This window comes from Schistocerca piceifrons, chromosome X, assembly GCF_021461385.2.
Source record: "Schistocerca piceifrons isolate TAMUIC-IGC-003096 chromosome X, iqSchPice1.1, whole genome shotgun sequence".
In the NCBI taxonomy this organism is placed as follows: domain Eukaryota; kingdom Metazoa; phylum Arthropoda; class Insecta; order Orthoptera; family Acrididae; genus Schistocerca; species Schistocerca piceifrons.
Window position 1 is genome coordinate 984,335,271 of NC_060149.1, and position 72,089 is coordinate 984,407,359.

Below are 72,089 nucleotides of genomic sequence, written 5' to 3' on the forward strand. Positions count from 1 at the left end.
CTTTTGTATTTAATTCCGATGCAATTTCTGTGTTTCATCGTCAATAAGCAGGTCCAAGGGATACAATAAACCTGAAGTGAAGCATCGGAATCTATAACTAGTGTCACAGGAATGGTTCAAAACATAGACAGTAGGAAGAGTCAGTCTTCTTGTACTTAATTCAGCATTGTGCCTTTTCTATTTAATTCCGATGCAATTTCTGTGTTTCATCGTCAATAAGAAGGTCAGAGGGATACAGTATACCTGGAGTGTAGCATTGGAATCTATAACTAGTGTCACAGGAATGGTTCAAAAAATAGACAGTAAGAAGAGTCAGTCTTCTTGTACTTAAGTCGACATTGTGCCTTTTCTATTTAATTCCGATGCAATTTCTGTGTTTCATCGTCAATAAGAATGTCAGAGGGATACAGCAAACCTGAAGTGAAGCATCGGAATCTAAAACTAGTGTCACAGGAATGGTTCAAAACATAGACAGTAGGAAGAGTCAGTCTTCCTGTACTTAAGTCGGTATTGTGCCTTTTGTATTTAATTCCGAGGCAATTTCTGTGTTTCATCGTCAATAAGCAGGTCCAAGGGATACAATAAACCTGAAGTGAAGCATCGGAATCTATAACTAGTGTCACAGGAATGGTTCAAAACATAGACAGTAGGAAGAGTCAGTCTTCTTGTACTTAATTCAGCATTGTGCCTTTTCTATTTAGTTCCGATGCAATTTCTGTGTTTCATCGTCAATAAGAAGGTCAGAGGGATACAGCAAACCTGAAGTGAAGCATCGGAATCTATAACTAGTGTCACAGGAATGGTTCAAAACAAAGCCAGTAAGAAGATCAGTCTTCTTGTCCTTAAGTCGGCATTGTGCCTATTGTATTTAATTCCGATGCAATTTCTGTGTTTCATCGTCAATAAGAAGGTCAGAGGGATACAGTATACCTGGAGTGTAGCATCGGAATCTATAACTAGTGTCACAGGAATTGTTCAAAACAAAGTCAGTAAGAAGAGCCAGTCTTCTTATCCTTAAGTCGGCGTTGTGAATTTTGTATTTAATTCCGATGCAATTTCTGTGTTTCATCGTCAATAAGAAGGTCCATGGGATAAAGTAAACCAGGAGTGTAGCATCGGAGTCTATAACTAGTGTCAAAGGAATGGTTCAAATCATAGACTGTAAGAAGAGTCAGTCTTCGTGTACTTAAGTTGGCCTCTTGTCCTTTGTATTTAATTCCGATGCAATTTCTGTGTTTCATCGTCAATAAGAAGGTCCAGGGGATACAGTAAACCTGAAGTGAAGCATCGGAATCTATAGCTAGTGTCACAGGAATGGTTCAAAATATAGTCAGTAAGAAGAGTCAGTCTTCTTGTCCTTAAGTCGGCATTGTGCCTTTTGTATTTATTTCCCATGCAATTTCTGTGTTTCATCGTCAGTAAGAAGGACCAAGGGATACAGTAAACCTGGAGTGAAGCATCGGAATCTATAACTAGTGTCACAGAAGTGGTTCAAAACATCGTCAGTAGGAAGAGTCGGTCTTCATGTACTTAAGTCGGCATTGTGCCTTTTGTATTTAATTCCGATGCAATTTCTGTGTTTCATCGTCAATAAGCAGGTCCAAGGGATACAATAAACCTGAAGTGAAGCATCGGAATCTATAACTAGTGTCACAGGAATGGTTCAAAACATAGACAGTAGGAATAGTCAGTCTTCTTGTACTTAATTCAGCATTGTGCCTTTTCTATTTAATTCCGATGCAATTTCTGTGTTTCATCGTCAATAAGAAGGTCAGAGGGATACAGTATACCTGGAGTGTAGCATTGGAATCTATAACTAGTGTCACAGGAATGGTTCAAAAAATAGACAGTAAGAAGAGTCAGTCTTCTTGTACTTAAGTCGACATTGTGCCTTTTCTATTTAATTCCGATGCAATTTCTGTGTTTCATCGTCAATAAGAATGTCAGAGGGATACAGCAAACCTGAAGTGAAGCATCGGAATCTAAAACTAGTGTCACAGGAATGGTTCAAAACATAGACAGTAGGAAGAGTCAGTCTTCCTGTACTTAAGTCGGTATTGTGCCTTTTGTATTTAATTCCGAGGCAATTTCTGTGTTTCATCGTCAATAAGCAGGTCCAAGGGATACAATAAACCTGAAGTGAAGCATCGGAATCTATAACTAGTGTCACAGGAATGGTTCAAAACATAGACAGTAGGAAGAGTCAGTCTTCTTGTACTTAATTCAGCATTGTGCCTTTTCTATTTAGTTCCGATGCAATTTCTGTGTTTCATCGTCAATAAGAAGGTCAGAGGGATACAGCAAACCTGAAGTGAAGCATCGGAATCTATAACTAGTGTCACAGGAATGGTTCAAAACAAAGCCAGTAAGAAGATCAGTCTTCTTGTCCTTAAGTCGGCATTGTGCCTATTGTATTTAATTCCGATGCAATTTCTGTGTTTCATCGTCAATAAGAAAGTCAGAGGGATACAGTATACCTGGAGTGTAGCATCGGAATCAATAACTAGTGTCACAGGAATTGTTCAAAACAAAGTCAGTAAGAAGAGCCAGTCTTCTTATCCTTAAGTCGGCGTTGTGAATTTTGTATTTAATTCCGATGCAATTTCTGTGTTTCATCGTCAATAAGAAGGTCCATGGGATAAAGTAAACCAGGAGTGTAGCATCGGAGTCTATAACTAGTGTCAAAGGAATGGTTCAAATCATAGACTGTAAGAAGAGTCAGTCTTCGTGTACTTAAGTTGGCCTCTTGTCCTTTGTATTTAATTCCGATGCAATTTCTGTGTTTCATCGTCAATAAGAAGGTCCAGGGGATACAGTAAACCTGAAGTGAAGCATCGGAATCTATAGCTAGTGTCACAGGAATGGTTCAAAATATAGTCAGTAAGAAGAGTCAGTCTTCTTGTCCTAAAGTCGGCATTGTGCCTTTTGTATTTATTTCCCATGCAATTTCTGTGTTTCATCGTCAGTAAGAAGGACCAAGGGATACAGTAAACCTGGAGTGAAGCATCGGAATCTATAACTAGTGTCACAGAAGTGGTTCAAAACATCGTCAGTAGGAAGAGTCGGTCTTCATGTACTTAAGTCGGCATTGTGCCTTTTGTATTTAATTCCGATGCAATTTCTGTGTTTCATCGTCAATAAGCAGGTCCAAGGGATACAATAAACCTGAAGTGAAGCATCGGAATCTATAACTAGTGTCACAGGAATGGTTCAAAACATAGACAGTAGGAAGAGTCAGTCTTCTTGTACTTAATTCAGCATTGTGCCTTTTCTATTTAATTCCGATGCAATTTCTGTGTTTCATCGTCAATAAGAAGGTCAGAGGGATACAGTATACCTGGAGTGTAGCATTGGAATCTATAACTAGTGTCACAGGAATGGTTCAAAAAATAGACAGTAAGAAGAGTCAGTCTTCTTGTACTTAAGTCGACATTGTGCCTTTTCTATTTAATTCCGATGCAATTTCTGTGTTTCATCGTCAATAAGAATGTCAGAGGGATACAGCAAACCTGAAGTGAAGCATCGGAATCTAAAACTAGTGTCACAGGAATGGTTCAAAACATAGACAGTAGGAAGAGTCAGTCTTCCTGTACTTAAGTCGGTATTGTGCCTTTTGTATTTAATTCCGAGGCAATTTCTGTGTTTCATCGTCAATAAGCAGGTCCAAGGGATACAATAAACCTGAAGTGAAGCATCGGAATCTATAACTAGTGTCACAGGAATGGTTCAAAACATAGACAGTAGGAAGAGTCAGTCTTCTTGTACTTAATTCAGCATTGTGCCTTTTCTATTTAGTTCCGATGCAATTTCTGTGTTTCATCGTCAATAAGAAGGTCAGAGGGATACAGCAAACCTGAAGTGAAGCATCGGAATCTATAACTAGTGTCACAGGAATGGTTCAAAACAAAGCCAGTAAGAAGATCAGTCTTCTTGTCCTTAAGTCGGCATTGTGCCTATTGTATTTAATTCCGATGCAATTTCTGTGTTTCATCGTCAATAAGAAGGTCAGAGGGATACAGTATACCTGGAGTGTAGCATCGGAATCTATAACTAGTGTCACAGGAATGGTTCAAATCATAGACAGTAAGAAGAGTCAGTCTTCGTGTACTTAAGTCGGCATTTTGCCTTTTGTATTTAATTCCGATCCAATTTCTGTGGTTCATCGTCAATAAGAAGATCCAAGGGATACAGTAAACCTGAGGTGAAGCATCGGAATCTATAACTATTGTCACAGGAATGGTTAAAACATAGTCAGTAATAAGAGTCAATGTTCTTGTATTTAAGTCGGCAAGGTACCTTTTCTATTTAATTCCGATGCGATTTCTATGTTTCATCGTCAATAACAAGGTCCAAGGGATACAGTAAACCTGGAGTGAAGCATCGGAATCTATAACTGGTGTCAATGGAATGGTTCAAACATAGACAGTAAGAAGAGTCAGTCTTCTTGTACTCAAGTCGGCATTGTGCCTTTTGTATTTAATTCCGATGCAATTTCTGTGTTTCTTCGTCAATAAGAAGGTCAGAGTGATACAGTAAACCTGAAGTGAAGCATCGGAATCTATAGCTAGTGTCACAGGAATGGTTCAAATCAAAGTCTGTAAGAAGAGTCAATCTTTTTGTCCTTAAGTCGGCATTGTGCCTTTTGTATTTAATTCCGAAGTTATTTCTGTGTTTCATCGTCAATAAGAAGGACCAAGGGATACAGTAATCCTGAAGTGAAGCATCGGAATCTATAACTAGTGTCACAGGAATGGTTCAAAGCATTGTCAGTAAGAATAGTAAGTCTTCTTGCACTAAAGTCATCATTGTGCATATTCTATTTGATTCTGATGCAGTTTCTGTGTTTCATGGTCAATAAGAAGGTCCAAGGGATACAGTAAACCTGAGGTGAAGCATCAGAATCTATTACTAGTGTCACAGGAATATTCAAAGCATAGACAGCAAGAAAAGTCAGTTGTCTTGTACTTAACTCGGCATTGTGCCTTTTCTATTTAATTCCAATGTAATTTCTGTGTTTCATCGTCAATAAGAAGGTCCAAGGGATACAGTAAACCTCAAGTGAAGCATCGGAATCTATGACTAATGTCACAGGAACGGTTCAAACATAGTCAGTAGGAAGAGTTGGTCTTCATGTACTTATGTCGGCATTGTGCCTTTTGTATTTAATTCCGATGCAATTTCTGTGTTTCATCGTCAATAAGAAGGTCCAAGGGATACAGTAAACCTGAAGTGAAGCATCGTAATCTATAATTAGTGACACAGGAATGGTTCAAAACATAGACTGTAGGAAGAGTCAGTCTTCATGTACATAAGTCGACACTGTGCCTTTTGTATTTAATTCCGATGCAATTTCTGTGTTTCATCGTCAATAGGACAGTCCATGCGATACAGTAAACCTGAAGTGAAGAATCGGAATGTATAACTAGTGTCACAGGAATGGTTCAAAACAAAGTCAGTAAGAAGAGCCAGTCTTCTTATCCTTACGTCGGCATTGTGAATTTTGTATTTAATTCCGATGCAATTTCTGTGTTTCATCGTCAATAAGAAGGTCCATGGGATACAGTAAACCAGGAGTGTAGCATCGGAGTCTATAACTAGTGTCACAGGAATGGTTCAAATCATAGACTGTAAGAAGAATCAGTCTTCGTGTACTTAAGCCGGCATTTTGCCTTTTGTATTTAATTCCGATGCAATTTCTGTGTTTCATCGTCAATAAGAAGGTCCAGGGGATACAGTAAACCTGAAGTGAAGCATCGGAATCTATATCTAGTGTCACAGGAATGGTTCAAAGTATAGTCTGTAATAAGAGTCAGTCTTCTTGTCCTTAAGTCGGCATTGTGCCTTTTGTATTTAATTCCGATGCAATTTCTGTGTTTCATCGTCAATAAAAGGACCAAGGGATACAGTAAACCTGGAGTGAAGCATCGGAATCTAAAACTAGTGTCACAGGAGTGGTTCAAAACATCGTCAGTAGGAAGAGTCGGTCTTCATGTACTTACGTCGGCATTGTGCCTTTTGTATTTAATTCTGATGCAATTTCTGTGTTTCATCTTCAATACGCAGGTCCAAGGGATACAGTAAACCTCTAGTGAAGCATTGGAATCTATAACTAGTGTCACAGGAATGGTTCAAAAAATAGACAGTAAGAAGAGTCAGTCTTCTTGTACTTAAGTCGACATTGTGCCTTTTCTATTTAATTCCGATGCAATTTCTGTGTTTCATCGTCAATAAGAAGGTCAGAGGGATACAGCAAACCTGAAGTGAAGCATCGGAATCTAAAACTAGTGTCACAGGAATGGTTCAAAACATAGACAGTAAGAAGAGTCAGTCTTCCTGTACTTAAGTCGGTATTGTGCCTTTTGTATTTAATTCCGAGGCAATTTCTGTGTTTCATCGTCAATAAGCAGGTCCAAGGGATACAATAAACCTGAAGTGAAGCATCGGAATCTATAACTAGTGTCACAGGAATGGTTCAAAACATAGACAGTAGGAAGAGTCAGTCTTCTTGTACTTAAGTCGGCATTGTGCCTTTTCTATTTAGTTCCGATGCAATTTCTGTGTTTCATCGTCAATAAGAAGGTCAGAGGGATACAGCAAACCTGAAGTGAAGCATCGGAATCTATAATTAGTGTCACGGGAATGGTTCAAAACAAAGCCAGTAAGAAGATTCAGTCTTCTTGTCCTTAAGTCGGCATTGTGCCTATTGTATTTAATTCCGATGCAATTTCTGTGTTTCATCGTCAATAAGAAGGTCAGAGGGATAGAGTATACCTGGAGTGTAGCATCGGAATCTATAACTAGTGTCACAGGAATGGTTCAAATCATAGACAGTAAGAAGAGTCAGTCTTCGTGTACTTAAGTCGGCATTTTGCCTTTTGTATTTAATTCCGATCCAATTTCTGTGGTTCATCGACAATAAGAAGATCCAAGGGATAGAGTAAACCAGAGGTGAAGCATCGGAATCTATAACTATTGTCACAGGAATGGTTAAAACGTAGTCAGTAATAAGAGTCAGTGTTCTTGTACTTAAGTCGGCATTGTACCTTTTCTATTTAATTCCGATGCGATTTCTATGTTTCATCGTCAAAAACAAGGTCCAAGGGATACTGTAAACCATGAGTGAAGCATCGGAATCTATAACTGGTGTCAATGGAATGGTTCAAAACATAGACAGTAAGAAGAGTCAGTCTTCTTGTACTTAAGTCTGCATTGTGCCTTTTGTATTTAATTCGTATGCAATTTCTGTGTTTCTTCGTCAATAAGAAGGTCAGAGGGATACAGTAAACCTGAAGTGAAGCATCGGAATCTATAGCTAGTGTCACAGGAATAGTTCAAATCATAGTCTGTAAGAAGAGTCAATCTTTTTGACCTTAAGTCGGCATTGTGCCTTTTGTATTTACTTCCGATGCTATTTCTGTGTTTCATCGTCAATAAGAAGGTCCAAGGGATACAGTAAACCTGGAGTGAAGCATCGGAATCTATAACTAGAGTCTCAGGAATGGTTCAAAACATAGACAGTAAGAAGAGTCAGTCTTGTTGTACTTAATTCTGCATTGTGCCTTTTGTATTTAATTCCGATGCAATTTCAGTGTTTCATCGTCAATAAGAAGGTCCAAGGGATACAGTAAACCTGACGTGAAGCATCGGAATTTATAACTAGTGTCACAGGAAAGGTTCAAAACATAGTAAGAAGAGTCAGACTTCTTGTACTTAAGTCGGCATTGTGCCTTTTGTATTTAATTCCGAAGTTATTTCTGTGTTTCATCGTCAATAAGAAGGACCAAGGGATACAGTAATCCTGAAGTGAAGCATCGGAATCTATAACTAGAGTCACAGGAATGGTTCAAGGCATAGTCAGTAAGAATAGTAAGTCTTCTTGCACTAAAGTCATCATTGTGCATATTCTATTTGATTCTGATGCAGTTTCTGTGTTTCATGGTCAATAAGAAGGTCCAAGGGATACAGTAAACCTGAGGTGAAGCATCAGAATCTATTACTAGTGTCACAGGAATATTCAAAGCATAGACAGTAAGAAAAGTCAGTTGTCTTGTACTTAACTCGGCATTGTGCCTTTTCTATTTAATTCCAAAGTAATTTCTGTGTTTCATCGTCAATAAGAAGGTCCAAGGGATACAGTAAACCTCAAGTGAAGCATCGGAATCTATAACTAGTGTCACAAGAATGGTTCAAAACATAGACAGTGTGAAGAGTCAGTCTTCTTGTACTAAAGTCGGCATTGTGCCTTTTCTATTTAATTCCGATGCAATTTCTGTGTTTCATCGTCAATAAGAAGGTCCAAGGGATACAGTAAACCTCAAGTGAAGCATGGGAATCTATAACTAGTGTCACAGGAATGGTTCAAAACATAGACAGTGGGAAGAGTCAGTCTTCTTGTACTTCAGTCGGCATTGTGCCTTTTCTATTTAATTCCGATGCAAATTCTGTGTTTCATCGTCAAAAAGAATGTCAGAGGGATACAGTAAACCTGAAGTGAAGCATCGGAATCTATAACTAGTGTCACAGGAATGGTTCAAATCATAGTCAGTAAGAGGAGTCCGTCTTTTTGTACTTAAGTCGGCATTCTGCCTTTTGTGTTTAATTCCGATGCAATTTCTGTATTTGATCGTAAATAAGAAGGTCCAAGGGATGCAGTAAACCTGAAATGACGCATCGGAATCTATAACTAGTGTCACAGGAATGGTTCAAAGCATAGACAGTAAGAAGGGTCAGTCTTCTTGTACTTAAGACGGCGTTGTGCCTTTTGTATTTAATTCCGATGCAATTTCTGTGATTCATTGTCAATATGAAGGTCCAAGGGATACAGTAAACCTGAAGTGAAGCATCGGAATCTATAACTAGTGTCACAGGAATGGTTCAAAACAAAGTCAGTAAGAAGAGCCAGTCTTCTTATCCTTAAATCGCCATTGTGCCTTTTGTTTTTAATTCCGATGCAATTTCTGTTTTTCATCGTCAATAAGAAGGTCCAGGGGATACAGTAAACCTCAAGTGAAGCATCGGAATCTATAACTAGTGTCACAGGAACCGTTCAAACATAGTCAGTAGGAAGAGTTGGTCTTCATGTACTTATGTCGGCATTGTGCCATTTGTATTTAATTCCGATGCAATTTCTGTGTTTCATCGTCAATAAGAAGGTCCAAGGGATACAGTAAACCTGAAGTGAAGCATCGTAATCTATAACTAGTGACACAGGAATGGTTCAAAACATAGACTGTAGGAAGAGTCAGTCTTCTTGTACATAAGTCGACACTGTGCCTTTTGTATTTAATTCCAATGCAATTTCTGTGTTTCATCGTCAATAGGACGGTCCAAGCGATACAGTAAACCTCAAGTGAAGAATCGGAATGTATAACTAGTGTCACAGGAATTGTTCAAAACAAAGTCAGTAAGAAGAGCCAGTCTTCTTATCCTTAAGTCGGCGTTGTGAATTTTGTATTTAATTACGATGCAATTTCTGTGTTTCATCGTCAATAAGAAGGTCCATGGGATACAGTAAACCAGGAGTGTAGCATCGGAGTCTATAACTAGTGTCAAAGGAATGGTTCAAATCATAGACTGTAAGAAGAGTCAGTCTTCGTGTACTTAAGTTGGCCTTTTGTCTTTTGTATTTAATTCCGATGCAATTTCTGTGTTTCATCGTCAATAAGAAGGTCCAGGGGATACAGAAAACCTGAAGTGAAGCATCGGAATCTATAGCTAGTGTCACAGGAATGGTTCAAAATATAGTCAGTAAGAAGAGTCAGTCTTCTTGTCCTTAAGTCGGCATTGTGCCTTTTGTATTTATTTCCCATGCAATTTCTGTGTTTCATCGTCAGTAAGAAGGACCAAGGGATACAGTAAACCTGGAGTGAAGCATCGGAATCTATAACTAGTGTCACAGGGGTGGTTCAAAACATCGTCAGTAGGAAGAGTCGGTCTTCATGTACTTAAGTCGGCATTGTGCCTTTTGTATTTAATTCCGATGCAATTTCTGTGTTTCATCGTCAATAAGCAGGCCCAAGGGATACAGTAAACCTTTAGTGAAGCATTGGAATCTATAACTAGTGTCACAGGAATGGTTCAAAAAATAGACAGTAAGAAGAGTCAGTCTTCTTGTACTTAAGTCGACATTGTGCCTTCTCTATTTAGTTCCGATGCAATTTCTGTGTTTCATCATCAATAAGAAGGTCAGAGGGATACAGCAAACCTGAAGTGAAGCATCGGAATCTATAACTGGTGTCAATGGAATGGTTCAAAACATAGACAGTAAGATGAGTCAGTATTCTTGTACTTAAGTCGGCGTTGTGCTTTTTGTATATATTTTTGATGCAATTTCTGTGTTTCATCGTCACTAAGAAGGTCAGAGGGATACAGTAATCCTGAAGTTAAGCATCGGAATCTATAACTAGTGTCACAGGAATGGTACAAAGCATAGTCAGTAAGATGAGTCAGTCTTCTTGTGCATAAGTCGGCATTGTGCCTTTTGTATTGAATTCCGATGCAATTTCTGTGTTTCATCGCCAATACGTAGGTCCAAGGGATACAGTAAACCTGAAGTGAAGCATCGGAATCTATAACTAGTGTCACAGGAATGGTTCAAAGCATAGCGTGTAAGAAGAGTCAGTCTTCTTGTACTTAAGTCGGTATTGTGTCTTTTGTATTTAATTCCGATGCAATTTCTGTGTTTCATCGTCAATAAGAAGGTCCAAGGGATACAGTAAACCTGAAGTGAAGCATCGGAATCTGTAACTACTGTCACAGGAATGGTTCAAAACATAGTCGGTAGGAAGAGTCAGTCTACTTGTACTTAAGTTTGCATTGTGCCTTTCGCATTTAATTCCGATGCAATTTCTGTGTTTCACCGCAATAAGAAGGTCAGAGGGATACAGTAAACCTGAAGTGAAGCATCGGAATCTATAACTAGTGTCTCAGGAATGGTTCAAAACATAGTCAGTAAGAAGAGTCAGTCTTCTTGTCCTTAAGTCGTTATTGTGCCTTTTATATTTAATTCCGATGCAATTTCTGTGGTTCATCGGCATTAAGGTCAGAGGGATACAGTAAACCTGAAGTGAAGAATCGGAATCTATAACTAGTGTCACAGGAATGGTTCAAAACATAGACAGTAGGAAGGGTCAGCCTTCTTGTACTTAAGTCAGCATTGTGCCTTTTCTATTTCATTCCGATGCAATTTCTGTGTATCATCGTCAATAAGAATGTCCAAGAGATACAGTAAACCTGGAGTGAAGCATCGGAACCTATAACTAGTGTCACAGGAATGGTTCAAAACATAGACAGTAAGAAGAGTCAGTCTTCTTGTACTTAGGTCGACATTGTGACTTTTCTATTTAATTCCGATGCAAGTTCTGTGTTTCATCGTCAATAAGAAGGTCAGAGGGATACAATAAACCTGAAATGAAGCATCGAAATCTATAGCTAGTGTCACAGGAATGGTTCAATACATAGTCAGTAAGAATAGTAAGTCTTCTTGCACTAAAGTCATCATTGTGCATATTCTATTTGATTCTGATGCAATTTCTGTGTTTCATCGTCAATAAGAAGGTCCAAGGGATACAGTAAACCTGGAGTGAAGCATCGGAATCTATAACTAGTGTCACAGGAATGGTTCAAATCATAAACTGTAAGAAGAGTCAGACTTCTTTTACTTAAGTCGGCATTGTGCCTTTTGTATTTAATTCCGACGCAATTTCTGTGTTTCATCGCCAATAAGACGGTCCACGGGACACAGTAAACCTGGAGTTAAGCATCGGAGTCCATACCTAGTGTCACTGGACTGGTTCAAAAATAGACAGTAAGAAGAGTCAGTCTTCTTGTACTTAATTCGGCATTGTGCCTTTTGTATTTAATTCCGATGCAATTTCTGTGTTTCATCGTCAATAAGAAGGTCAGAAGGATACAGTAAACCTGAAGTGAAGCATCGGAATCCATAACTTGTGTCACAAGAATGGTTCAAAAAATAGTCAGTAAGAAGAGTCAGTGTTCTTGTACTTAAGTCGGCAATGTGCCTTTTGTATTTAATTCCGATGCAATTTCTGTGTTTCATCGTCTATAAGAAGGTCCAAGGGATACAGTAAACCTGGAGTGAAGCATCGGAATCTATAACTAGTGTCACAGGGACGGTTCAAAACATAGACAGTAAGATGAGTCAGTATTCTTGTACTTAAGTCGGCGTTGTGCTTTTTGTATTTATTTCCGACGCAATTTCTGTGTTTCATCGTCAATAAGAAGGTCCAAGGTATACAGTGAACCTGAAGTGAAGCATCAGAATCTATTACTAGTGCCACAGGAATATTCAAAGCATAGACAGTAAGAAAAGTCAGTTGTCTTGTACTTAACTCGGCATTGTGCCTTTTCTATTTAATTCCAAAGTAATTTCTGTGTTTCATCGTCAATAAGAAGGTCCAAGGGATACAGTAAACCTCAAGTGAAGCATCGGAATCTATAACTAGTGTCACAAGAATGGTTCAAAACATAGACAGTGTGAAGAGTCAGTCTTCTTGTACTTAAGTCGGCATTGTGCCTTTTCTATTTAATTCCGATGCAATTTCTGTGTTTCATCGTCAATAAGAAGGTCCAAGGGATACAGTAAACCTCAAGTGAAGCATGGGAATCTATAACTAGTGTCACAGGAATGGTTCAAAACATAGACAGTGGGAAGAGTCAGTCTTCTTGTACTTAAGTCGGCATTGTGCCTTTTCTATTTAATTCCGATGCAATTTCTGTGTTTCATCGTCAAAAAGAATGTCAGAGGGATACAGTAAACCTGAAGTGAAGCATCGGAATCTATAACTAGTGTCACAGGAATGGTTCAAATCATAGTCAGTAAGAGGAGTCCGTCTTTTTGTACTTAAGTCGGCATTCTGCCTTTTGTGTTTAATTCCGATGCAATTTCTGTATTTGATCATAAATAAGAAGGTCCAAGGGATGCAGTAAACCTGAAATGACGCATCGGAATCTATAACTAGTGTCACAGGAATGGTTCAAAGCATAGACAGTAAGAAGGGTCAGTCTTCTTGTACTTAAGACGGCGTTGTGCCTTTTGTATTTAATTCCGATGCAATTTCAGTGATTCATCGTCAATAAGAAGGTCCAAGGGATACAGTAAACCTGAAGTGAAGCATCGGAATCTATAACTAGTGTCACAGGAATGGTTCAAAACAAAGTCAGTAAGAAGAGCCAGTCTTCTTATCCTTAAGTCGCCATTGTGCCTTTTGTTTTTAATTCCGATGCAATTTCTGTGTTTCATCGTCAATAAGAAGGTCCAGGGGATACAGTAAACCTGAAGTGAAGCATCGGAATCTATATCTAGTGTCACAGGAATGGTCAAAACATAGTCAGTAAGAAGAGTCAGTCTTCTTGTACTTACGTCGGCATTGTGCCTTTTCTATTTAATTCCGATGCAATTTCTGTGTTTCATCGTCAAGAAGAAGGTCCAAGGGATACAGTAAACCTCAAGTGAAGCATCGGAATCTATGACTAGTGTCACAGGAACCGTTCAAACATAGTCAGTAGGAAGAGTTGGTCTTCATGTACTTATGTCGGCATTGTGCCATTTGTATTTAATTCCGATGCAATTTCTGTGTTTCATCGTCAATAAGAAGGTCCAAGGGATACAGTAAACCTGAAGTGAAGCATCGTAATCTATAACTAGTGACACAGGAATGGTTCAAAACTAAGACTGTAGGAAGAGTCAGTCTTCTTGTACATAAGTCGACACTGTGCCTTTTGTATTTAATTCCAATGCAATATCTGTGTTTCATCGTCAATAGGACGGTCCAAGCGATACAGTAAACCTCAAGTGAAGAATCGGAATGTATAACTAGTGTCACAGGAATTGTTCAAAACAAAGTCAGTAAGAAGAGCCAGTCTTCTTATCCTTAAGTCGGCGTTGTGAATTTTGTATTTAATTCCGATGCAATTTCTGTGTTTCATCGTCAATAAGAAGGTCCATGGGATACAGTAAACCAGGAGTGCAGCATCGGAGTCTATAACTAGTGTCACAGGAATGGTTCAAATCATAGACTGTAAGAAGAGTCAGTCTTCGTGTACTTAAGTTGGCCTTTTGTCTTTTGTATTTAATTCCGATGCAATTTCTGTGTTTCATCGTCAATAAGAAGGTCCAGGGGATAAAGTAAACCTGAAGTGAAGCATCGGAATCTATAGCTAGTGTCACAGGAATGGTTCAAAATATAGTCAGTAAGAAGAGTCAGTCTTCTTGTCCTTAAGTCGGCATTGTGCCTTTTGTATTTATTTCCCATGCAATTTCTGTGTTTCATCGTCAGTAAGAAGGACCAAGGGAGACAGTAAACCTGGAGTGAAGCATCGGAATCTATAACTAGTGTCACAGGAGTGGTTCAAAACATCGTCAGTAGGAAGAGTCGGTCTTCATGTACTTAAGTCGGCATTGTGCCTTTTGTATTTAATTCCGATGCAATTTCTGTGTTTCATCGTCAACAAGAAGGACCAAGGGATTCGGTAGACCTGGAGTGAAGCATCGGAATCTATAACTGGTGTCAATGGAATGGTTCAAAACATAGACAGTAAGATGAGTCAGTATTCTTGTACTTAAGTCGGCGTTGTGCTTTTTGTATTTATTTTTGATGCAATTTCTGTGTTTCATCGTCACTAAGAAGGTCAGAGGGATACAGTAATCCTGAAGTTAAGCATCGGAATCTATAACTAGTGTCACAGGAATGGTACAAAGCATAGTCAGTAAGATGAGTCAGTCTTCTTGTGCATAAGTCGGCATTGTGCCTTTTGTATTGAATTCCGATGCAATTTCTGTGTTTCATCGCCAATACGTAGGTCCAAGGGATACAGTAAGCCTGAAGTGAAGCATCGGAATCTATAACTAGTGTCACAGGAATGGTTCAAAGCATAGCGTGTAAGAAGAGTCAGTCTTCTTGTACTTAAGTCGGTATTGTGTCTTTTGTATTTAATTCCGATGCAATTTCTGTGTTTCATCGTCAATAAGAAGGTCCAAGGGATACAGTAAACCTGAAGTGAAGCATCGGAATCTGTAACTACTGTCACAGGAATGGTTCAAAACATAGTCAGTAGGAAGAGTCAGTCTACTTGTACTTAAGTTTGCATTGTGCCTTTCGCATTTAATTCCGATGCAATTTCTGTGTTTCACCGCAATAAGAAGGTCAGAGGGATACAGTAAACCTGATGTGAAGCATCGGAATCTATAACTAGTGTCTCAGGAATGGTTCAAAACATAGTCAGTAAGAAGAGTCAGTCTTCTAGTCCTTAAGTCGGTATTGTGCCTTTTATATTTAATTCCGATGCAATTTCTGTGGTTCATCGGCAATAAGGTCAGAGGGATACAGTAAACCTGAAGTGAAGAATCGGAATCTATAACTAGTGTCACAGGAATGGTTCAAAACATAGACAGTAGGAAGGGTCAGCCTTCTTGTACTTAAGTCAGCATTGTGCCTTTTCTATTTCATTCCGATGCAATTTCTGTGTATCATCGTCAATAAGAATGTCCAAGAGATACAGTAAACCTGGAGTGAAGCATCGGAACCTATAACTAGTGTCACAGGAATGGTTCAAAACATAGACAGTAAGAAGAGTCAGTCTTCTTGTACTTAGGTCGACATTGTGACTTTTCTATTTAATTCCGATGCAAGTTCTGTGTTTCATCGTTAATAAGAAGGTCAGAGGGATACAATAAACCTGAAGTGAAGCATCGAAATCTATAGCTAGTGTCACAGGAATGGTTCAATACATAGTCAGTAAGAATAGTAAGTCTTCTTGCACTAAAGTCATCATTGTGCATATTCTATTTGATTCTGATGCAATTTCTGTGTTTCATCGTCAATAAGAAGGTCCAAGGGATACAGTAAACCTGGAGTGAAGCATCGGAATCTATAACTAGTGTCACAGGAATGGTTCAAATCATAAACAGTAAGAAGAGTCAGACTTCTTTTACTTAAGTCGGCATTGTGCCTTTTGTATTTAATTCCGACGCAATTTCTGTGTTTCATCGCCAATAAGACGGTCCATGGGACACAGTAAACCTGGAGTGAAGCATCGGAGTCTATACCTAGTGTCACAGGACTGGTTCAAAAATAGACAGTAAGAAGAGTCAGTCTTCTTGTACTTAATTCGGCATTGTGCCTTTTGTATTTAATTCCGATGCAATTTCTGTGTTTCATCGTCAATAAGAAGGTCAGAAGGATACAGTAAACCTGAAGTGAAGCATCGGAATCCATAACTTGTGTCACAAGAATGGTTCAAAAAATAGTCAGTAAGAAGAGTCAGTGTTCTTGTACTTAAGTCGGCATTGTGCCTTTTCTATTTAATTCCGATGCAATTTCTGTGTTTCATCGTCTATAAGAAGGTCCAAGGGATACAGTAAACCTGGAGTGAAGCATCGGAATCTATAACTAGTGTCACAGGGACGGTTCAAAACATAGACAGTAAGATGAGTCAGTATTCTTGTACTTAAGTCGGCGTTGTGCTTTTTGTATTTATTTCCGATGCAATTTCTGTGTTTCATCGTCACCAAGAAGGTCAGAGGGATACAGTAATCCTGAAGTTAAGCATCGGAATCTATAACTAGTGTCACAGGAATGGTACAAAGCATAGTCAGTAAGAAGAGTCAGTCTTCCTGTGCTTAAGTCGGCATTGTGCCTTTTGTATTGAATTCCGATGCAATTTCTGTGTTTCATCGTCAATAAGTAGGTCCAAGGGATACAGTAAACCTGAAGTGAAGCATCGGAATCTATAACTAGTGTCACAGGAATGGTTCAAAGCATAGCGTGTAAGAAGAGTCAGTCTTCTTGTACTTAAGTCGGCATTGTGTCTTTTGTATTTAATTCCGATGCAATTTCTGTGTTTCATCGTCAATAAGAAGGTCAGAGGGATACAGTAAACCTGAAGTGAAGCATCGGAATCCAAAACTAGTGTCACAGGAATGATTCAAAGCATAGACAGTAGGAAGAGTCAGTGTTCTTTTACTTAATTCGGCATTGTGCATTTTGTATTTAATTCCGATGCAATTTCTGTGTTTCATCGTCAATAAGAAGGTCCAAGGTATACGGTAAACCTAAAGTGAAGCATCGGAATCTATAACAAGTGTCACAGGAATGGTTCAAAACATAGTCAGTAAGTAGAGTGAGTCTTCTTGTATTTAAGTCGGCACTGTGCCTTTTGTATTTAATTCCGATGCAATTTCTGTGTTTCATCGTCAATAAGAAGGTTTAAGGTATACAGTAAACCTGAAGTGAAGCATCGCAATCTATAACTAGTGTCACAGGAATGGTTCAAAACATAGTCAGTAAGAAGAGTCAGTCTTCTTGTACTTAAGTCGGCATTGTGCCTTTTCTATTTAATTCCGATGCAATTTCTGTGTTTCATCGTCATTAAGGAGGTCCAAGGGATACAGTAAACCTGGAGTGAAGCATCGGAATCTATAACTAGTGTCACAGGAATGGTTCAAAACATAGACAGTAAGAAGAGTCAGTCTTCTTGTACTTAAATCGACATTGTGCCTTTTCTATTTAATTCCGATGCAATTTCTGTGTTTCATCGTCAATAAGAAGGTCAGAGGGATTCAATAAACCTGAAGTGAAGCATCAGAATTTATAACTAGTGTCACAGGAATGGTTCAAACATAGTCAGTAAGAACAGTCAGTCTTCTTGCCCTTAAGTCAGTATTGTGCCTTTTGTATTTAATTCCGACGCAATTTCTGTGTTTCATCGTCAATAAGATGGTCCAAGGGATGGAGTAAACCTGGAGTGTAGCATGGGAATCTATAACTAGTGTCACAGGAATGGTTCAAAACATAGACAGTAAGAAGAGTCAGTCTTCGTGTACTCATGTCGGCATTTCGCCTTTTGTATTTAATTCCGATGCAATTTCTGTGTTTCATCGTCAATAAGAAGGTTTAAGGTATAAAGTAAACCTGAAGTGAAGCATCGCAATCTACAACTAGTGTCACAGGAATGGTTCAAAACATAGTCAGTAAGAAGAGTCAGTCTCCTTGTACTTAAGTCGGCATTGTGCCTTTTGTGTTTAATTCCGATGCAATTTCTGTGTTTCATCGTCAATAAGAAGGTCCAAGGGATACAGTAAACCTGGAGTGAAGCATCGGAATCTATAACTAGTGTCACAGGAATGGTTCAAACGTAGTCAGTAAGAACAGTCAGTCTTCTTGTCCTTAAGTCGGCATTGTGCCCTTTGTATTTAATTCCGATGCAATTTCTGTGTTTCATCATCAATAAGAAGGTCCAAGGTATACAGTAAGCCTGAAGTGAAGCATCGGAATCTATAACAAGTGTCACAGGAATGGTTCAAAACATAGTCAGTAAGAAGAGTCAGTCTTCTTGTATTTAAGTCGGCACTGTGCCTTTTGTATTTAATTCCGATGCAATTTCTGTGTTTCATCGTCAACAAGAAGGTCCAAGGGATCCAGTAAACCTGGAGTGAAGCATCGGAATCTATAACTAGTGTCACAGGAATGGTTCAAAACATACACAGTAAGAAGAGTCAGTCTTCTTGTACTTAAGTCGACATTGTGCCTTTTCTATTTAATTCCGATGCAATTTCTGTGTTTCATCTTCAATAAGAAGGTCTGTGGGATACAATAAACCTGAAGTGAAGCATCGGAATCTATAACTAGTGTCACAGGAATGGTTCAAACATAGTCAGTTGAACAGTCAGTCTGCTTGTCCGTAATTCGGCATTGTGCCTTTTGTATTGAATTCCGATGCAATTTCTGTGTTTCATCGACAATGAGAAGGTTCAAGGGATACAGTAAACCTGGAGTGTAACATCGAAATCTATAACTTGTGTCACAGGAATGGTTCAAAACATAGACAGTAAGAAGAGTCAGTCTTCGTGTACTTAAGTCGGCATTTGCCTTTTGTATTTAATTCCAATGCAATTTCTGTGTTTCATCGTCAACAAGATGGTCTAAGGGATACAGTAAACCTGAAGTGAAGCATCGGAATCTATAACTAGTGTCACAGGATTGGTTTAAAACATAGACAGTTTGAAGAATCAGTCTTCTTGTACTTAAGTCGGCATTGTGCCTTTTGTATCTTATTCCGATGCAATTTCTGTGTTTCATCATCAATACGAAGGTCAGAGGGATACAGATATCCTAAAGTGAAGCATCGGAATCTATAACTAGTGTCACAGGAATGGTCCAAAACATAGTCAGTAAGAAGAGTCAATCTTCTTGTACTTAAGTTGGCATTGTGCATTTCGTATACAATTCCGATGCAATTTCTGTGTTTCACCGGCATTAAGAAGGCAAAAGGGATACAGTAAACCTGAAGCGAAGCATCGGACTCTGTAAATAGTGTCACAGAAAAGTTTCAAAACATAGACAGTAGAAGAGTCAGTCTCCTTGTACTTAAGTCGGCATTGTTTCTTTTGAATTTAATTCCGATGCAATTTCTGTGTTTCATCGTCAATAAGAAGGTCCAAGGGAAACAGTAAACCTCAAGTGCAGCAACGGAATCTATGACTAGTGTCACAGGAATTGTTCAAAACATAGTCAGTAAGAATAGTCAGTCTTCTTGTCCTTAAGTCGGCATTGTGCCTTTTGTATTTAATTCCGATGCAATTTCTGAGTTTCATCGGCAATACGGTCAGAGGGATACAGTAAACCTGAAGTGAAGCATCGGAATCTATAACTAGTGTCACAGGAATAGTTCAAAGCATAGACAGTAGGAAGAGTCAGTCTTCTTGTATTTAAGTCGGCACTGTGCCTTTTGTATTTAATTCCGATGCAATTTCTGTGTTTCATCGTCAATAAGAGGGTCCAAGGGAAGCAGTAAACCTGGAGTGAGGCATCGGAATCTATAACTAGTGCCAATGGAATGGTTCAAAACATAGACAGTAAGAAGAGTCAGTCTCCTTGTACTTAAGTCGGCATTGTGCCTTTTGTGTTTAATTCCGATGCAATTTCTGTGTTTCATCGTCAATAAGAAGGTCCAAGGGATACAGTAACCCTGGAGTGAAGCTTCGGAATCTATAACTAGTGTCACAGGAATGGTTCAAACATAGTCAGTAACAACAGTCAGTCTTCTTGTCCATAAGTCGGCATTGTGCCTTTTGTATTTAATTCCGATGCAATTTCTGTGTTTCATCATCAATAAGAAGGTCCAAGGTATACAGTAAACCTGAAGTGAAGCATCGGAATCTATAACCAGTGTCACAGGAATGGTTCAAAACATAGTCAGTAAGAAGAGTCAGTCTTCTTGTATTTAAGTCGGCACTGTGCCTTTTGTATTTAATTCCGATGCAATTTCTGTGTTTCATCGTCAACAAGAAGGTCCAAGGGATACAGTAAACCTGGAGTGAAGCATCGGAATCTATAACTAGTGTCACAGGAATGGTTCAAAACATAGACAGTAAGAAGAGTCAGTCTTCTTGTACTTAAGTCGACATTGTGCCTTTTCTATTTAATTCCGATGCTATTTCTGTGTTTCATCGTCAATAAGAAGTTCAGAGGGATACAATAAACCTGAAGTGAAGCATCAGAATTTATAACTAGTGTCACAGGAATGGTTCAAACATAGTCAGTAAGATCAGTCAATCTTCTTGTTCTTAAGTCGGTATTGTGCCTTTTATTATTATTATTATTCGTTACAGTCAACTTTGGACTACGCTAAGCATCAGTCATTTCTTGTGCTTTTTCTTGCGTTCTTCCCAGTACTTCTTCATTTTTCCTGAGTGGGCTTCTTTACGATCTTGCGACCAGGTTTTTCCCGTCTTCTTTGATTGCGTTCGGTCTTTGAATCCCTGTATTTTGTTGATGGCATTCCTATATTCCATTCTGTTGTAAACTGTCTCTGGTATAATGTTCATTTCTGCAATGTCTTCTTTTACTTCTTTCAGCCAGTTAATTTGTGTCTTTCTGCTTTCCATGTATTCCAGGATTTTCTTTGCCGTTCTTTCTGGTGCCATTCTTTTGACATGCCTATAGAAACTCAGTCTTCTCTTTTTAAAGGATGTTGTCAGTTTTTCAATTTTCTCGTATAACTCTTTATTGGATCGCAATTTATAATCTTGTCCATCCTTTTTAGGTCCTAAGATCTTTCTCATTATTTTTCTCTCTTTTATTTCCAATTTCTCCAACAGACGTTTTCTGTTCAGTGGGATGCATTCAATCGCATACAAACTTTCTGGTTTTATTACCGCATTGTAGTGCCTGAGCTTGGCATTGATGGAGATCGACTTTTTATTGTATACATTTCGGCATAGCTGGTATGCCGTTTCCATCTTTATTGCTCTTTCCTGTAGTGAAACATTTGGTAACCCTGTCGGTGTAATCCATTCCCCTAGATACTTAAATTTATGAACTCTCTTAATTATTCCATATTTAGTTTGCAATGTCTGTGTTGGGTCTGTTTTGTCCTGTATCATCAGTTCTGTCTTTTCATACGATATTTGTAGACCTGTCTTCTCAGCGATCTCATGCAGCATTTCTATCTGAATCTTTGCTGTTTCGATGTCATCTGCCAATATTGCCATGTCATCAGCAAATGCCAGACATTCAATTTTTGTTTTATTTCTTCCTAACGTTATCCCATTTTTCACTCCAGCTTCTGCCATCTTCTCTCTCCATTCCCTGACCACTTTTTCAAGGACAATGTTAAACAACAGTGGGGAGAGCCCATCCCCTTGTCTAACACCTGTTCCAATTACAAACGGTTGTGACAATCTACCCAAAAACTTCACTTGCGATTTTGTTCCCGTAAGGGTTTCCTGGATTAGAATTCTGCTTTTATCATCAATCCCAAATTCTTCTAATGTGTTAATCAGGGTTGGTCTATCAATAGAATCATATGCTTTTTTGAAGTCTATGAATGTAATTACTAGATTTTTCGATGTGCGTGCGCGAAGTTGTATTATGGAGAGTAGACTGAATATCTGTTCACTGCATGATCTTCCTTTTCTAAACCCAGCCTGATATTCACCCAGTTCTTTCTCTACTTGATTTTCAATCCTGTTTTGTAGTGCCTTGGATAGGATCTTATAGGCCACTGATAACAATGAGATACCTCTGTAGTTATTTGCATTTGTCTTGGCACCCTTCTTATGTAACGGATGAATCAATGCTGTCTTCCATTCCTCCGGAATCTTCTCTGTATTCCAAATCTCTTCAAACAGCGCCTCGAAATTATTTATTATGTTTTCTCCTGCGTATTTCAGTAGTTCCGCGACTAACGAATCTTTACCAGATGCCATATTGTTTTTGAATCCTTTCAAGATCTCTTTAATTTCTTCTTTATTAGGTGGTTCAGAGTCTGGTAGCTTATTCTTAGGCTTCTCAAATGTCAAGGTTTCATCAGGTCTTTTGCAGCTTAGCAGCGTTTCAAAGTAGTTCACTAGGTGTTGGCTATTTTGTTCCACGCTGGTGATCAGATTTCCTTTTTCATCTTTGAAGCAGAGTGTCGGTGGTTTATATCTTGTTATTGTAGTTCTGAATGTTTGAAAGAAATTGCGTGTATTGTTCTTAGAAAATTCATCTTGTATTTTCTGTATTTGTTGTGTGTCATATTTCCTTCGTTCACTTTTAATGATTTTCGTCGTTTCACGTCTTTGCGTTTTGAACTGCTCCCAGTCAGTTGGCCTTTTGGTTGAGTTGTATTTCTCCCAAGTTCTGGCTCTTTTCTGTAGTGCTTTCTCACAGACCTCATTCCACCAGGGATGCTTTTTCTTTTTGGTTAGTAAAATTGTTTGTTCTGCTACGTCTCGTATTGAGGTTGCAATTTCTTCCCATTTGTGACTTTTGATTTTATCTGTCTTTTCCTTGTAGTCGTCTAAGACTTGCTGATTGAGCATTAAGTCCTGTACTCTATATTTGGCTATTTTTGTTTCGTCACTTGTGACGCTCCCGCGAGTTGCCGCGCTTTCGGGGTTTGGCAGCATGTAATTGCGCTCGACTCGCGATGATAGTTTCTGACATGTCTCGGACGGGAAGCATTAGCTGGCGCACATCAAGAGCCCGTTTCGCCTGGTGACCGTGTCGCATCCAGCTTCTGCAACAGCGACGGCCGTCAATGAGTGACTGTCGCCACCTCCTCGATCGACGGCTTCAAACCTTCAATCAACCAACAAGGAAGACTAAAAGCACGTAAAGTTTCAGAACTGTATGGCAGACCTCAGCTTTTCAAATTGTTCCATTTGTCTCGCAAAATTACAGCAACTTAGCATGAACCTTTGTTGCTCATTGTCCCAATTTCATTGCCAAGCAGGGTCCCTTCCTTTTCCGAAATGAACCCGAGTGTCGTTGAAATTCAAACGCCAGCATAATTCCATTTCACTGCTTTAATTTCAAAGTTCAGTTAAAGTCTCAGAGCTGGCTACAATATTCAGATTACACAAGCACGAATTAAGAGTGCGAGCTTTGTTACCGTATTTTAGCTTACCTGTGACTGCAGCTCAGCTTGGTACGTACTACATTTTACTATTGTTAATTGTTCAGAATCATTTAATTCGAGATCAAAGTTAAATCACTTATTTCTAAATTGCGTAGATTCAAGTAGCTTTTGAAACGATTGTTGAGGTAGTCCAAGACTAACTGTATTTTACTGAAATTCGATGTGCTTCAGAAAGAAAGCTCACTATTAACTTCAGTCACTAAATTAACTTTCGATTTTCCGGTTTTATTAATTCTTTTGCTAAATTAAGTCAGGGTGTAGCGAAATTTATTACTTCTGACAAACTTTCAGTTTTCACACTACACGTGTCAACCTTCAGTTGCCACGCTTCTAGTGCTAATTATATGTGTAATAACCTTTCTTTTTCAGTTACTATAGTAATTGTCCTTAGGACTGGCGACCGTAATTTCCCCCAAATCTCAAATACCTAATTACCGATAGTAAATTGTTAACGTAACGGCTGCACATTTACTTTCCTTATTAACTTTACCCCTTTTCAAAATTAATTTCCACCAGTTTCATTAGCACATTTCCTTTCATTTAGATGTAACCCTTTCCTCCCTCTTTACCGACAGGTTAACTTCGGTGACGATTGCTTTTCCAAAACTCCCATTAGGTACACGCGGTTTCATTTTTCACTGTCATTAAGGTCGGTAAGTGAGGGGGAGGCTACACACTCTTGTGACTTCTTTCTGGTGTTAATATCATCTTAATTTTGGTCAGATAATGGTCAGAATCAAAGTTGGCCCCTTTCACCACCTGTACATCTTGAATGTCCCTTGAATTATCATAACTTATTGTCACGTGATCAATCTGGAACTCGCCAAGTAATTTGTTCGGTGATTTCCATGTTGTTTGTTTTTTGGGATTCTTCTGGAATTTAGTTGTCATAATGTTCAATTTGAATTTCTCACAAAACTCTACTAATCTCTGGCCATTCATGTTAGTTTTAGTGTGTGCTGTAAACCTCCCTGTGCTTTTTGATAATTCGTTTCTTCCAATTTGTGCATTAAAGTCTCCTAACAGAATTGTAGTGTGTTGCTCAGGGATCTTCCCTATTGTTTCTTCCAGTTCCTCCCAAAATGTCTGCACTTTCTCTGGATTTTGTTGGTTGTCTTTATTTATTGGTGCATGGGCATTTATAAGTGTGTACTTTTTATTTTTATTTCTGAATGTTATCAATGATATTCTTGGTGATTTAGATTTAAATTCTAGTACCTTAGTAGAGAATGAGTTATGTATCACAAATGCTGTGCCATATACCCGAAGACCTTTTGTATTCTTTACTATCTGCGCTGGTTTCCCTTTATAAATCCTGTACTGGTCTGCCTGTACTGTATCCTCATCTGGGTATCTTGTTTCTTGTATAGCCAGAACTTTTGTATTTAATTCCGACGCAATTTCTGTGTTTCATCGTCAATAAGATGGTCCAAGGGATGGAGTAAACCTGGAGTGTAGCATGGGAATCCATAACTAGTGTCACAGGAATGGTTCAAAACATAGACAGTAAGAAGAGTCAGTCTTCTTGTATTTAAGTCAGCACTGTGCCTTTTGTATTTAATTCCGAAGCAATTTCTGTGTTTCATCGTCAACAAGAAGGTCCAAGGGATACAGTGAACCTGAAGTGAAGCATTGGAATCTATAACTAGTGTAACAGGAATGGTTCAAAACATAGTCAGTAAGAAGAGTCAGTCTTCTTGAACTTATGTCTTGATTGTGCCTTTTCTATTTAATTCCGATGCAATTTCTGTGTTTCATCGTCAATAAGAGGGTCCAAGGGAAGCAGTAAACCTGGAGTGAGGCATCGGAATCTATAACTAGTGCCAATGGAATGGTTCAAAACATAGACAGTAAGAAGAGTCAGTCTCCTTGTACTTAAGTCGGCATTGTGCCTTTTGTGTTTAATTCCGATGCAATTTCTGTGTTTCATCGTCAATAAGAAGGTCCAAGGGATACAGTAACCCTGGAGTGAAGCTTCGGAATCTATAACTAGTGTCACAGGAATGGTTCAAACATAGTCAGTAACAACAGTCAGTCTTCTTGTCCATAAGTCGGCATTGTGCCTTTTGTATTTAATTCCGATGCAATTTCTGTGTTTCATCATCAATAAGAAGGTCCAAGGTATACAGTAAACCTGAAGTGAAGCATCGGAATCTATAACCAGTGTCACAGGAATGGTTCAAAACATAGTCAGTAAGAAGAGTCAGTCTTCTTGTATTTAAGTCGGCACTGTGCCTTTTGTATTTAATTCCGATGCAATTTCTGTGTTTCATCGTCAACAAGAAGGTCCAAGGGATACAGTAAACCTGGAGTGAAGCATCGGAATCTATAACTAGTGTCACAGGAATGGTTCAAAACATAGACAGTAAGAAGAGTCAGTCTTCTTGTACTTAAGTCGACATTGTGCCTTTTCTATTTACTTCCGATGCTATTTCTGTGTTTCATCGTCAATAAGAAGTTCAGAGGGATACAATAAACCTGAAGTGAAGCATCAGAATTTATAACTAGTGTCACAGGAATGGTTCAAACATAGTCAGTAAGATCAGTCAATCTTCTTGTTCTTAAGTCGGTATTGTGCCTTTTATTATTATTATTATTCGTTACAGTCAACTTTGGACTACGCTAAGCATCAGTCATTTCTTGTGCTTTTTCTTGCGTTCTTCCCAGTACTTCTTCATTTTTCCTGAGTGGGCTTCTTTACGATCTTGCGACCAGGTTTTTCCCGTCTTCTTTGATTGCGTTCGGTCTTTGAATCCCTGTATTTTGTTGATGGCATTCCTATATTCCATTCTGTTGTAAACTGTCTCTGGTATAATGTTCATTTCTGCAATGTCTTCTTTTACTTCTTTCAGCCAGTTAATTTGTGTCATTCTGCTTTCCATGTATTCCAGGATTTTCTTTGCCGTTCTTTCTGGTGCCATTCTTTTGACATGCCTATAGAAACTCAGTCTTCTCTTTTTAAAGGATGTTGTCAGTTTTTCAATTTTCTCGTATAACTCTTTATTGGATCGCAATTTATAATCTTGTCCATCCTTTTTAGGTCCTAAGATCTTTCTCATTATTTTTCTCTCTTTTATTTCCAATTTCTCCAACAGACGTTTTCTGTTCAGTGGGATGCATTCAATCGCATACAAACTTTCTGGTTTTATTACCGCATTGTAGTGCCTGAGCTTGGCATTGATGGAGATCGACTTTTTATTGTATACATTTCGGCATAGCTGGTATGCCGTTTCCATCTTTATTGCTCTTTCCTGTAGTGAAACATTTGGTAACCCTGTCGGTGTAATCCATTCCCCTAGATACTTAAATTTATGAACTCTCTTAATTATTCCATATTTAGTTTGCAATGTCTGTGTTGGGTCTGTTTTGTCCTGTATCATCAGTTCTGTCTTTTCATACGATATTTGTAGACCTGTCTTCTCAGCGATCTCATGCAGCATTTCTATCTGAATCTTTGCTGTTTCGATGTCATCTGCCAATATTGCCATGTCATCAGCAAATGCCAGACATTCAGTTTTTGTTTTATTTCTTCCTAACGTTATCCCATTTTTCACTCCAGCTTCTGCCATCTTCTCTCTCCATTCCCTGACCACTTTTTCAAGGACAATGTTAAACAACAGTGGGGAGAGCCCATCCCCTTGTCTAACACCTGTTCCAATTACAAACGGTTGTGACAATCTACCCAAAAACTTCACTTGCGATTTTGTTCCCGTAAGGGTTTCCTGGATTAGAATTCTGCTTTTATCATCAATCCCAAATTCTTCTAATGTGTTAATCAGGGTTGGTCTATCAATAGAATCATATGCTTTTTTGAAGTCTATGAATGTAATTACTAGATTTTTCGATGTGCGTGCGCGAAGTTGTATTATGGAGAGTAGACTGAATATCTGTTCACTGCATGATCTTCCTTTTCTAAACCCAGCCTGATATTCACCCAGTTCTTTCTCTACTTGATTTTCAATCCTGTTTTGTAGTGCCTTGGATAGGATCTTATAGGCCACTGATAACAATGAGATACCTCTGTAGTTATTTGCATTTGTCTTGGCACCCTTCTTATGTAACGGATGAATCAATGCTGTCTTCCATTCCTCCGGAATCTTCTCTGTATTCCAAATCTCTTCAAACAGCGCCTCGAAATTATTTATTATGTTTTCTCCTGCGTATTTCAGTAGTTCCGCGACTAACGAATCTTTACCAGATGCCATATTGTTTTTGAATCCTTTCAAGATCTCTTTAATTTCTTCTTTATTAGGTGGTTCAGAGTCTGGTAGCTTATTCTTAGGCTTCTCAAATGTCAAGGTTTCATCAGGTCTTTTGCAGCTTAGCAGCGTTTCAAAGTAGTTCACTAGGTGTTGGCTATTTTGTTCCACGCTGGTGATCAGATTTCCTTTTTCATCTTTGAAGCAGAGTGTCGGTGGTTTATATCTTGTTATTGTAGTTCTGAATGTTTGAAAGAAATTGCGTGTATTGTTCTTAGAAAATTCATCTTGTATTTTCTGTATTTGTTGTGTGTCATATTTCCTTCGTTCACTTTTAATGATTTTCGTCGTTTCACGTCTTTGCGTTTTGAACTGCTCCCAGTCAGTTGGCCTTTTGGTTGAGTTGTATTTCTCCCAAGTTCTGGCTCTTTTCTGTAGTGCTTTCTCACAGACCTCATTCCACCAGGGATGCTTTTTCTTTTTGGTTAGTAAAATTGTTTGTTCTGCTACGTCTCGTATTGAGGTTGCAATTTCTTCCCATTTGTGACTTTTGATTTTATCTGTCTTTTCCTTGTAGTCGTCTAAGACTTGCTGATTGAGCATTAAGTCCTGTACTCTATATTTGGCTATTTTTGTTTCGTCACTTGTGACGCTCCCGCGAGTTGCCGCGCTTTCGGGGTTTGGCAGCATGTAATTGCGCTCGACTCGCGATGATAGTTTCTGACATGTCTCGGACGGGAAGCATTAGCTGGCGCACATCAAGAGCCCGTTTCGCCTGGTGACCGTGTCGCATCCAGCTTCTGCAACAGCGACGGCCGTCAATGAGTGACTGTCGCCACCTCCTCGATCGACGGCTTCAAACCTTCAATCAACCAACAAGGAAGACTAAAAGCACGTAAAGTTTCAGAACTGTATGGCAGACCTCAGCTTTTCAAATTGTTCCATTTGTCTCGCAAAATTACAGCAACTTAGCATGAACCTTTGTTGCTCATTGTCCCAATTTCATTGCCAAGCAGGGTCCCTTCCTTTTCCGAAATGAACCCGAGTGTCGTTGAAATTCAAACGCCAGCATAATTCCATTTCACTGCTTTAATTTCAAAGTTCAGTTAAAGTCTCAGAGCTGGCTACAATATTCAGATTACACAAGCACGAATTAAGAGTGCGAGCTTTGTTACCGTATTTTAGCTTACCTGTGACTGCAGCTCAGCTTGGTACGTACTACATTTTACTATTGTTAATTGTTCAGAATCATTTAATTCAAGATCAAAGTTAAATCACTTATTTCTAAATTGCGTAGATTCAAGTAGCTTTTGAAACGATTGTTGAGGTAGTCCAAGACTAACTGTATTTTACTGAAATTCGATGTGCTTCAGAAAGAAAGCTCACTATTAACTTCAGTCACTAAATTAACTTTCGATTTTCCGGTTTTATTAATTCTTTTGCTAAATTAAGTCAGGGTGTAGCGAAATTTATTACTTCTGACAAACTTTCAGTTTTCACACTACACGTGTCAACCTTCAGTTGCCACGCTTCTAGTGCTAATTATATGTGTAATAACCTTTCTTTTTCAGTTACTATAGTAATTGTCCTTAGGACTGGCGACCGTAATTTCCCCCAAATCTCAAATACCTAATTACCGATAGTAAATTGTTAACGTAACGGCTGCACATTTACTTTCCTTATTAACTTTACCCCTTTTCAAAATTAATTTCCACCAGTTTCATTAGCACATTTCCTTTCATTTAGATGTAACCCTTTCCTCCCTCTTTACCGACAGGTTAACTTCGGTGACGATTGCTTTTCCAAAACTCCCATTAGGTACACGCGGTTTCATTTTTCACTGTCATTAAGGTCGGTAAGTGAGGGGGAGGCTACACACTCTTGTGACTTCTTTCTGGTGTTAATATCATCTTAATTTTGGTCAGATAATGGTCAGAATCAAAGTTGGCCCCTTTCACCACCTGTACATCTTGAATGTCCCTTGAATTATCATAACTTATTGTCACGTGATCAATCTGGAACTCGCCAAGTAATTTGTTCGGTGATTTCCATGTTGTTTGTTTTTTGGGATTCTTCTGGAATTTAGTTGTCATAATGTTCAATTTGAATTTCTCACAAAACTCTACTAATCTCTGGCCATTCATGTTAGTTTTAGTGTGTGCTGTAAACCTCCCTGTGCTTTTTGATAATTCGTTTCTTCCAATTTGTGCATTAAAGTCTCCTAACAGAATTGTAGTGTGTTGCTCAGGGATCTTCCCTATTGTTTCTTCCAGTTCCTCCCAAAATGTCTGCACTTTCTCTGGATTTTGTTGGTTGTCTTTATTTATTGGTGCATGGGCATTTATAAGTGTGTACTTTTTATTTTTATTTCTGAATGTTATCAATGATATTCTTGGTGATTTAGATTTAAATTCTAGTACCTTAGTAGAGAATGAGTTATGTATCACAAATGCTGTGCCATATACCCGAAGACCTTTTGTATTCTTTACTATCTGCGCTGGTTTCCCTTTATAAATCCTGTACTGGTCTGCCTGTACTGTATCCTCATCTGGGTATCTTGTTTCTTGTATAGCCAGAACTTTTGTATTTAATTCCGACGCAATTTCTGTGTTTCATCGTCAATAAGATGGTCCAAGTGATGGAGTAAACCTGGAGTGTAGCATGGGAATCCATAACTAGTGTCACAGGAATGGTTCAAAACATAGACAGTAAGAAGAGTCAGTCTTCTTGTATTTAAGTCAGCACTGTGCCTTTTGTATTTAATTCCGAAGCAATTTCTGTGTTTCATCGTCAACAAGAAGGTCCAAGGGATACAGTGAACCTGAAGTGAAGCATTGGAATCTATAACTAGTGTCACAGGAATGGTTCAAAACATAGTCAGTAAGAAGAGTCAGTCTTCTTGAACTTATGTCTTGATTGTGCCTTTTCTATTTAATTCCGATGCAATTTCTGTGTTTCATCGTCAATAAGAGGGTCCAAGGGAAGCAGTAAACCTGGAGTGAGGCATCGGAATCTATAACTAGTGCCAATGGAATGGTTCAAAACATAGACAGTAAGAAGAGTCAGTCTCCTTGTACTTAAGTCGGCATTGTGCCTTTTGTGTTTAATTCCGATGCAATTTCTGTGTTTCATCGTCAATAAGAAGGTCCAAGGGATACAGTAACCCTGGAGTGAAGCTTCGGAATCTATAACTAGTGTCACAGGAATGGTTCAAACATAGTCAGTAACAACAGTCAGTCTTCTTGTCCATAAGTCGGCATTGTGCCTTTTGTATTTAATTCCGATGCAATTTCTGTGTTTCATCATCAATAAGAAGGTCCAAGGTATACAGTAAACCTGAAGTGAAGCATCGGAATCTATAACCAGTGTCACAGGAATGGTTCAAAACATAGTCAGTAAGAAGAGTCAGTCTTCTTGTATTTAAGTCGGCACTGTGCCTTTTGTATTTAATTCCGATGCAATTTCTGTGTTTCATCGTCAACAAGAAGGTCCAAGGGATACAGTAAACCTGGAGTGAAGCATCGGAATCTATAACTAGTGTCACAGGAATGGTTCAAAACATAGACAGTAAGAAGAGTCAGTCTTCTTGTACTTAAGTCGGCATTGTGCCTTTTCTATTTAATTCCGATGCAATTTCTGTGTTTCATCGTCAATAAGGAGGTCCAAGGGATACAGTAAACCTGGAGTGAAGCATCGGAATCTATAACTAGTGTCACAGGAATGGTTCAAAACATAGACAGTAAGAAGAGTCAGTCTTCTTGTACTTCAGTCGACATTGTGCCTTTTCTATTTAATTCCGATGCTATTTCTGTGTTTCATCGTCAATAAGAAGGTCAGAGGGATACAATAAACCTGAAGTGAAGCATCAGAATTTATAACTAGTGTCACAGGAATGGTTCAAACATAGTCAGTAAGATCAGTCAATCTTCTTGTTCTTAAGTCGGTATTGTTCCTTTTATTATTATTATTATTCGTTACAGTCAACTTTGGACTACGCTAAGCATCAGTCATTTCTTGTGCTTTTTCTTGCGTTCTTCCCAGTACTTCTTCATTTTTTCTGAGTGGGCTTCTTTACGATCTTGCGACCAGGTTTTTCCCGTCTTCTTTGATTGCGTTCGGTCTTTGAATCCCTGTATTTTGTTGATGGCATTCCTATATTCCATTCTGTTGTAAACTGTCTCTGGTATAATGTTCATTTCTGCAATGTCTTCTTTTACTTCTTTCAGCCAGTTAATTTGTGTCTTTCTGCTTTCCATGTATTCCAGGATTTTCTTTGCCGTTCTTTCTGGTGCCATTCTTTTGACATGCCCATAGAAACTCAGTCTTCTCTTTTTAAAGGATGTTGTCAGTTTTTCAATTTTCTCGTATAACTCTTTATTGGATCGCAATTTATAATCTTGTCCATCCTTTTTAGGTCCTAAGATCTTTCTCATTATTTTTCTCTCTTTTATTTCCAATTTCTCCAACAGACGTTTTCTGTTCAGTGGGATGCATTCAATCGCATACAAACTTTCTGGTTTTATTACCGCATTGTAGTGCCTGAGCTTGGCATTGATGGAGATCGACTTTTTATTGTATACATTTCGGCATAGCTGGTATGCCGTTTCCATCTTTATTGCTCTTTCCTGTAGTGAAACATTTGGTAACCCTGTCGGTGTAATCCATTCCCCTAGATACTTAAATTTATGAACTCTCTTAATTATTCCATATTTAGTTTGCAATGTCTGTGTTGGGTCTGTTTTGTCCTGTATCATCAGTTCTGTCTTTTCATACGATATTTGTAGACCTGTCTTCTCAGCGATCTCATGCAGCATTTCTATCTGAATCTTTGCTGTTTCGATGTCATCTGCCAATATTGCCATGTCATCAGCAAATGCCAGACATTCAGTTTTTGTTTTATTTCTTCCTAACGTTATCCCATTTTTCACTCCAGCTTCTGCCATCTTCTCTCTCCATTCCCTGACCACTTTTTCAAGGACAATGTTAAACAACAGTGGGGAGAGCCCATCCCCTTGTCTAACACCTGTTCCAATTACAAACGGTTGTGACAATCTACCCAAAAACTTCACTTGCGATTTTGTTCCCGTAAGGGTTTCCTGGATTAGAATTCTGCTTTTATCATCAATCCCAAATTCTTCTAATGTGTTAATCAGGGTTGGTCTATCAATAGAATCATATGCTTTTTTGAAGTCTATGAATGTAATTACTAGATTTTTCGATGTGCGTGCGCGAAGTTGTATTATGGAGAGTAGACTGAATATCTGTTCACTGCATGATCTTCCTTTTCTAAACCCAGCCTGATATTCACCCAGTTCTTTCTCTACTTGATTTTCAATCCTGTTTTGTAGTGCCTTGGATAGGATCTTATAGGCCACTGATAACAATGAGATACCTCTGTAGTTATTTGCATTTGTCTTGGCACCCTTCTTATGTAACGGATGAATCAATGCTGTCTTCCATTCCTCCGGAATCTTCTCTGTATTCCAAATCTCTTCAAACAGCGCCTCGAAATTATTTATTAAGTTTTCTCCTGCGTATTTCAGTAGTTCCGCGACTAACGAATCTTTACCAGATGCTTTATTGTTTTTCAGGCCTTTCAAGATCTCTTTAATTTCTTCTTTATTAGGTGGTTCAGAGTCTGGTAGCTTATTCTTAGGCTTCTCAAATGTCAAGGTTTCATCAGGTCTTTTGCAGCTTAGCAGCGTTTCAAAGTAGTTCACTAGGTGTTGGCTATTTTGTTCCACGCTGGTGATCAGATTTCCTTTTTCATCTTTGAAGCAGAGTGTCGGTGGTTTATATCTTGTTATTGTAGTTCTGAATGTTTGAAAGAAATTGCGTGTATTGTTCTTAGAAAATTCATCTTGTATTTTCTGTATTTGTTGTGTGTCATATTTCCTTCGTTCACTTTTAATGATTTTCGTCGTTTCACGTCTTTGCGTTTTGAACTGCTCCCAGTCAGTTGGCCTTTTGGTTGAGTTGTATTTCTCCCAAGTTCTGGCTCTTTTCTGTAGTGCTTTCGCACAGACCTCATTCCACCAGGGATGCTTTTTCTTTTTGGTTAGTAAAATTGTTTGTTCTGCTACGTCTCGTATTGAGGTTGCAATTTCTTCCCATTTGTGACTTTTGATTTTATCTGTCTTTTCCTTGTAGTCGTGTAAGACTTGCTGATTGAGCATTAAGTCCTGTACTCTATATTTGGCTATTTTTGTTTCGTCACTCTTGTGACTTCTTTCTGGTGTTAATTTCATTATAATTTTGGTCAGATAATGGTCAGAATCAAAGTTGGCCCCTTTCACCACCTGTACATCTTGAATGTCCCTTGAATTATCATAACTTATTGTCACGTGATCAATCTGGAACTCGCCAAGTAATTTGTTCGGTGATTTCCATGTTGTTTGTTTTTTGGGATTCTTCTGGAATTTAGTTGTCATAATGTTCAATTTGAATTTCTCACAAAACTCTACTAATCTCTGGCCATTCATGTTAGTTTTAGTGTGTGCTGTAAACCTCCCTGTGCTTTTTGATAATTCGTTTCTTCCAATTTGTGCATTAAAGTCTCCTAACAGAATTGTAGTGTGTTGCTCAGGGATCTTCCCTATTGTTTCTTCCAGTTCCTCCCAAAATGTCTGCACTTTCTCTGGATTTTGTTGGTTGTCTTTATTTATTGGTGCATGGGCACTTATAAGTGTGTACTTTTTATTTTTATTTCTGAATGTTATCAATGATATTCTTGGTGATTTAGATTTAAATTCTAGTACCTTAGTAGAGAATGAGTTATGTATCACAAATGCTGTGCCATATACCCGAAGACCTTTTGTATTCTTTACTATCTGCGCTGGTTTCCCTTTATAAATCCTGTACTGGTCTGCCTGTACTGTATCCTCATCTGGGTATCTTGTTTCTTGTATAGCCAGAACTTTTGTATTTAATTCCGACGCAATTTCTGTGTTTCATCGTCAATAAGATGGTCCAAGGGATGGAGTAAACCTGGAGTGTAGCATGGGAATCCATAACTAGTGTCACAGGAATGGTTCAAAACATAGACAGTAAGAAGAGTCAGTCTTCTTGTATTTAAGTCGGCACTGTGCCTTTTGTATTTAATTCCGATGCAATTTCTGTGTTTCATCGTCAATAAGGAGGTCCAAGGGATACAGTAAACCTGGAGTGAAGCATCGGAATCTATAACTAGTGTCACAGGAATGGTTCAAAACATAGACAGTAAGAAGAGTCAGTCTTCTTGTACTTCAGTCGACATTGTGCCTTTTCTATTTAATTCCGATGCTATTTCTGTGTTTCATCGTCAATAAGAAGGTCAGAGGGATACAATAAACCTGAAGTGAAGCATCAGAATTTATAACTAGTGTCACAGGAATGGTTCAAACATAGTCAGTAAGATCAGTCAATCTTCTTGTTCTTAAGTCGGTATTGTGCCTTTTATTATTATTATTATTCGTTACAGTCAACTTTGGACTACGCTAAGCATCAGTCATTTCTTGTGCTTTTTCTTGCGTTCTTCCCAGTACTTCTTCATTTTTTCTGAGTGGGCTTCTTTACGATCTTGCGACCAGGTTTTTCCCGTCTTCTTTGATTGCGTTCGGTCTTTGAATCCCTGTATTTTGTTGATGGCATTCCTATATTCCATTCTGTTGTAAACTGTCTCTGGTATAATGTTCATTTCTGCAATGTCTTCTTTTACTTCTTTCAGCCAGTTAATTTGTGTCTTTCTGCTTTCCATGTATTCCAGGATTTTCTTTGCCGTTCTTTCTGGTGCCATTCTTTTGACATGCCCATAGAAACTCAGTCTTCTCTTTTTAAAGGATGTTGTCAGTTTTTCAATTTTCTCGTATAACTCTTTATTGGATCGCAATTTATAATCTTGTCCATCCTTTTTAGGTCCTAAGATCTTTCTCATTATTTTTCTCTCTTTTATTTCCAATTTCTCCAACAGACGTTTTCTGTTCAGTGGGATGCATTCAATCGCATACAAACTTTCTGGTTTTATTACCGCATTGTAGTGCCTGAGCTTGGCATTGATGGAGATCGACTTTTTATTGTATACATTTCGGCATAGCTGGTATGCCGTTTCCATCTTTATTGCTCTTTCCTGTAGTGAACCATTTGGTAACCCTGTCGGTGTAATCCATTCCCCTAGATACTTAAATTTATGAACTCTCTTAGTTATTCCATATTTAGTTTGCAATGTCTGTGTTGGGTCTGTTTTGTCCTGTATCATCAGTTCTGTCTTTTCATACGATATTTGTAGACCTGTCTTCTCAGCGATCTCATGCAGCATTTCTATCTGAACCTTTGCTGTTTCGATGTCATCTGCCAATATTGCCATGTCATCAGCAAATGCCAGACATTCAATTTTTGTTTTATTTCTTCCTAACGTTATCCCATTTTTCACTCCAGCTTCTTCCATCTTCTTTCTCCATTCCCTGACCACTTTTTCAAGGACAATGTTAAACAACAGTGGGGAGAGCCCATCCCCTTGTCTAACACCTGTTCCAATTACAAACGGTTGTGACAATCTACCCAAAAACTTCACTTGCGATTTTGTTCCCGTAAGGGTTTCCTGGATTAGACTTCTGCTTTTATCATCAATCCCAAATTCTTCTAATGTGTTAATCAGGGTTGGTCTATCAATAGAATCATATGCTTTTTTGAAGTCTATGAATGTAATTACTAGATTTTTCGATGTGCGTGCGCGAAGTTGTATTATGGAGAGTAGACTGAATATCTGTTCACTGCATGATCTTCCCTTTCTAAACCCAGCCTGATATTCACCCAGTTCTTTCTCTACTTGATTTTCAATCCAGTTTTGTAGTGCCTTGGATAGGATCTTATAGGCCACTGATAACAATGAGATACCTCTGTAGTTATTTGCATTTGTCTTGGCACCCTTCTTATGTAACGGATGAATCAATGCTGTCTTCCATTCCTCCGGAATCTTCTCTGTATTCCAAATCTCTTCAAACAGCGCCTCGAAATTATTTATTAAGTTTTCTCCTGCGTATTTCAGTAGTTCCGCGACTAACGAATCTTTACCAGATGCTTTATTGTTTTTCAGTCCTTTCAAGATCTCTTTAATTTCTTCTTTATTAGGTGGTTCAGAGTCTGGTAGCTTATTCTTAGGCTTCTCAAATGTCAAGTTTTCATCAGGTCTTTTGCAGCTTAGCAGCGTTTCAAAGTAGTTCGCTAGGTGTTGGCAATTTTGTTCCACGCTGGTGATCAGATTTCCTTTTTCATCTTTGAAGCAGAGTGTCGGTGGTTTATATCTTGTTATTGTAGTTCTGAATGTTTGAAAGAAATTGCGTGTATTGTTCTTAGAAAATTCATCTTGTATTTTCTGTATTTGTTGTGTGTCATATTTCCTTCGTTCACTTTTAATGATTTTCGTCGTTTCACGTCTTTGCGTTTTGAACTGCTCCCAGTCAGTTGGCCTTTTGGTTGAGTTGTATTTCTCCCTAGTTCTGGCTCTTTTCTGTAGTGCTTTCTCACAGACCTCATTCCACCAGGGATGCTTTTTCTTTTTGGTTAGTAAAATTGTTTGTTCTGCTACGTCTCGTATTGAGGTTGCAATGTCTTCCCATTTGTGACTTTTGATTTTATCTGTCTTTTCCTTGTAGTCGTCTAAGACTTGCTGATTGAGCATTAAGTCCTGTACTCTATATTTGGCTATTTTTGTTTCGTCACTCTTGTGACTTCTTTCTGGTGTTAATTTCATCTTAATTTTGGTCAGATAATGGTCAGAATCAAAGTTGGCCCCTTTCAGTAAGAAGAGTCAGTCTTCTTGAACTTATGTCTTGATTGTGCCTTTTCTATTTAATTCCGATGCAATTTCTGTGTTTCATCGTCAATAAGAGGGTCCAAGGGAAGCAGTAAATCTGGAGTGAGGCATCGGAATCTATAACTAGTGCCAATGGAATGGTTCAAAACATAGACAGTAAGAAGAGTCAGTCTCCTTGTACTTAAGTCGGCATTGTGCCTTTTGTGTTTAATTCCGATGCAATTTCTGTGTTTCATCGTCAATAAGAAGGTCCAAGGGATACAGTAACCCTGGAGTGAAGCTTCGGAATCTATAACTAGTGTCACAGGAATGGTTCAAACATAGTCAGTAAGAACTGTCAGTCTTCTTGTCCATAAGTCGGCATTGTGCCTTTTGTATTTAATTCCGATGCAATTTCTGTGTTTCATCATCAATAAGAAGGTCCAAAGGATACAGTAAACGTGGAGTGAAGCATCGGAATCTATAACTAGTGTCACAGAAATGGTTCAAAACATAGTCAGTGGGAAGATTCGGTCTTCATGTACTTAAGTCGGCATTGTGCCTTTTGTATTTAATTCCGATGCATTTTCTGTGTTTCATCGTCAATAAGAGGGTCCAAGGGATACAGTAAACCAGGAGTGAAGCATCGGGATCTATAACTAGTGTCACAGGAATGGTTCAAAACATAGACAGTAAGAAGAGTCAGTCTCCTTGTACTTAATTCGGCATTGTGCCTTTTGTATTTAATTCCGATGCAATTTCTGTGTTTCATCGTCAATAAGAAGGTCCAAGGGGTACAGTAAACCTCAAGTGAAGCATCGGAATCTATAACGGGTGTCACAGGAATGGTTCAAAACATAGTCAGTAGGAAGAGTCGGTTTTCATGTACATAAGTCGGCATTGTGCCTTTGTATTTAATTCCGATGCATTTTCTGTTTTTCATCGTCAATAAGAAGGTCCAAGGGATACAGTAAACCTGAAGTGAAGCATCGGAATCTATAACTAGTGTCACAGGAATGTTCAAAACATAGACAGTAGGAAGAGTCAGTCTTCTGTACTTAAGTCGGCATTGTGCCGTTTGTATTTAATTCCGATGCAATTTCTGTGTTTCATCGTCAATAAGAAGGTCAGAGGGATACAGTAAACCTGAAGTGAAGCATCGGAATCTATAACGGGTGTCACAGGAATGGTTCAAAACATAGTCAGTAGGAAGAGTCGGTTTTCATGTACATAAGTCGGCATTGTGCCTTTTGTATTTAATTCCGATGCAATTTCTGTGTTTCATCGTCAATAAGAAGGTCCAAGGGATACAGTAAACCTGGAGTGAAGCATCGGAATCTATAACTAGTGTCACAGGAATGGTTCAAAACATAGACAGTAGGAAGAGTCAGTCTTCTTGTACTTAAGTCGGCATTGTGCCGTTTTTATTTAATTCCGATGCAATTTCTGTGTTTCATCGTCAACAAGAAGGTCCAAGGTATACAGTAAACCTGAACTGATGCATCGGATCTATAACTAGTGTCACAGGAATTTTCAAAACATAGTCAGTAAGAAGAGTCAGTCTCCTTGTACTTATGTCGGCATTGTGCCTTTTCTATTTCATTCCGATGCAATTTCTGTGTTTCATCGTCAATAAGAAGGTCCAAGGGATACAGTAAACCTGAAGTGAAGCATCGGAATTTATAACTAGTGTCACAGGAATGGTTCAAATCACAGACAGTAAGAAGAGTCAGTCTTCTTGTACTTAAGTCGGCGTTGTGCCTTTTGTATTTAACTCCGATGCAATTTCTGTGTTTCATCGTCAATAAGAAGGTCAGAGGGATACAGTAATCCTGAAGTGAAGCATCGGAATCTATAACTAGTGTCACAGAATTGGTTCAAAACATAGACAGTAAGAATATTCAGTCTTATTGTACTTAAGTCATCATTGTGCATTTTCTATTTAATTTTGATGCAATTTCTGTGTTTCATCGTCAATATGAAGGTCCAAGGGATACAGTAAACCTGGAGTGAAGCATCGGAATCTACAACTAGTGTCACAGGAATGGTTCAAATCATAGACAGTAAGAAGAGTCAGATTTCTTTTTCTTAAGTCGGCATTGTGCCTTTTGTATTTAATTCCGGTGCAATTTCTGTGTTTCATCGTCAATAAGAAGGTCAGAGGGATACAATAAACCTGAAGCATCGGAATCTATAAATAGTGTCACAGGAATGATTCAAAACAAAGTCAGTAAGAAGAGTCAGTCTTCTTGTCCTTAAGTCGGCATTGTGCCTTTTGTATTTAATTCCGATGCAATTTCTGTGTTTCATCGTCAATAATAAGGTCCAAGGGATACAGTAAACCTGAAGTGTAGCATCGGAATCTATAACTAGTGTCACAGGAATGGTTCAAAACATAGACAGTAAGAAGAGTCAGTCTTCGTGTACTTAAGTCGGCATTTTGCCTTTTGTATTTAATTTCTGTGCAATGTCTGTGTTTCATCGTCAATAAGAAGGTCCAAGGGATACAGTAAACATGGAGTGAAGCATCGGAATCTATAACTAGAGTCAATGGAATGGTTCAAAACATAGTCAGTAAGAATAGTCAGTGTTCTTGTACTTAAGTCGGCATTGTGCCTTTTGTATTTATTTCCGATGCAATTTCTGTGTTTCATCGTCAATAAGAGGTCCAAGGGATATGGTAAACCTGGAGTGAAGCATCGGAAACTATAAGTAGTGTCACAGGAATGGTTCAAAACATAGACAGTAAGAAGAGTCAGTCTTCTTGTACTTACGTCGACATTGTGCCCTTTCTATTTAAATCCGATGCAATTTCTGTAAATCATCGCCTATAAGAAAGTCCAAGGGATACAGTAAACCTGAAGTGAAGCTTCGGAATCTAAAGCTAGTGTCACAGGAATGGTTCAAAACATAGACAGTAAGAAGAGTCAGTCTTCTTGTACTTAATTCTGCTTTGTGCCTTTTGTATTTAATTCCGATGCAATTTCTGTGTTTCATCGTCAATAAGAAGGTCAGAGGGGTACAGTAAACCTGAAACCTGAAGTGAAGCATCGGAATCTATAGCTAGTGTCACAGGAATGGTTCAAAACATAGACAGTAAGTAGAGTCAGTCTTCTTGTACTTAATTCTGCTTTGTGCCTTTTGTATTTAATTCCGATGCAATTTCTGTGTTTCATCATGAATAAGAAATTCCAAGGGATACAGTAAACCTGAAGTGAAGCATCGGAATTTATAACTAGTGTCACAGGAATGGTTCAAATCACAGACAGTAAGAAGAGTCAGTCTTCGTGTACTTAAGTCGGCATTTTGCCTTTTGTATTTAATTTCTGTGCAATGTCTGTGTTTCATCGTCAATAAGAAGGTCCAAGGGATACAGTAAACCTGAGGTGAAGCATCGGAATCTATAACTAGTGTCACAGGAATGGTTCAAAACATAGTGAGTAAGAAGAGTCAGTCTTCTTGTACGTAAGTCGGCATTGTGCCTTTTGTATTTAATTCCGATGCAATTTCTGTGTTTCATCGTCAATAAGAAGGTCAGAGGGGTACAGTAAACCTGAAGTGATGCATCTGAATCTATAGCTAGTGTCACAGGAATGGTTCAAAACATAGTCAGTAAGATGAGTCAGTCTTCTTGTCCTTAAGTCGGCATTGTGCCTTTTGTATTTAATTCCGAAGAAATTTCTGTGTTTCATCATCAATAAAAAGGTTCAAGGGATACAGTAAACCTGGTGTGAAGCATCGGAGTCTATAACTAGTGTCACAGGAATGGTTCAAAACATAGACAGTAAGAAGAGTCAGTCTCCATGTACTTAATTCTGCATTGTACCTTTTGTATTTATTTCCAATGCATTTTCTGTGTTTCATCGTCAATATGATGTTCCAAGGGATACAGTAAACCTAATGTGAAGCATCGGAATTTATAACTGGTGTCACAGGAATGCTTCAAAACATAGTAAGTAAGAAAAGTCAGTCTTCTTGTACTTAAGTCGGCATTGTTCATTTTCCATTTAATTTCCATGCAATTTCTGTGTTTCATCGTCAATAAGAAGGACCAAGGGATACAGTAAACATAGGGTGAAGCATCGGAGTCTATAACTAGTGTCACAGGACTGGTTCAAAAATAGACAGTAAGAAGGGTCAGTCTTCTTGTACTTAATTCGGCATTGTGCCTTTTTTTTTTAATTCCGATGCAATTTCTGTGTTTCATCGTCAATACGAAGGACCAAGGGGTACAGTAAACCTCAAGTGAAGCATCGGAATCTATAACGGGTGTCACAGGAATGGTTCAAAACATAGTCAGTAGGAAGAGTCGGTTTTCATGTACATAAGTCGGCATTGTGCCTTTTGTATTTAATTCCGATGCATTTTCTGTGTTTCATCGTCAATATGAAGGTCCAAGGGATACAATAAACCTGAAGCGAAGCATCGGAATCTATAACTAGTGTCACAGGAATGGTTCAAAACATAGACAGTAGGAAGAGTCAGTCTTCTTGTACTTAAGTAGGCATTGTGCCGTTTGTATTTAATTCCGATGCAATATCTGTGTTTCATCGTCAATAAGAAGTTCACAGGGATACAGTAAACCTGAAGTGAAGCATCGGAATCCATAACTAGTGTCACAGGAATGGTTCAAAACATAGTCAGTAAGAAGAGTTAGTCTTCTTGTACTTAAGTCGGCATTGTGCCGTTTGTATTTAATTCTGATGCAATTTCTGTGTTTCATCGTCAATAAGAAGTTCCAAGGTATACAGTAAACCTGAAGTGTAGCATCGGATCTATAACTAGTGTCACAGGAATGGTACAAAACATAGTCAGTAAGAAGAGTCAGTCTTCTTGTACTTATGTCGGCATTGTGCCTTTTCTATTTCATTCCGATGCAATTTCTGTGTTTCATCGTCAATAAGAAGGTCCAAGGGATACAGTAAACATGGAGTGAAGCATCGGAATCTATAACTAGAGTCAATGGAATGGTTCAAAACATAGTCAGTAAGAATAGTCAGTGTTCTTGTACTTAAGTCGGCATTGTGCCTTTTGTATTTATTTCCGATGCAATTTCTGTGTTTCATCGTCAATAAGAGGTCCAAGGGATATGGTAAACCTGGAGTGAAGCATCGGAAACTATAAGTAGTGTCACAGGAATGGTTCAAAACATAGACAGTAAGAAGAGTCAGTCTTCTTGTACTTACGTCGACATTGTGCCCTTTCTATTTAAATCCGATGCAATTTCTGTAAATCATCGTCAATAAGAAAGTCCAAGGGATACAGTAAACCTGAAGTGAAGCTTCGGAATCTAAAGCTAGTGTCACAGGAATGGTTCAAAACATAGACAGTAAGAAGAGTCAGTCTTCTTGTACTTAATTCTGCTTTGTGCCTTTTGTATTTAATTCCGATGCAATTTCTGTGTTTCATCGTCAATAAGAAGGTCAGAGGGGTACAGTAAACCTGAAACCTGAAGTGAAGCATCAGAATCTATAGCTAGTGTCACAGGAATGATTCAAAACATAGACAGTAAGTAGAGTCAGTCTTCTTGTACTTAATTCTGCTTTGTGCCTTTTGTATTTAATTCCGATGCAATTTCTGTGTTTCATCATGAATAAGAAGGTCCAAGGGATACAGTAAACCTGAAGTGAAGCATCGGAATTTATAACTAGTGTCACAGGAATGGTTCAAATCACAGACAGTAAGAAGAGTCAGTCTTCTTTACTTAAGTCGGCATTGTGCCTTTTGTATTTAACTCCGATGCAATTTCTGTGTTTCATCGTCAATAAGAAGGTCCAAGGGATACAGTAAACATGGAGTGAAGCATCGGAATCTATAACTAGTGTCAATGGAATGGTTCAAAACATAGTCAGTAAGAATAGTCAGTCTTCTTATACTTAAGTCGGCATTGTGCCTTTTGTATTTATTTCCGATGCAATTTCTGTGTTTCATCGTCAATAAGAGGTCCAAGGGATATAGTAAAATTGGAGTGAAGCATCGGAATCTATAACTAGTGTCACAGGAATGGTTCAAAACATAGACAGTAAGTAGAGTCAGTCTTCTTGTACTTAATTGTGCTTTGTGCCTTTTGTATTTAATTCCGATGCAATTTCTGTGTTTCATCGTCAATAAGAAGGTCCAAGGGATACAGTAAACCTGAAGTGAAGCATCGGAATTTATAACTAGTGTCACAGGAATGGTTCAAATCACAGACAGTAAGAAGAGTCAGTCTTCTTGTACTTAAGTCGGCGTTGTGCCTTTTGTATTTAACTCCGATGCAATTTCTGTGTTTCATCGTCAATAAGAAGGTCAGAGGGATACAGTAATCCTGAAGTGAAGCATCGGAATCTATAACTAGTGTCACAGAATTGGTTCAAAACATAGACAGTAAGATTATTCAGTCTTATTGTACTTAAGTCATCATTGTGCATTTTCTATTTAATTTTGATGCAATTTCTGTGTTTCATCGTCAATATGAAGGTCCAAGGGATACAGTAAACCTGGAGTGAAGCATCGGAATCTACAACTAGTGTCACAGGAATGGTTCAAATCATAGACAGTAAGAAGAGTCAGATTTCTTTTTCTTAAGTCGGCATTGTGCCTTTTGTATTTAATTCCGGTGCAATTTCTGTGTTTCATCGTCAATAAGAAGGTCAGAGGGATACAATAAACCTGAAGCATCGGAATCTATAAATAGTGTCACAGGAATGATTCAAAACAAAGTCAGTAAGAAGAGTCAGTCTTCTTGTCCTTAAGTCGGCATTGTGCCTTTTGTATTTAATTCCGATGCAATTTCTGTGTTTCATCGTCAATAAGAAGGTCCAAGGGATACAGTAAACCTGAAGTGTAGCATCGGAATCTATAACTAGTGTCACAGGAATGGTTCAAAACATAGACAGTAAGAAGAGTCAGTCTTCGTGTACTTAAGTCGGCATTTTGCCTTTTGTATTTAATTTCTGTGCAATGTCTGTGTTTCATCGTCAATAAGAAGGTCCAAGAGATACAGTAAACCTGAGGTGAAGCATCGGAATCTATAACTAGTGTCACAGGAATGGTTCAAAACATAGTGAGTAAGAAGAGTCAGTCTTCTTGTACGTAAGTCGGCATTGTGCCTTTTGTATTTTATTCCGATGCAATTTCTGTGTTTCATCGTCAATAAGAAGGTCAGAGGGGTACAGTAAACCTGAAGTGATGCATCTGAATCTATAGCTAGTGTCACAGGAATGGTTCAAACCATAGTCAGTAAGATGAGTCAGTCTTCTTGTCCTTAAGTCGGCATTGTGCCTTTTGTATTTAATTCCGAAGAAATTTCTGTGTTTCATCATCAATAAAAAGGTTCAAGGGATACAGTAAACCTGGTGTGAAGCATCGGAGTCTATAACTAGTGTCACAGGAATGGTTCAAAACATAGACAGTAAGAAGAGTCAGTCTCCTTGTACTTAATTCTGCATTGTACCTTTTGTATTTATTTCCAATGCATTTTCTGTGTTTCATCGTCAATATGATGTTCCAAGGGATACAGTAAACCTGAAGTGAAGCATCGGAATTTATAACAGGTGTCACAGGAATGCTTCAAAACATAGTCAGTAAGAAGAGTCAGTCTTCTTGTACTTAAGTCGGCATTGTGCATTTTCCATTTAATTTCGATGCAATTTCTGTGTTTCATCGTCAATAAGAAGGACCAAGGGATACAGTAAACATAGGGTGAAGCATCGGAGTCTATAACTAGTGTCACAGGACTGGTTCAAAAATAGACAGTAAGAAGAGTCAGTCTTCTTGAACTTAATTCGGCATTGTGCCTTTTTTTTTTTAATTCCGATGCAATTTCTGTGTTTCATCGTCAATACGAAGGACCAAGGGGTACAGTAAACCTCAAGTGAAGCATCGGAATCTATAACGGGTGTCACAGGAATGGTTCAAAACATAGTCAGTAGGAAGAGTCGGTTTTCATGTACATAAGTCGGCATTGTGCCTTTTGTATTTAATTCCGATGCATTTTCTGTGTTTCATCGTCAATATGAAGGTCCAAGGGATACAATAAACCTGAAGCGAAGCATCGGAATCTATAACTAGTGTCACAGGAATGGTTCAAAACATAGACAGTAGGAAGAGTCAGTCTTCTTGTACTTAAGTAGGCATTGTGCCGTTTGTATTTAATTCCGATGCAATATCTGTGTTTCATCGTCAATAAGAAGTTCACAGGGATACAGTAAACCTGAAGTGAAGCATCGGAATCCATAACTAGTGTCACAGGAATGGTTCAAAACATAGTCAGTAAGAAGAGTTAGTCTTCTTGTACTTAAGTCGGCATTGTGCCTTTTGTATTTAATTCTGTTGCAATTTCTGTGTTTCATCGTCAATAAGAAGTTCCAAGGTATACAGTAAACCTGAAGTGTAGCATCGGATCTATAACTAGTGTCACAGGAATGGTTCAAAACATAGTCAGTAAGAAGAGTCAGTCTTCTTGTACTTATGTCGGCATTGTGCCTTTTCTATTTCATTCCGATGCAATTTCTGTGTTTCATCGTCAATAAGAAGGTCCAAGGGATACAGTAAACATGGAGTGAAGCATCGGAATCTATAACTAGAGTCAATGGAATGGTTCAAAACATAGTCAGTAAGAATAGTCAGTGTTCTTGTACTTAAGTCGGCATTGTGCCTTTTGTATTTATTTCCGATGCAATTTCTGTGTTTCATCGTCAATAAGAGGTCCAAGGGATATGGTAAACCGGGAGTGAAGCATCGGAAACTATAAGTAGTGTCACAGGAATGGTTCAAAACATAGACAGTAAGAAGAGTCAGTCTTCTTGTACTTACGTCGACATTGTGCCCTTTCTATTTAAATCCGATGCAATTTCTGTAAATCATCGTCTATAAGAAAGTCCAAGGGATACAGTAAACCTGAAGTGAAGCTTCAGGAATCTAAAGCTAGTGTCACAGGAATGGTTCAAAACATAGACAGTAAGAAGAGTCAGTCTTCTTGTACTTAATTCTGCTTTGTGCCTTTTGTATTTAATTCCGATGCAATTTCTGTGTTTCATCGTCAATAAGAAGGTCAGAGGGGTACAGTAAACCTGAAACCTGAAGTGAAGCATCGGAATCTATAGCTAGTGTCACAGGAATGGTTCAAAACATAGACAGTAAGTAGAGTCAGTCTTCTTGTACTTAATTCTGCTTTGTGCCTTTTGTATTTAATTCCGATGCAATTTCTGTGTTTCATCATGAATAAGAAGGTCCAAGGGATACAGTAAACCTGAAGTGAAGCATCGGAATTTATAACTAGTGTCACAGGAATGGTTCAAATCACAGACAGTAAGAAGAGTCAGTCTTCTTTACTTAAGTCGGCATTGTGCCATTTGTATTTAACTCCGATGCAATTTCTGTGTTTCATCGTCAATAAGAAGGTCAGAGGGATACAGTAATCCTGAAGTGAAGCATCGGAATCTATAACTAGTGTCACAGGAATGGTTCAAAACATAGTCAGTAAGAATATTCAGTCTTATTGTACTTAAGTCATCATTGTGCATTTTCTATTTAATTCTGATGCAATATCTAAGTTTCATCGTCAATAAGAAGGTCCAAGGGATAGAGTAAACCTGGAGTGAAGCATCGGAATCTATAACGGGTGTCACAGGAATGGTTCAAAACATAGTCAGTAGGAAGAGTCGGTTTTCTTGTACATAAGTCGGCATTGTGCCTTTTGTATTTAATTCCGATGCAATTTCTGTGTTTCATCGTCAATAAGAAGGTCCAAGGGATACAGTAAACCTGGAGTGAAGCATCGGAATCTATAACTAGTGTCACAGGAATGGTTCAAAACATAGACAGTAGGAAGAGTCAGTCTTCTTGAACTTAAGTCGGCATTGTGCCGCTTGTATTTAATTCCGATGCAATTTCTGTGTTTCATCGTCAACAAGAAGGTCCAAGGTATACAGTAAACCTGAAGTGAAGCATCGGATCTATAACTAGTGTCACAGGAATGGTTCAAAACATAGTCAGTAAGAAGAGTCAGTCTTCTTGTACTTATGTCGGCATTGTGCCTTTTCTATTTCATTCCGATGCAATTTCTGTGTTTCATCGTCAATAAGAAGGTCCAAGGGATACAGTAAACATGGAGTGAAGCATCGGAATCTATAACTAGTGTCAATGGAATGGTTCAAAACATAGTCAGTAAGAATAGTCAGTCTTCTTATACTTAAGTCGGCATTGTGCCTTTTGTATTTATTTCCGATGCAATTTCTGTGTTTCATCGTCAATAAGAGGTCCAAGGGATATAGTAAAATTGGAGTGAAGCATCGGAATCTATAACTAGTGTCACAGGAATGGTTCAAAACATAGACAGTAAGTAGAGTCAGTCTTCTTGTACTTAATTGTGCTTTGTGCCTTTTGTATTTAATTCCGATGCAATTTCTGTGTTTCATCGTCAATAAGAAGGTCCAAGGGATACAGTAAACCTGAAGTGAAGCATCGGAATTTATAACTAGTGTCAAAGGAATGGTTCAAATCACAGACAGTAAGAAGAGTCAGTCTTCTTGTACTTAAGTCGGCGTTGTGCCTTTTGTATTTAACTCCGATGCAATTTCTGTGTTTCATCGTCAATAAGAAGGTCAGAGGGATACAGTAATCCTGAAGGGAAGCATCGGAATCTATAACTAGTGTCACAGGATTGGTTCAAAACATAGACAGTAAGAAGAGTCAGATTTCTTTTTCTTAAGTCGGCATTGTGCCTTTTGTATTTAATTCCGGTGCAATTTCTGTGTTTCATCGTCAATAGGAAGGTCAGAGGGATACAATAAACCTGAAGCATCGGAATCTATAAATGGTGTCACAGGAATGATTCAAAACCAAGTCAGTAAGAAGAGTCAGTCTTCTTGTCCTTAAGTCGGCATTGTGCCTTTTGTATTTAATTCCGATGCAATTTCTGTGTTTCATCGTCAATAAGAAGGTCCAAGGGATACAGTAAACCTGAAGTGATGCATCTGAATCTATAGCTAGTGTCACAGGAATGGTTCAAAATATAGTCAGTAAGATGAGTCAGTCTTCTTGTCCTTAAGTCGGCATTGTGCCTTTTGTATTTAATTCCGAAGAAATTTCTGTGTTTCATCATCAATAAAAAGGTTCAAGGGATACAGTAAACCTGGTGTGAAGCATCGGAGTCTATAACTAGTGTCACAGGAATGGTTCAAAACATAGACAGTAAGAAGAGTCAGTCTCCTTGTACTTATTTCTGCATTGTACCTTTTGTATTTATTTCCAATGCATTTTCTGTGTTTCATCGTCAATATGATGTTCCAAGGGATACAGTAAACCTGAAGTGAAGCATCGGAATTTATAACTGGTGTCACAGGAATGCTTCAAAACATAGTCAGTAAGAAGAGTCAGTCTTCTTGTACTTAAGTCGGCATTGTGCATTTTCCATTTAATTTCGATGCAATTTCTGTGTTTCATCGTCAATAAGAAGGACCAAGGGATACAGTAAACATAGGGTGAAGCATCGGAGTCTATAACTAGTGTCACAGGACTGGTTCAAAAAAAGACAGTAAGAAGAGTCAGTCTTCTTGAACTTAATTCGGCATTGTGCCTTTTGTTTTTAATTCCGATGCAATTTCTGTGTTTCATCGTCAATACGAAGGTCCAAGGGGTACAGTAAACCTCAAGTGAAGCATCGGAATCTATAACGGGTGTCACAGGAATGGTTCAAAACATAGTCAGTAGGAAGAGTCGGTTTTCATGTACATAAGTCGGCATTGTGCCTTTGTATTTAATTCCGATGCATTTTCTGTGTTTCATCGTCAATATGAAGGTCCAAGGGATACAATAAACCTGAAGCGAAGCATCGGAATCTATAACTAGTGTCACAGGAATGGTTCAAAACATAGACAGTAGGAAGAGTCAGTCTTCTTGTACTTAAGTAGGCATTGTGCCGTTTGTATTTAATTCCGATGCAATATCTGTGTTTCATCGTCAATAAGAAGTTCACAGGGATACAGTAAACCTGAAGTGAAGCATCGGAATCCATAACTAGCGTCACAGGAATGGTTCAAAACATAGTCAGTAAGAAGAGTTAGTCTTCTTGTACTTAAGTCGGCATTGTGCCGTTTGTATTTAATTCTGATGCAATTTCTGTGTTTCATCGTCAATAAGAAGTTCCAAGGTATACAGTAAACCTGAAGTGTAGCATCGGATCTATAACTAGTGTCACAGGAATGGTTCAAAACATAGTCAGTAAGAAGAGTCAGTCTTCTTGTACTTATGTCGGCATTGTGCCTTTTCTATTTCATTCCGATGCAATTTCTGTGTTTCATCGTCAATAAGAAGGTCCAAGGGATACAGTAAACATGGAGTGAAGCATCGGAATCCATAACTAGAGTCAATGGATTGGTTCAAAACATAGTCAGTAAGAATAGTCAGTGTTCTTGTACTTAAGTCGGCATTGTGCCTTTTGTATTTATTTCCGATGCAATTTCTGTGTTTCATCGTCAATAAGAGGTCCAAGGGATATGGTAAACCTGGAGTGAAGCATCGGAAACTATAAGAAGTGTCACAGGAATGGTTCAAAACATAGACAGTAAGAAGAGTCAGTCTTCTTGTACTTATGTCGACATTGTGCCCTTTCTATTTAAATCCGATGCAATTTCTGTAAATCATCGTCTATAAGAAAGTCCAAGGGATACAGTAAACCTGAAGTGAAGCTTCGGAATCTAAAGCTAGTGTCACAGGAATGGTTCAAAACATAGACAGTAAGAAGAGTCAGTCTTCTTGTACTTAATTCTGCTTTGTGCCTTTTGTATTTAATTCCGATGCAATTTCTGTGTTTCATCGTCAATAAGAAGGTCAGAGGGGTACAGTAAACCTGAAACCTGAAGTGAAGCATCGGAATCTATAGCTACTGTCACAGGAATGGTTCAAAACATAGACAGTAAGTAGAGTCAGTCTTCTTGTACTTAATTCTGCTTTGTGCCTTTTGTATTTAATTCCGATGCAATTTCTGTGTTTCATCATGAATAAGAAGGTCCAAGGGATACAGTAAACCTGAAGTGAAGCATCGGAATTTATAACTAGTGTCACAGGAATGGTTCAAATCACAGACAGTAAGAAGAGTCAGTCTTCTTTACTTAAGTCGGCATTGTGCCTTTTGTATTTAACTCCGATGCAATTTCTGTGTTTCATCGTCAATAAGAAGGTCAGAGGGATACAGTAATCCTGAAGTGAAGCATCGGAATCTATAACTAGTGTCACAGGAATGGTTCAAAACATAGTCAGTAAGAATATTCAGTCTTATTGTACTTAAGTCATCATTGTGCATTTTCTATTTAATTCTGATGCAATATCTGCGTTTCATCGTCAATATGAAGGTCCAAGGGATACAGTAAACCTGGAGTGAAGCATCGGAATCTATAACTAGTGTCACAGGAATGGTTCAAATCATAGACAGTAAGAAGAGTCAGACTTCTTTTTCTTAAGTCGGCATTGTGCCTCTTGTATTTAATTCCGGTGCAATTTCTGTGTTTCATCGTCAATAAGAAGGTCAGAGGGATACAATAAACCTGAAGCATCGGAATCTATAACTAGTGTCACAGGAATGGTTCAAAACAAAGTCAGTAAGAAGAGTCAGTCTTCTTGTCCTTAAGTCGGCATTGTGCCTTTTGTATTTAATTCCGATGCAATTTCTGTGTTTCATCGTCAATAAGAAGGTCCAAGGGATACAGTAAACCTGAAGTGTAGCATCGGAATCTATAACTAGTGTCACAGGAATGGTTCAAAACATAGACAGTAAGAAGAGTCAGTCTTCGTGTACTTAAGTCGGCATTTTGCCTTTTGTATTTAATTTCTGTGCAATGTCTGTGTTTCATCGTCAATAAGAAGGTCCAAGGGATACAGTAAACCTGAGGTGAAGCATCGGAATCTATAACTAGTGTCACAGGAATGGTTCAAAACATAGTGAGTAAGAAGAGTCAGTCTTATTGTACGTAAGTCGGCATTGTGCCTTTTGTATTTAATTCCGATGCAATTTCTGTGTTTCATCGTCAATAAGAAGGTCAGAGGGGTACAGTAAACCTGAAGTGATGCATCTGAATCTATAGCTAGTGTCACAGGAATGGTTCAAATCATAGTCAGTAAGATGAGTCAGTCTTCTTGTCCTTAAGTCGGCATTGTGCCTTTTGTATTTAATTCCGAAGAAATTTCTGTGTTTCATCATCAATAAAAAGGTTCAAGGGATACAGTAAACCTGGTGTGAAGCATCGGAATCTATAACTAGTGTCACAGGAATGGTTCAAAACATAGACAGTAAGAAGAGTCAGTCTCCTTGTACTTAATTCTGCATTGTACCTTTTGTATTTATTTCCAATGCATTTTCTGTGTTTCATCGTCAATATGATGTTCCAAGGGATACAGTAAACCTGAAGTAAAGCATCGGAATTTATAACTGGTGTCACAGGAATGCTTCAAAACATAGTCAGTAAGAAGAGTCAGTCTTCTTGTACTTAAGTCGGCATTGTGCATTTTCCATTTAATTTCGATGCAATTTCTGTGTTTCATCGTCAATAAGAAGGACCAAGGGATACAGTAAACATAGGGTGAAGCATCGGAGTCTATAACTAGTGTCACAGGACTGGTTCAAAAATAGACAGTAAGAAGAGTCAGTCTTCTTGAACTTAATTCGGCATTGTGCCTTTTGTTTTTAATTCCGATGCAATTTCTGTGTTTCATCGTCAATACGAAGGTCCAAGGGGTACAGTAAACCTCAAGTGAAGCATCGGAATCTATAACGGGTGTCACAGGAATGGTTCAAAACATAGTCAGTAGGAAGAGTCGGTTTTCATGTACATAAGTCGGCATTGTGCCATTTGTATCTAATTCCGATGCATTTTCTGTGTTTCATCGTCAATATGAAGGTCCAAGGGATACAATAAACCTGAAGCGAAGCATCGGAATCTATAACTAGTGTCACAGGAATGGTTCAAAACATAGACAGTAGGAAGAGTCAGTCTTCTTGTACTTAAGTAGGCATTGTGCCGGTTGTATTTAATTGCGATGCAATATCTGTGTTTCATCGTCAATAAGAAGTTCACAGGGATACAGTAAACCTGAAGTGAAGCATCGGAATCCATAACTAGTGTCACAGGAATGGTTCAAAACATAGTCAGTAAGAAGTGTTAGTCTTCTTGTACTTAAGTCGGCATTGTGCCGTTTGTATTTAATTCTGATGCAATTTCTGTGTTTCATCGTCAATAAGAAGTTCCAAGGTATACAGTAAACCTGAAGTGTAGCATCGGATCTATAACTAGTGTTACAGGAATGGTTCAAAACATAGTCAGTAAGAAGAGTCAGTCTTCTTGTACTTATGTCGGCATTGTGCCTTTTCTATTTCATTCCGATGCAATTTCTGTGTTTCATCGTCAATAAGAAGGTCCAAGGGATACAGTAAACATGGAGTGAAGCATCGGAATCTATAACTAGAGTCAATGGAATGGTTCAAAACATAGTCAGTAAGAATAGTCAGTGTTCTTGTACTTAAGTCGGCATTGTGCCTTTTGTATTTATTTCCGATGCAATTTCTGTGTTTCATCGTCAATAAGAGGTCCAAGGGATATGGTAAACCTGGAGTGAAGCATCGGAATCTGTAAGTAGTGTCACAGGAATGGTTCAAAACATAGACAGTAAGAAGAGTCAGTCTTCTTGTACTTACGTCGACATTGTGCCCTTTCTATTTAAATCCGATGCAATTTCTGTAAATCATCGTCTATAAGAAAGTCCAAGGGATACAGTAAACCTGAAGTGAAGCTTCGGAATCTAAAGCTAGTGTCACAGGAATGGTTCAAAACATAGACAGTAAGAAGAGTCAGTCTTCTTGTACTTAATTCTGCTTTGTGCCTTTTGTATTTAATTCCGATGCAATTTCTGTGTTTCATCATGAATAAGAAGGTCCAAGGGATACAGTAAACCTGAAGTGAAGCATCGGAATTTATAACTAGTGTCACAGGAATGGTTCAAATCACAGACAGTAAGAAGAGTCAGTCTTCTTTACTTAAGTCGGCATTGTGCCTTTTGTATTTAACTCCGATGCAATTTCTGTGTTTCATCGTCAATAAGAAGGTCAGAGGGATACAGTAATCCTGAAGTGAAGCATCGGAATCTATAACTAGTGTCACAGGAATGGTTCAAAACATAGTCAGTAAGAATATTCAGTCTTATTGTACTTAAGTCATCATTGTGCATTTTCTATTTAATTCTGATGCAATATCTGAGTTTCATCGTCAATATGAAGGTCCAAGGGATACAGTAAACCTGGAGTGAAGCATCGGAATCTATAACTAGTGTCACAGGAATGGTTCAAATCATAGACAGTAAGAAGAGTCAAACTTCTTTTTCTTAAGTCGGCATTGTGCCTCTTGTATTTAATTCCGGTGCAATTTCTGTGTTTCATCGTCAATAAGAAGGTCAGAGGGGTACAGTAAACCTGAAACCTGAAGTGAAGCATCGGAATCTATAGCTAGTGTCACAGGAATGGTTCAAAACATAGACAGTAAGTAGAGTCAGTCTTCTTGTACTTAATTCTGCTTTGTGCCTTTTGTATTTAATTCCGATGCAATTTCTGTGTTTCATCATGAATAAGAAGGTCCAAGAGATACAGTAAACCTGAAGTGAAGCATCGGAATTTATAACTAGTGTCACAGGAATGGTTCAAATCACAGACAGTAAGAAGAGTCAGTCTTCTTTACTTAAGTCGGCATTGTGCCTTTTGTATTTAACTCCGATGCAATTTCTGTGTTTCATCGTCAATAAGAAGGTCAGAGGGATACAGTAATCCTGAAGTGAAGCATCGGAATCTATAACTAGTGTCACAGGAATGGTTCAAAACATAGTCAGTAAGAATATTCAGTCTTATTGTACTTAAGTCATCATTGTGCATTTTCTATTTAATTCTGATGCAATATCTGCGTTTCATCGTCAATATGAAGGTCCAAGGGATACAGTAAACCTGGAGTGAAGCATCGGAATCTATAACTAGTGTCACAGGAATGGTTCAAATCATAGACAGTAAGAAGAGTCAGACTTCTTTTTCTTAAGTCGGCATTGTGCCTCTTGTATTTAATTCCGGTGCAATTTCTGTGTTTCATCGTCAATAAGAAGGTCAGAGGGATACAATAAACCTGAAGCATCGGAATCTATAACTAGTGTCACAGGAATGGTTCAAAACAAAGTCAGTAAGAAGAGTCAGTCTTCTTGTCCTTAAGTCGGCATTGTGCCTTTTGTATTTAATGCCGATGCAATTTCTGTGTTTCATCGTCAATAAGAAGGTCCAAGGGATACAGTAAACCTGGAGTGTAGCATCGGAATCTATAACTAGTGTCACAGGAATGGTTCAAACATAGACAGTAAGAAGAGTCACTCTTCGTGTACTTAAGTCGGCATTTTGCTTTTTGTATTTAATTCCGATGGAATTTCTGTGTTTCATCGTCAATAAGAAGGTCCAGGAATACAGTAAACCTGAGGTGAAGCATCGGAATCTATAACTAGTGTCACAGGAATGGTTCAAAACATATTGAGTAAGAAGAGTCAGTCTTCTTGTACTTAAGTCGGCATTGTACCTTTTCTATTTAATTCCGATGCAATTTCTGTGTTTCATCGTCAATAACAAGGTCCAAGGGATACAGTAAACCTGGAGTGAAGCATCGGAATCTATAACTAGTATCAATGGAATGGTTCAAATCATAGACAGTAAGAAGAGTCAGTCTTCTTGTACTTAAGACGGCATTGTGCCTTTTGTATTTATTTCGGATGCAATTTCTGTGTTTCATCGTCAATAAGAGGTCCAAGGGATATAGTAAACCTGGAGTGAAGCTTCGGAATCTATAACTAGTGTCACAGGAATGATTCAAAACATAGACAGTAAGAAGAGTTAGTCTTCTTTTACTTACGTCGACATTGTGCCCTTTCTATTTAAATCCGATGCAATTTCTGTAATTCATCGTCTATAAGAAGGTCCAAGGGATACAGTAAACCTGAAGTGAAGCTTCGGAATCTAAAGCTAGTGTCACAGGAATGGTTCAAATCATAGACAGTAAGTAGAGTCAGTTTTCATGTACTTAAGTCGGCATTGTGCCTTTTGTATTTAATTCCGATGCAATTTCTGTGTTTCATCGTCAATAAGAAGGTCAGAGGGATACAATAAACCTGAAGCATCGGAATCTATAACTAGTGTCACAGGAATGGTTCAAAACAAAGTCAGTAAGAAGAGTCAGTCTTCTTGTCCTTAAGTCGGCATTGTGCCTTTTGTATATAATTCCGATGCAACTTCTGTGTTTCATCGTCAATAAGAAGGTCCAAGGGATACAGTAAACCTGGAGTGTAGCATCGGAATCTATAACTAGTGTCACAGGAATGGTTCAAAACATAGTGAGTAAGAAAAGTCAGTCTTCTTGTACTTAAGTCGGCATTGTACCTTTTCTATTCAATTCCGATGCAATTTCTGTGTTTCATCGTCAATAACAAAGTCCAAGGGATACAGTAAACCTGGAGTGAAGCATCGGAATCTATAACTAGTGTCAATGGAATGGTTCAAATCATAGAGAGTAAGAAGAGTCAGTCTTCTTGTACTTAAGTCGGCATTGTGCCTTTTGTATTTTATTCCGATGCAATTTCTGTGTTTCATCGTCAATAAGAAGGTCAGAGGGGTACAGTAATCCTGAAGTGATACATCGGAATCTATAGCTAGTGTCAAAGGAATGGTTCAAAACATAGTCAGTAAGATGAGTCAGTCTTCTTGTCTCTAAGTCGGCATTGTGCCTTTTGTATTTAATTCCGAAGAAATTTCTGTGTTTCATCGTCAATAAGAAGGTCCAAGGGATACAGTAAACCTGGAGTGAAGCATCGGAATCTATAACTAGTGTCACAGGAATGGTTCAAAACATAGACAGTAGGAAGAGTCAGTCTCCTTATACTTAATTCTGCACTGTGCCTTTTGTATTTATTTCCGATGCATTTTCTGTGTTTCATCGTCAATATGATGTTCCAAGGGATGCAGTAAACCTGAAGTGAAGCATCGGAATTTATAACTGGTGTTACAGGAATGCTTCAAAACATAGTCAGTAAGAAGAGTCAGTCTTCTTGTACTTAAGTCGGCATTGTGCCTTTTCTATTTAATTTCGATGCAATTTCTGTGTTTCATCGTCAATAAGAAGGACCAAGGGATACAGTAAACCTAGGGTGAAGCATCGGAGTCTATAACTAGTGTCACAGGACTGGTTCAAAAGTAGACAGTAAGAAGAGTCAGTCTTCTTGAACTTAATTCGGCATTGTGCCTTTTGTATTTAATTCCGATGCAATTTCTGTGCTTCATCGTCAATACGAAGGTCAGAGGGATACAGTAAACCTGAAGTGAAGCATCGGAATCCATAACTAGTGTCACAGGAATGGTTCAAACATAGTCAGTAAGAACAGTTAGTCTTCTTGTACTTAAGTCGGCATTGTGCCTTTTGTATTTCATTCCGATGCAATTTCTGTGTTTCATCGTCAACGAGAAGGTCCAAGGGATACAGTAAACCTTGAGTGAAGCATCGGAATCCGTAACTAGTGTCACAGGAATGGTTGAAATCATAATCAGTAGGAAGAGTCAGTCTTCGTGTACTTCAGTCGGCAATTTGCCTTTTGTATTTAATTCCGATGCAATTTTTGTGTTTCATCGTCAATAAGAAGGTCCAAGGGATACAGCAAACCTGGAGTGAAGAATCGGAATCTATAACTAGTGTCACAGGAATGGTTCAAAACATAGTCAGTAGGAAGATTCGGTCTTCTGTACTTAAGTCGGCATTGTGCCTTTTGTATTTAATTCCGATGCATTTTCTGTGTTTCATCGTCAATAAGAGGGTCCAAGGGATACAGTAAACCAGGAGTGAAGCATCGGAATCTATAACTAGTGTCACAGGAATGGTTCAAAACTTAGACAGTAAGAAGAGTCAGTCTTCTTGTACTTAATTCGGCATTGTGCCTTTTGTATTTAACTCCGATGCAATTTTTGTGTTTCATCGTCAATAAGAAGGTCCAAGGGATACAGTAAACCTCAAGTGAAGCATCGGAATCTATAACGGGTGTCACAGGAATGTTTCAAAGCATAGTCAGTAGGAAGAGTCGGTCTTCATGTACATAAGTCGGCATTGTGCCTTTTGTATTTAATTCCGATGCATTTTCTGTGTTTCATCGTCAATAAGAAGGTCCAAGGGATACAGTAAACCTGAAGTGAAGCATCGGATTTATAACTAGTGTCACAGGAATGGTTCAAAACATAGGCAGTAGGAAGATTCGGTCTTCTGTACTTAAGTCGGAATTGTGCCTTTTGTATTTAATTCCGATGCAATTTCTGTGTTTCGTCGTCAATAAGAAGGTCTGAGGGACACAGTAATCCTGAAGTAAATCATTGGAATCTATAACTAGTGTCACAGGAATGGTTCAAAACATAGTCAGTAAGAATAGTCAGTCTTATTGTACTTAAGTCATCATTGTGCATTTTCTATTTAATTCTGAGGCAATTTCTGTGTTTCATCGTCAATATGAAGGTCCGAGGGATACAGTAATCCTGGAGTGAAGCATCGGAATCCGTAACTAGTGTCACAGGAATGGTTCAAATCATAGACAGTAAGAAGAGTCAGACTTCTTTTACTTAAGTCGGCATTAAGCCTTTTATATTTAATTCTGGTGCAATTTCTGTGTTTCATCGTCAATAAGAAGGTCCAAGGGATACCGTAAACCTGGAGTGAAGCATCGGAGTCTTTAACTAGTGTCACAGGACTGGTTCAAAAATAGACAGTAAGAAGAGTCAGTCTTCTTGAACTTAATTCGGCATTGTGCCTTTTGTATTTAATTCCGATGTAATTTCTGTGTTTCATCGTAATAAGAAGGACCAAGGGATACAGTAAACCTGAAGTGAAGCATCGGAATTTATAAGTAGTGTCACAGGAATGGTTCAAAAGATAGTCAGTAAGCAGAGTCAGTCTTCTTGTACTTAAGTCGGCATTGTGCCTTTTGTATTTAATTCCGATGCAATTTCTGTGTTTCATCGTCAATAAGAAGGACCAAGAGATACAGTAAACCTGGAGTGAAGCATCGGAATCTGTAACTAGTGTCACAGGGATGGTTCAAAACATAGACAGTTAGAAGAGTCAGTCTTCTTGTACTTAAGTCGGCATTGTGCCTTTTCTATTTAATTCCGATGCAACTTCTGTGTTTCATCGTCAATAAGAAGGACCAAGAGATACAGTAAACCTGGAGTGAAGCATCGGAATCTGTTACTAGTGTCACAGGGATGGTTCAAAACATAGACAGTTAGAAGAGTCAGTCTTCTTGTACTTAAGTCGGCAATTTGCCTTTTCTATTTAATTCCGATGCTATTTCTGTGTTTCATCGTCAATAAGAGGGTCCAAGGTATACAGTAAACCTGAAGTGAAGCATCGGATATCTAACTAGTGTCACAGGAATGGTTCAAAACATAGTCAGTAAGAAGAGTCAGTCTTCTTGTACTTAAGTCGGCATTGTGCCTTTTCTATGTAATTCCGATGCAATTTCTGATTTTCATCGTCAATATGTAGGTCCAAGGGATACAGTAAACCTGGAGTGAAGCATGGGAATCTATAACGAGTGTCAATGGAATGGTTCAAAACATAGTCAGTAAGAAAAGTCAGTCTTCTTGTACTTAAGTCGGCATTGTGCCTTTTCTGTTTAATTCCGATGCAATTTCTGTGTTTCATCGTCAATAAGAAGGTCCAAGGGATATAACAAACCTGGAGTGAAGCATCGGAATCTATAACTAGTGTCACAGGAATGGTTCAAAACATACACAGTAAGAAGAGTCAGTCTTCTTGTACTTACGTCGACATTGTGCATTTTCTATTTAATTCCGATGAAATTTCTGTGTTTCATCGTCAATAAGAAGGTCAGAGGGATACAATAAACCTGAAATGAAGCGTCGGAATCTATAACTAGTGTCACAGGAATGGTTCAAAACAAAGTCAGTAAGAGGAGTCAGTCTTCTTGACCTTAAGCCGGCATTGTGCCGTTTGTATTTAATTCCGATGCTATTTCTGTAATTCATCGTCAATAAGAAGGTCCAAGGTATACACTACACCTGAAGTGAAGCATCGGATCTATAACTAGTGTCACAGGAATGGTTAAAAACATAGTCAGTAAGAAGAGTCAGTCTTCTTGTACTTAAGTCGGCATTATGCCTTTTCTATTTACTTCCGATGCAATTTCTGTGTTTCATCGTCAATAAGAAGGTCCAAGGGATACAGTAAACCTGGAGTGAAGCATCGGAATCTATAACTAGTGTCAATGGAATGGTTCAAAACATAGTCACTAAGAAGAGTCAGTCTTCTTGTACTAACGTCGACATTGTGCCTTTTCTATTTAATTCCGTTGCAATTTCTGTGTTTCATCGTCAATATGAAGTTCAGAGGGATACAATAAACCTGAAGTGAAGCATCGGAATCCAAAACTAGTGTCACAGGAATGGTTCAAAACATAGTCAGTAAAAAGAGTCAGTCTTCTTGTCCTTAAGTCGGCATTGTGCCTTTTGTAATTAATTCTGCTGCAACGTCTGTGTTTCATCGTCAATAAGAAGGTCCAAGGGATACAGTAAACCTTGAGTGAAGCATCGGAATCTATAACTAGTGTCACAGGAATGGTTCAAACATAGTCAGTAAGAATAGTCAGTCTTATTGTACTTAAGTCATCATTGTGCATTTTCTATTTAATTCTGATGCAATTTCTGTGTTTCATCGTCAATATGAAGGTCCAACCGATACAGTAAACCTGGATTGAAGCATCGGAATCTATAACTAGAGTCAATGGTATGGTTCAAATCATAGACAGTAAGAAGTGTCAGACGTCTTTTACTTAGGTCGACATTGTACCTTTTGTATTTAATTCCGATGCAATTTCTGTGTCTCATCGTCAATAAGAAGGTCCAAGGGATACAGTAAAACTGGAGTGAAGCATCGGAATCTGTAACTAGTGTCACAGGAATGGTTCAAACCATAGACAGTAAGAAGAGTCAGTCTTCGTGTACTTCGGTCGGCATTTTGCCTTTTGTATTTAATTCCGATGCAATTTTTGTGTTTCATCGTCAATGAGAAGGTCCAAGGGATACAGAAAACCTAAAGTGAAGCATCGAGATCTATAACTAGTGTCACAGGAATCGTTCAAAACATAGTCAGTAAGAAGAGTCAGTCTTCTTGTACTTAAGTCGGCATAGTGCCTTTTCTATTTAATCCAGAAGCAATTTCTGTGTTTCATCGTCAATTATAAGGTCCAAGAGATACAGTAAACCTGGAGTGAAGCATCGGAATCTATAACTAGAGTCAATGGTATGGTTCAAAACATAGACAGTAAGAAGAGTCATTCTTCTTGTACTTACGTCGGCATTGTGCCTTTTGTATCTAATTCCGATGCAATTTCTGTGTTTCATCGTCAATAAGAAGGTCAGAGGGATACAGTGAACCTGAAGTGAAGCATCGGAATCTATAGCTAGTGTCACAGGAATGGTTCAAAACATAGTCAGTAAGAAGAGTCAGTCTTCTTGTCCTTAAGCCGGCATTGTGCCTTTTGTATTTAATTCCGATGCAATTTCTGTGTTTCATCGTCAATAAGATGGACCAAGGGATAAAGTAAACCTGGAGTGAAGCATCGGAATCAATAACTAGTGTCATAGGAATGGTTCAAAACATAGACTGTTAGAAGAGTCAGTCTTCTGTACTTACGTCGACATTGTGCCTTATCTATTTAATTCCGATGCAATTTCTGTGTTTCATCGTCAATAAGAAGGTCAGAGGGATACAACAAACCTGAAGTGAACAATCGGAATATATAGCTAGTGTCACAGGAATGGTTCAAAACATAGTCAGTGAGAAGCGTCAGTCTTCTTGTCCTTAAGTCGGCATTGTGCCTTTTGTAATTAATTCCGAAGCAATTTCTGTGTTTCATCGTCAATAAGAATGTCCAAGGGATACAGTAAACCTGGAGTGAAGCATCGGAATCTATAACTAGTGTCACAGCAATAGTTCAAAACATACTCAGTAAGAATAGTCAGTCTTATTGTACTTAAGTCATCATTGTGCATTTTCTATTTAATTCAGATGCAATTTCTGTGTTTCATCGTCAATATGAAGGTCCAACCTATAGAGTAAACCTGGAGTGAAGCATCGGAATCTACAACTCTTGTCACAGGAATGGTTCAAATCACAGACAGTAAGAAGAGTCAGACTTCTTTTACTTATGTCGGCTTTGTGCCTTTTGTATTTTATTCCGATGCAATTTCTGGGTTTCATCGTCAATAAGAAGGTCAAAGGGATACAGTAAACCTGAAATAAAGCATCGGAATCTATAGCTAGTGTCACAGGAATGGTTCAAAACATAGTCAGTAAGAAGAGTCAGTCTTCTTGTCCTTAAGTCGGCATTGTGCCTTTCTTATTTAATTCCGATGCAATTTCTGTGTTTCTTCGTCAATAAGAAGGTCCAAGGGATACAGTAATCCTGGAGAGCAGCATCGGAATCTATAACTAGTGTCACAGCAATGGTTCAGAACATAGAGAGTAAGAAGAGTCAGTCTTCTTGTACTTAAGTCGGCATTGTGCCTTTTGTATTTCATTCCGATGCAATTTCTGTGTTTCATCGTCAACACGAAGGGCCAAGGGATACAGTAAACCTCAAGTGAAGCATCGGAATGTATATTGGGTGTCACAGGAATGGTTCAAAACATAGTCAGTAGGAAGAGTCGGTCTTCATGTACTTAAGTCGGCATTGTGCCTTTTCTATTTAATTCCGATGCAATTTCTGTGTTTCATCGTCAATAAGAAGGTCAGAGGGACACAGTAATCCTGAAGTGAAGCATCGGAATCTACAACTAGTGTCACAGGAAAGGTTCAAATCATAGTCAGTAAGAAGAGTCAGTCTTCTTGTACTTAAGTCGCCATTGTGCCTTTTCCATTTAATTCCGATGCAATTTCTGTGTTTCATCGTCAATAAGAAGGTCAGAGGGATACAATAAACCTGAAGTGAAGCATCGGAATCTATAACAGGAATGGTTCAAAATAAAGTCAGTAAGAAGTGTCAGTCTTCTTGTCCTTAAGTGGCCATTGTGCCTTTTGTATTTAATTCCGGTGCAATTTCTGTGTTTCATCATCAATAAGACGGTCCAAGGGATACAGTAAACCTGGAGTGAAGCATCGGAATCTATAACTAGTGTCACAGGAATGGTTCAAAGCATAGACAGTAAGAAGAGTAAGTCTTCTTGTACATAATTCTGCATTGTGCATTTTGTATTTAATTCCGATGCAATTTCTGTGTTTCATCGTCAATAAGAAGGTCCAAGGGATACAGTAAACCTGAAGTGAAGCATCGGAATTTATAACTAGTGTCACAGGAATGGTTCAAACATAGTCAGTAAGGAGAGTCAGTCTTCTTGTACTTAAGACGGCATTGTGCCATTTGTATTGAATTCCGATGCAATTTCTATGTTTCGTCGTCAATAAGAAGGACCAAGGCATACAGTAAACGTGGAGTGAAGCATCGGAATCTATAACTAGTGTCACAGGGATGGTTCAAAACATAGACAGTAAGAAGAGTCAGTCTTCTTGTACTTAAGTCGGCATTGTGCCTTTTCTATTTAATTCCGATGCAATTTCTGTGTTTCATCGTCAATAAGAAGGTCAGAGGGATACAGTAATCCTGAAGTGAAGCATCGGAATCTACAACTAGTGTCACAGGAATGGTTCAAAACATAGTCAGTAAGAAGAGTCAGTCTTCTTGTACTTAAGTCGGCATTGTGCCTTTTCTATTTAATTCCGATGCAATTTCCGTGTTTCATCGTCAATAAGAAGGTCAGAGGGATACAATAAACCTGAAGTGAAGCATCGGAATCTATAACTAGTGTCAGAGGAATGGTTCAAAACAAAGTCAGTAAGAAGTGTCAGTCTTCTTGTCCTTAAGTGGCCATTGTGCCTTTTGTTTTTAATTCCTGTGCAATTTCTGTGTTTCATCATCAATAAGACGGTCCAAGGGAAACAGTAAACCTGGAGTGAAGCATCGGAATCTATAACTAGTGTCACAGGAATGGTTCAAAGCATAGACAGTAAGAAGAGTAAGTCTTCTTGTACTTAATTCTGCTTTGTGCATTTTGTATTTAATTCCGATGCAATTTCTGTGTTTCATCGTCAATAAGAAGGTCCGAGCGATACAGTAAACCTGAAGTGGAGCATCGGAGTTTATAACTAGTGTCACAGGAATGGTTCAAAACATAGTCAGTAAGGAGTGTCAGTATTCTTGTACTTAAGTCAGCATTGTGCTTTTTGTATTTATTTCCGATGCAATTTCTGTGTTTCACCGTCAATAAGAAGGACCAAGGGATACAGTAAATCTGGAGTGATGCATCGGAATCTATAACTAGTGTCACAGGAATGGTTCAAATCATAGACAGTAGGAAGAGTCAGACTTCTTTTGCTTAAGTCGGCTTTGTGCCTTTTGTATTTAATTCCGATGCAATTTCTGTGTTTCATAGTCAATAAGAAGGTCAGAGGGATACAGTAAACCAGAAGTGATGCATCAGAATCTACAGCTAGTGTCACAGGAATGGTTCAAACATAGTCAGTAAGAAGAGTCAGTCTTCTTTTCCTTAAGTCGGCATTGTGCCTATTGTATTTAATTCCGATGCAATTTCTGTGTTTCATCGTCAATAAGAAGGTCCAAGGGATACAGTAAACCTGGAGTGAAGCATCGTAATCTTTAACTAGTGTCACAGGGATGGTTCAAAACATAGACAGTAAGAAGAGTCAGTCTTCTTGTACTTAAGTCGGAATTGTGCGTTTTGTATTTAATTCCGATGCAATTTCTGTGTATCATCGTCAATAAGTAGGTCCAAGGGATACAGTAAACCTCAAGTGAAGCATCGGAATCTATAACGGGTGTCACAGGAATGGTTCAAAACATAGTCAGTAGGAAGAGTCGGTCTTCATGTACTTAAGTCGGCATTGTGCCTTTTGTATTTAATTCCGATGCATTTTCTGTGTTTCATCGTCAATAAGATGGTCCAAGGGATACTGTAAACCTGAAGTGAAGAATCGGAATTTATAACTAGTGTCACAGGAATGGTTCAAAACATAGTCAGTAAGGAGAGTCAGTCTTCTTGTACTTAAGTCGGCATTGTGCCTTTTGTATTTAATTCCGATGCAATTTCTGTGTTTCATCGCAATAAGAAGGACCAAGGGATGCAGTAAACCTGGAGTGAAGCATCGGAATCATTAACTAGTGTCACAGGGATGGTTCAAAACATAGACAGTAAGAAGAGTCAGTCTTCTTGTACTTAAGTCGGCATTGTGCCTTTTCTATTTAACTCCGATGCAGTGTCTGTGTTTCATCGTCAATGAGAAGGTCAGAGGGATACAGTAAACCTGGAGTGAAGCATCGGAATCTATAACTTGTGTCACAGGAATGGTTCAAAACATAGACAGTAAGAAGAGTCAGTCTTCTTGTACTTAATTCTGCTTTGTGCATTTTGTATTTAATTCCGATGCAATTTCTGTGTTTCATCGTCAATAAGAAGGTCCAAGCGATACAGTAAACCTGAGGTGAAGCATCGGAGTTTATAACTAGTGTCACAGGAATGGTTCAAAACACAGTCAGTAAGGAGTGTCAGTCTTCTTGTACTTAAGTCTGCATTGTGCCTTTTGTATTTAATTCCGATGCAATTTCTGTGTTTCATCGTCAATAAGAAGGCCAGAGGGATACAATAAACCTGAAGTGAAGCATCGGAATCTATAACTAGTGTCACAGGAATGGTTCAAAAACAAAGTCAGTAAGAAGAGTCAGTCTTCTTGTCCTTAAGTCGGCATTGTGCCTTTTGTAATTAATTCCGATGCAATTTCTGTAATTCATCGTCAATAAGAAGGTCCAAGGGATACAGTAAACCTGGAGTGAAGCATCGGAATCTATAACTAGTGTCACAGGAATGGTTCAAATCATTGACAGTAAGAAGAGACAGACTTCTTTTACTTAAGTCGGCATTGTGCCTTTTGTATTTAATTCCGATGCAATTTCTGTGTTTCATCGTCAATAAGAAGGTCCAAGGGATACAGTAAACCTGGAGTGAAGCATCGGAGTCTATCACTAGTGTCACAGGACTGGTTCAAATATAGACAGTAAGAAGAGTCATTCTTCTTGAACTTAATTCGGCATTGTGCCTTTTGTATTTAATTCCGATGCAATTTCTGTGTTTCATCATCAATAAGAAGGTCAGAGGGATACAGTAAACCTGAAGTTAAGCATCGGAATTTATAACAAGTGTCACAGGAATGGTCCAAAACATAGTCAGTAAGGAGAGTCAGTCTTCTTGTACTTAAGTCGGCATTGTGCCTTTTGTATTTAATTCCGATGCAATTTCTGTGTTTCATCGTCAATAAGAAGGACCAAGGGATACAGTGAAGCATCGGAATCTATAACTAGTGTCACAGGAATAGTTCAAAACATAGACAGTCAGAAGAGTCAGTGTTCTTGTACTTAAGTCGGCATTGTGCCTTTTGTATTTAATTCCGATGCAATTTCTGTGTTTCATCGTCAGTAATAATGTCCAAGAGATATAGTAAACCTGGAGTGAAGCATCGGAATCTATAACTAGTGTCACAGGAATGGTTCAAAACATAGACAGTAAGAAGAGTCAGTCTTCTTGTACTTACGTCGACATTGTGCCTTTTCTATTTAATTCCGATGCAATTTCTGTGTTTCATCGTCAATAAAAAGGTCAAAGGAATACAATAAAGCTGAAGTGAAGCATCGGAATCTATAGCTAGTGTTACAGGAATGGTTCAAACATAGCCAGTAAGAAGAGTCAGTCTTCTTGTCCTTAAGTCAGCATTGTGCCTTTTGTAATTAATTCCGATGCAATTTCTGTGTTTCATCGTCAATAAGAAGGTCCAAGGGATACAGTAAACCTGGAGTGAAGCATCGGTATCTATAACTAGTGTCACAGGAATGGTTCAAAACATAGTCAGTAAGAATAGTCAGTCTTAATGTACTTAAGTCATCATTGTGCATTTTCTATCTAATTCTGATGCAATTTCTGTGTTTCATCGTCAATATGAAGGTCCAACCGATACAGTAATCCTGGAGTGAATCATCGGAATCTATAACTAGTGTCACAGGAATGGTTCAAATCACAGACAGCAAGAAGAGTCAGACTTCTTTTACTTAAGTCGGCATTGTGCCTTTTGCATTAAATTCCGATGCAATTTCTGTGTTTCATCGTCAATAAGAAGGTCCAAGGTATACAGTAAACCTGTAGTGAAGCATCGGAGTCTATCACTATGTCACAGGACTGGTTCAAAAATAGACAGTAAGAAGAGTCAGTCTTCTTGAACTTAATTCGGCATTGTGCCTTTTGTATTTAATTCCGATGCAATTTCTGAATTTCACCATCAATAAGAAGGTCAGAGGGATACAGTAAACCTGAAGTGAAGCATCGGAATCTATAACTAGTGTCACAGGAATGGTTCAAAGCATAGTCAGTAAGAAGAGTTAGTCTTCTTGTACTTAAGTCGGCGTTGTGCTTTTTGTATTTAATTCCGATGCAATTTCTGTGTATCATCGTCAATAAGAAGGTCCAAGGGATACAGTAAACCAGGAGTGAAGCATCGGAATCTGTAACTAGTGTCACAGGAATGGTTCAAATCATAGACAGTAAGAAGAGTCGGTCTTCGTGTACTTCAGTCGGCATTTTGCCTTTTGTATTTAATTCCGATGCAATTATTGTGTTTCATCGTCAATGAGAAGGTCCAAGGGATACAGTAAACCTCAAGTGAAGCATCGGGATCTATAACTAGTGTCACCGGAATCGTTCAAAACATAGTCAGTAAGAAGAGTCAGTCTTCTTGTACTTAAGTCGGCATAGTGCTTTTACTATTCTATTCCGATGCAATTTCTGTGTTTCATCGTCAATAAGAAGGTCAGATGGATACAATAAACCTGAAGTGAAGCATCGGAATCTATAGCTAGGGTCACAGGAATGGTTCAAAACATAGCCAGTAAGAAGAGTCAGTCTTCTTGTCCATAAGTCGGCATTGGGCCTTTTGTAATTAATTCCGATGCAATTTCTGTGTTTCATCGTCAATACGAATGTCCAAGGGATACAGTAAACCTGGAGTGAAGCATCGGAATCTATAACTAGTGTCACAGGGATGGTTCAAAACATAGTCAGTAAGAATAGTCAGTCTTATTGTACTTAAGTCATCATTGTGCATTTTCTATCTAATTCTGATGCAATTTCTGTGTTTCATCGTCAATATAAAGATCCAACCGATACAGTAAACCTGGAGTGAAGCATCGGAATCTATAACTAGTGTCACAGGAATGGTTCAAATCATAGACAGTAAGCAGAGTGAGCCTTCTTTTACTTAAGTCGGCATTGTGCTTTTTGTATTTAATTCCGATGCAATTTCTGTGTTTCATCGTCAATAAAAAGGTCCAAGGGATACAGTAAACCTGGAGTGAAGCATCGGAATCTGTAACTAGTGTCACAGGAATGGTTCAAATCATAGACAGTAAGAAGAGTCGGTCTTCGTGTACTTCAGTCGGCATTTTGCCTTTTGTATTTAATTCCGGTGCAATTTTTGTGTTTCATCGTCAATGAGAAGGTCCAATGGATACAGTAAACCTGAAGTGAAGCATCGGGATCTATAACTAGTGTCACAGGAATCGTTCAAAACATAGTCAGTAAGAAGAGTCAGTCTTCTTGTACTTAAGTCGGCATAGTGCCTTTTCTAATTAATTCCGATGCAATTTCTGTGTTTCATCGTCAATAAGAAGGCCCAAGGGATACAGTAAACCTGGAGTGAAGCATCGGAATCTATAAATAGTGTCAATGGTATGGTTCAAAACATTGACAGTAAGAAGAGTCAGTCTTCTTGTACTTAAGTCGGCATTGTGCCTTTTGTATTTAATTCCGATGCAATTTCTGTGTTTCATCGTCAATTAGAGCGTCAGAGGGATACAGTAAACCTGACGTGAAGCATCGGAATCTGTAACTAGTGTCACAGTAATGGTTCAAAACATATACAGTAACAAGAGTCAGTCTTCTTGTACTTAATTCGGCTTTGTGCCTTTAGTATTTAATTCCGATGCAATTTCTGTGTTTCATCGTCAATAAGAAGTTCCAAGGGATACAGTAAACATAAAGTGAAGCGTCGGAATATATAACGGGTGTCACAGGAATGGTTCAGAACATAGTCAGTAGGAAGAGTCGGTCTTCTTGTACTTAAGTCGGCATTGTGCCTTTTGTATTTAATTCCGATGCATTTTCTGTGTTTCATCGTCAATAAGAAGGTCCAAGGGATGCAGTAAACCTGAAGTGAAGCATCGTAATTTATAACTAGTGTCACAGGAATGGTTCAAAACATAGCCAGTAAGGAGAGTCAGTCTTCTTGTACTTAAGTCGGCATTGTGCCTTTTGTATTTAATTCCGATGCAATTTCTGTGTTTCATCGTCAATAAGAAGGACCAAGGGATACAGTAGACCTGGAGTGAAGCATCGGAATCTATAACTAGTGTCACAGGAATGGTTCAAAACATAGACAGTCAGAAGAGTCAGTCTTCTTGTACTTAAGTCGGAATTGTGCCTTTTGTATTTAATTCCGATGCAATTTCTGTGTTTCATCGTCAATAAGAATGTCCAAGGGATATAGTAAACCTGGAGAGAAGCATGGGAATGTATAACTAGTGTCACAGGAATGGTTCAAAACATAGACAGTAAGAAGCGTCAGTCTTCTTGTGCTTACGTCGACATTGTGCCTTTTCTATTTAATTCCGATGCAATTTCTGTGTTTCATCGTCAACAAGAAGGTCAGAGGGATACAATAAACCTGAAGTGAAGCATCGGAATCTATAGCTAGTGTCACATGAATCGTTCAAAACATAGCCAGTAAGAAGAGTCAGTCTTCCTGTCCCTAAGTCGGCATTGTGCCTTTTGTAATTAATTCCGATGCAATTTCTGTGTTTCATCGTCAATAAGAAGGTCCGAAGGAAACAGTAAACCTCGAGTGAAGCATCGGAATCTATAACTAGTGTCACAGGAATGGTTCAAAACATAGTCAGTAAGAATAGTCAGTCCTATTGTACTTAAGTCATCATTGTGCATTTTCTATCTAATTCTGATGCAATTTCTGTGTTTCATCGTCAATATGAAGGTCCAACCGATACAGCAAACCTGGAGTGAAGCATCGGAATCTGTAAATAGTGTCAATGGTATGGTTCAAAACAACGACAGTAAGAAGAATCAGTCCTCTTGTACTTAAGTCGGCATTGTGCCTTTTGTGCCAATGCAATTTCTGTGTTTCATCGCCAATAAGAATGTCAGAGGGATACAGTAATCGTGAAGTGAAGCATCGGAATCGATAACTAGTGTCACTGGAATGGTTCAAAACATAGTCAGTAAGAAGAGTCAGTCTTGTTGTTTATTCGGCATTGTGCCTTTTCTATTTAATTCCGATGCAATTTCTGTGTTTCATCGTCAATGAGATTGTCAGAGGGATACAATAAACCTAAAGCGAAGCATCGGAATCTATAACTAGTGTCACAGAAATGGTTCAAAACAAAGTCAGTAACAAGAGTCAGTCTTCTTTCCTTCAGCCGGCACTGTGCCTCTTGTATTTAATTCCGATGCAATTTCTGTGTTTCATCGTCAATAAGAAGGTCCAAGGGATACAGTAAACCTGGAGTGAAGCATCGGAGTCTATCACTAGTGTCACAGGACTGGTTCAAAAATAGACAGTAAGAAGAGTCAGTCTTCTTGAACTTAGTTCGGCATTGTGCCTTTTGTATTTAATTCCGATGCAATTTCTGTGTTTCATCATCAATAAGAAGGTCAGAGGGATACAGTAAACATGAAGTGAAGCATCGGAATCCATAACTAATATCACAGGAATGGTTCAAAACATAGTCAGTAAGAAGAGTTAGTCTTCTTGTACTTAAGTCGGCGTTGTGCCTTTTGTATTTAATTCCGATGCAATTTCTGTGTTACATCGTCAATAAGAAGGTCCAAGGGATACAGTAAACCTGAAGTGAAGCATCGGAATTTATAACTAGTGTCACAGGAATGGTTCAAAGCATAGTCAGTAAGGAGAGTCAGTCTTCTTGTACTTAAGTCGGCATTGTGCCTTTTGTATTTAATTCCGATGCAATTTCTGTGTTTCATCGTCAATAAGAAGGACCAAGGGATACAGTAGACCTGGAGTGAAGCATCGGAATCTATAACTAGTGTCACACGGATGGTTCAAAACATAGACAGTCAGAAGAGTCAGTCTTCTTGTACTTAAGTCGGCATTGTGCCTTTTCTATTTAATTCCGATGCAATTTCTGTGTTTCATCGTCAATACGAATGTCAGAGGGATACAGAAATCCTGAAGTGAACCATCGGAATCGATAACTAGTGTCACAGGAATGGTTCAAATCATAGTCAGTAAGAAGAGTCAGTCTTGTTGTACTTAATTCGGCATTGTGCCTTTTCTATTTAATTCCGATGCAATTTCTGTGTTTCATCGTCAATAAGAATGTCAGAGGGATACAATTAACCTGAAGCGAAGCATCGGAATCTATAACTAGTGTCACAGGAATGGTTCAAAGCATAGACAGTAAGAAGAGTCAGTCTTCTTGTACTTACGTCGACATTGTGCCTATTCTATTTAATTCCGATGCGATTTCTGTCTTTCATCGTCAATAAGAAGGTCCAAGGGAAATAGTAGACCTGGAGTGAAGCATCGGAATCAATAACTAGTGTCACAGGAATGGTTCAAAACATAGACAGAAAGAAGAGTCAGTCTTCTTGTACTTACGTCGACATTGTGTCTATTCTATTTCATTCCGATGCAATTTCTGTGTTTCATCGTCAATAAGAAGGTCAGAGGGATACAATAAACCTGAAGTGAAGCATCGCAATGTATAACTAGTGTCACAGGAATGGTAAAAACAAAGTCAGTAAGATGAATCAGTCTTCTTGTCCTTAAGTCGGCATTGTGCCTTTTGTAATTAATTCCGATGCAATTTCTGTGTTACATCGCATTAAGAAGGTCCGAGGGATACAGTAAACCTGGAGTGAAGCATCGGAATCTATAACTAGTGTCACAGGAATGGTTCAAAACATAGTCAGTAAGAATAGTCAGTCTTATTGTACTTAAGTCATCATTGTGCATTTTCTATCTAATTCTGATGCAATTTCTGTGTTTCATCGTCAATATGAAGGTCCAACCGATACAGTAAACCTGGAGTAAAGCATCGGAATCAATAACTAGTGTCACAGGAATGGTTCAAATCATAGACAGTAAGAAGAGTCAGACTTCTTTTACTTAAGTCGGCATTGTGCCTTTTGTATTTAATTCCGATGCAATTTCTGTGTTTCATCGTCAATAAGAAGGTCCACGGGATACAGTAAACCTGGAGTGAAGCATCGGAGTGTATCACTAGTGTCACAGGACTGTTTCAAAAATAGACAGTAAGAAGTGTCAGTCTTCTTGAACTTAATTCGGCATTGTGCCGTTTGTATTTAATTCCGATGCAATTTCTGTGTTTCATCATCAATAAGAAGGTCAATGGGATACAGTAAACCTGAAGTGAAGCATCGGAATCAATAACTAGTGTCACAGGAATGGTTCAAATCATAGTCAGTAAGAAGAGTTAGTCTTCTTGTA